We start from the raw sequence: 72,089 nt of genomic DNA, 5'->3' as shown, positions 1-72,089 counted from the left end.
CCTGTGTGACAGCTCCCCAGCCTTTCAAGCTGGAATCCGTGGTCACCAGGACCCAGTCCTGAATGCATAACTGTGGCCCTTTAGTAGATGAGCACTCTGCAGCCACCACAGAAGAGACACCCTTGTCCTTGGAGACAGGGTTATCCGCTGATGCATCTGAAGATGCGATCCGGACCATTTGTCCAGCAGATCCCACTGAAAAGTTCTTGCGTGAAATCTGCCGAATGGAATCGCTTCGTAAGAAGCCACCATTTTTCCCAGGACCCTTGTGCAATGATGCACTGACACTTTTCCTGGTTTTTTGGAGGTTCCTGACTAGCTCGGATAACTCCCTGGCTTTCTCCTCCGGGAGAAACACCTTTTTCTGGACTGTGTCCAGAATCATCCCTAGGGACAGCAGACGTGTCGTCGGAGACAGCTGCGATTTTGGAATATTTTGAATCCACCCGTGCTGTCGTAGAACTACTTGAGATAGTGCTACTCAGACCTCCAACTGTTCTCTGGACCTTGCCCTTATCAGGAGATCGTCCAAGTAAGGGATAATTAAGACGCCTTTTCTTTGAAGAAGAATCATCATTTCGGCCATTACCTTGGTAAAGACCCGGGGTGCCGTGGACAATCCAAACGGCAGCGTCTGAAACTGATAGTGACAGTTTTGTACCACGAACCTGAGGTACCCTTTGTGAGAAGGGCAAATTTGGACATGGAGGTAAGCATCCTTGATGTCCAGGGACACCATATAGTCCCCTTCTTCCTGGTTCGCTATCACTGCTCTGAGTGACTCCATTTAGAATAGGTCTCACCTAGCCGTCTGGCTTCAGTACCACAATATAGTGTGGAATAATACCCCTTTACTTGTTGTAGGAGGGGTACTTTGATTATCACCTGCTGGGAATACAGCTTGTGAATTGTTTCCAATACTGCCTCCCTGTCGGAGGTAGACGTTGGTAAAGCAAACTTCAGGAACCTGCGAGGGGGAGACGTCTCGAATTTCCAATCTGTACCCCTGGGATACTACTTGTAGGATCCAGGGGTCCACTTGCGAGTGAGCCCACTGCGTGCTGAAACTCTTGAGACGACCCCCCACCGCACCTGTTTGTACGGCCCCAGCGTCATGCTGAGGACTTGGCAGAAGCGGTGGAAGGCTTCTGTTCCTGGGAATGGGCTGCCTGCTGCAGTCTTCTTCCCTTACCTCTATCCCTGGGCAGATATTATGGGGACGAAAGGACTGAGGCTGAAAAGACTATGTCTTTTTCTGCTGAGATGTGACTTGGGGTAAAAAAGGTGGATTTTCTAGCTGTTGCCGTGGCCACCAGGTCCGATGGACCGACCCCAAATAACTCTTCCCCTTTATACGGCAATACTTCCATGTGCCGTTTGGAATCTGCATCACCTGACCACTGTCGTGTCCATAAACATCGTCTGGCAGATATGGACATCGCACTTACTCTTGATGCCAGAGTTTCACATATATAGAAATGCATCTTTTAAATGCTCTATAGTCAATAAAATACTGTCCCTGTCAAGGGTATCAATATTTCCAGTCAGGGAATCCGACCAAGCCACCCCAGCGCTGCCCATCCAGGCTGAGGCGATCGCTGGTCGCAGTATAACACCAGTATGTGTGTATATACTTTTTAGGATATTTTCCAACCTCCTATCAGTTGGCTCCTTGAGGGCGTCCGTATCTGGAGACGGTAACGCCACTTGTTTTTATAAGCGTGTGAGCGCCTTATCCACCCTAAGGTGTGTTTCCCAACGCGCCATAACTTCTGGCGGGAAAGGGTATACCGCCAATAATTTTCTATCGGGGGAAACCCACGCATCATCACACACTTCATTTAATTTATCTGATTCAGGAAAAACCACATGTAGTTTTTTCACACTCCACATAATACCCTTTTTTTTTTTGTGTTACTTGTAGTATCAGAAATATGTAACATCTCCTTCATTGCCCTTAACAAGTAACGTGTGGCTCTAAAGGAAAATACGTTTGTTTCTTCACCGTCGACACTGGAGTCAGTGTCCGTGTCTGTGTCGACCGACTGAGGTAAAAGGACGTTTTAACGCCCCTGACGGTGTTTTAGACGCCTGGACAGGTACTAATTGGTTTGCCGGCCGTCTCATGTCGTCAACCGACCTTGCAGCGTGTTGACATTATCACGTAATTCCTTAAATAAGCCATCCATTCCGGTGTCGACTCCCTAGAGAGTGACATCACCATTACCGGCAATTGCTCCGCCTCCTCACCAACATCGTCCTCATACATGTCGACACACAAGTACCGACACACAGCACACACACAGGGAATGCTCTGATAGAGGACAGGACCCCACTAGCCCTTTGGGGAGACAGAGGGAGAGTTTGCCAGCACACACCAAAAACGCTATATTATACAGGGACAACCTTTATATAAGTGTTTTTCCCTTATAGCATTTTAATATATATATACATATCGCCAAATCAGTGCCCCCCCTCTCTGTTTTAACCCTGTTTCTGTAGTGCAGTGCAGGGGAGAGCCTGGGAGCCTTCCCACCAGCATTTCTGTGAGGGAAAATGGCGCTGTGTGCTGAGGAGAATAGGCCCCGCCCCCTTTTCGGCGGGCTTCTTCTCCCGTTTTTCTGAGACCTGGCAGGGGTTAAATACATCCATATAGCCTCCAGGGGCTATATGTGATGTATTTTTAGCCAGAATAAGGTATTATACATTGCTGCCCAGGGCGCCCCCAGCAACGCCCTGCACCCTCCGTGACCGTTGGTGTGAAGTGTGTGACAACAATGGCGCACAGCTGCAGTGCTGTGCGCTACCTTCATGAAGACTGAAAAGCCTTCTGCCGCCGGTTTCTGGACCTTCAATCTTCAGCATCTGCAAGGGGGGTCGGCGGCGCGGCTCCGGGACGAACCCCAGGGTGAGACCTGTGTTCCGACTCCCTCTGGAGCTAATGGTGTCCAGTAGCCTAAGAAGCCAATCCATCCTGCACGCAGGTGAGTTGAACTTCTCTCCCCTAAGTCCCTCGATGCAGTGAGCCTGTTGCCAGCAGGACTCACTGAAAATAAGAAACCTAAAAACTTTTTCTAAGCAGCTCCTTAAGAGAGCCACCTAGATTGCACCCTTCTCGGACGGGCACAAAAACCTAACTGAGGCTTGGAGGAGGGTCATAGGGGGAGGAGCCAGTACACACCACCTGATCCTAAAGCTTTAGTTTTGTGCCCTGTCTCCTGCGGAGCCGCTAATCCCCATGGCCCTGACGGAGTCCCCAGCATCCACTTAGGACGTCAGAGAAATATATATGCCTGCCGCAATGTGTAAAAATGGGGAATCTGCCTGCCGCAATGTGTAACAAGGGCACGCTGTCTGCCGTAATGTGTAACAAGGGCACGCTGTCTGCCGTAATGTGTAACAAGGGCACGCTGTCTGCCGTAATGTGTAACAAGGGCACGCTGTCTGCCGTAATGTGTAAAAAGGGTACGCTGTCTGCCGCTATGTTTAACAAGGGCACGCTGTCTGCCGTAATGTGTAAAAAGGGTACGCTGTCTGCCGCTATGTTTAACAAGGGCACGCTGTCTGCCGTTATGTGTAAAAAGTGTACGCTGTCTGCCGTTATGTGTAAAATGTGTAAAAAGAGGAATCTGTCCGCCGTAAGGTGTAAAAGGGTCTCTACCTGGTGTAGTGGTGCTACTGTGCGGCGTAATTTGAAGAATGGAGACTACTGTGCACCGTTTTATGAATTGGTATTTTGTGGCCACACCCCTTCCCCACGAAGCCACGCCACTATGTATTTTTGCACGCGCCTACGGCGCGCACTGCCCCTGTTTTGCATGCAGGGGTGGGGCTCCGATGCCGTTTCTTGCACACAGTGATAAAATGTCTAGTTACGGCACTGTTGCTGGGTATCCATTTCTCTGGCTCTGAGCAGGTCCCCCTCACCAGATCCTCTCCAGGGGTGAGGGGGTGGACTTGGATGGGATGGGTGGGGGGGCCCAAAGCATTTTGTCGCACCTGGGCCCACCGCTTGCTAGTTCCGCCACTGACACCACACCACACACAGGCTTCGGTACATACAAACAATATACATGCATTACACATTACATGTAGGCTGCTGTACATACAAACAATACATGCATTACACACACACACACACACACACACACACACACACACACACACACACACCCACACACACTGACTGCTGTGCATACAAACAATACATGCATTACACAACACACCACACACACAGGCTGCTGGACATACATACAAACATACATACACACACACACACACATACACGGTACCAGGTGTGGCAATAAGGAGGCTGGCGGCGGCCCCGCAACACTGTAGAATGGACGTAGAGGGAGCATGCGCAGAAGATCCCTACGCCTCCGTATGCAGCTTGCAGAAACTGAGCTCTGTAGATCAGAGTTCACTGCTGCAGCAGATGCGATCGCGAATGCAGTTTATGTTGAGACAGAGCTGTCTTCATCCCTGATAAAAGAATTGTGATGATCGGGGGGGGGGGGGAGGGTTCTGGGTACTCAGAAACCTCCCCTGCGTGCGCTAATGGGGGTGCCAGCACGGTAGCGTCTATGTTCCCTTTGTGATCAGGACCAGGAAGTGACAGCACGAAAGGGCAGGAGAGAACTTCCACCCTTACGGCACCTAAATGTTTTTTCCATTCCCTGTTCATTTGAGGTTATTTTGTTTTATTTATGCACCAATGGACGCTCGCTTCACTCGCCATGATTCGGGCTCGGTGTCTCGCTTCACTCGCCACAGGTTACTATTCCAATTAGTTTGTAACATGGACCCAAAGGCTTAAATGAAAGGTCATCTCCACGAAGGGTAACTAGACGCTACCTTGCCAGCACTGGATTTCCAAATTATTCTGGAGGCCAACTGAACTCCTGGGTACAGATTTAACAGATAAGTCCCCAAGGGGCAGCAATGCTAGCTGTGAGTGAAAGGGTAGTCTCTGGGGGCCCTAGCTACTGTAGCAGAACTTAGCCCAGTAGTTTGAATTGGGAAAATGTATGGTAGCCTCCCATAATGATTTCTTTCGTACAGTACCTGTCAATTAATTGTGCAAAAATAACAGTGACTACTTTTGCCAAAAATACACCTCGGAGGGCTCTATTTAAGAACAAAACATAACCCCTTTAGCGATTAAGAAATAGGCTATTAGCTTCATTCAGCTTTTAACAAACAGGAGGAAGTTCATACCCCTTTCACATCGCACAAATAACCCGGTATCGACACGGCATATTGCCGTGTCGACACGGGTCAGTGTGCGATGTGAAAGCACTTTGCCGGAATTAGCGGGTCGCCTGACCCGGTAATTCAACCCGGTATAAAAGGATTATACCCGGGTTGAATACCGGGTCAGGTGCAGTGTGAATGGGAGCCGTGTCGATGCGACACGGCTCCCATTCACAGCATAGGGATAGGCGGCGCAGGAGATGAGCTCATCTCCCAGCGCCGCCTCCACCCCCGCCCCTGCTGCGCCCCCCCGCTGCTATGGCAACCGACCCGGTATATTGCCGGGTCGGAAAGCCAGCAGAGGGGAGCAAATGCGGGTTCCTCCATCCCAGCATCCACAGCAGCGCCGGGCAGGCAATACGGAAGGAGAGGGGGATGCTGCAGCGGCGCTTACTACCAATGACATAGCGCTGCTGCGGCTCCCTGCTCCCCCTCCCTCCTCCTCCTTCTCGCCTCACTGCCTGCACCGAGGGAGCTGCACGAGGAGCCTGACTGCCAGCAGGGAGATGGTAAGTATATCTCTCTTTCTCTCTCTCTCTCTTTCTCTCTCAGGGGGTCACCGTCTGCCGCAATGTGTAAAAAGGGGGATGGCTGCCGCAATGTGTAAAAAGGGGGATGGCTGCCGCAATGTGTAAAAAGGTTGGACTGGCTGTAAAAAGGGGGACTGGCTGCCGCAATGTGTAAAAAGGGGGCCTGGCTGCCGCAATGTGTAAAAAGGGGGCCTGGCTGCCGCAATGTGTAAAAAGGGGGATGGCTGCCGCAATGTGTAAAAAGGGGGACTGGCTGTAAAAATAAGAATTTACTTACCGATAATTCTATTTCTCATAGTCCGTAGTGGATGTTGGGGACTCCGTAAGGACCATGGGGAATAGCGGCTCCGCAGGAGACTGGGCACATCTAAAGAAAGCTTTAGGACTATCTGGTGTGCACTGGCTCCTCCCCCTATGACCCTCCTCCAAGCCTCAGTTAGGATACTGTGCCCGGACGAGCGTACACAATAAGGAAGGATTTTGAATCCCGGGTAAGACTCATACCAGCCACACCAATCACACCGTATAACCTGTGATCTGAACCCAGTTAACAGCATGATAACAGAGGAGCCTCTGAAAGATGGCTCACAACAATAATAACCCGATTTTTGTAACAATAACTATGTACAAGTATTGCAGACAATCCGCACTTGGGATGGGCGCCCAGCATCCACTACGGACTATGAGAAATAGAATTATCGGTAAGTAAATTCTTATTTTCTCTAACGTCCTAAGTGGATGCTGGGGACTCCGTAAGGACCATGGGGATTATACCAAAGCTCCCAAACGGGCGGGAGAGTGCGGATGACTCTGCAGCACCAAATGAGAGAACTCCAGGTCCTCCTCAGCCAGGATATCAATTTTGTAGAATTTTACAAACGTATTTGCTCCTGACCAAGTAGCTGCTCGGCAAAGTTGTAAAGCCGAGACCCCTCGGGCAGCCGCCCAAGATGAGCCCACCTTCCTTGTGGAGTGGGCATTTACAGATTTTTGGCTGTGGCAGGCCTGCCACAGAATGTGCAAGCTGAATTGTACTACAAATCCAACGAGCAATAGTCTGCTTAGAAGCAGGAGCACCCAGCTTGTTGGGTGCACACAGGATAAACAGCGAGTCAGATTTCCTGACTCCAGCCGTCCTGGAAACATATATTTTCAGGGCACTGACAACGTCTAGCAACTTGGAGGCCTCCAAGTCCCTAGTAGCCGCAGGCACCACCAATAGGTCGGTTCAGGTGAGACGCTGAAACCACCTTGGGGAGAAACTGAGGACGAGTCCTCAATTCCGCCCTGTCCGAATGGAAAATCAGATAAGGGCTTTTTCAGGATAAAGCCGCCAATTCTGACACGCGCCTGGCCCAGGCCAGGGCCAACAGCATGACCACTTTCCATGTGAGATATTTTAACTCCACAGATTTAAGTGGTTCAAACCAATGTGACTTTTGGAACCCAAAACTACATTGAGATCCCAAAGTGCCACTGGAGGCACAAAAGGAGGCTGTATATGCAGTACCCCTTTCTGAACTTCAGGGACTGAAGCTAGTTCTTTTTGGAAGAAAATTGACAGGGCCGAAATTTGAACCTTAATGGACCCCAATTTCAGGCCCATAGACACTCCTGTTTGCAGGAAATGTAGGAATCGACCCAGTTGAATTTCCTCCGTCGGGCCTTACTGGCCTCGCACCACGCAACATATTTTCGCCAATTGCGGTGATAATGTTTTTGCGGTTACATCCTTCCTGGCTTTGATCAGGATAGGGATGACTTCATCCGGAATGCCTTTTTTCCTTCAGGATCCGGCGTTCAACCGCCATGCCATCAAACGCAGCCGCGATAAGTCTTGGAACAGACAGGGTCCTTGCTGGAGCAGGTCCCTTCTTAGAGGTAGAGGCCACGGATCCTCCGTGAGCATCTCTTGAAGTTCCGGTTACCAAGTCCTTCTTGGCCAATCCGGAACCACGAATATAGTGCTTACTCCTCTCCATCTTATCAATCTCAGTACCTTGGGTATGAGAGGCAGAGGAGGGAACACATACCCTGACTGGTACACCCACGGTGTTACCAGAGCGTCTACAGCTTATTGCCTGAAGGTCCCTGGACCTGGCGCAATACCTGTCGAGTTTTTAATCATGTGGAAGACTTCTGGGTGAAGTCCCCACTCTCCCGGGTGGAGGTCGTGCTGAGGAAGTCTGCTTCCTAGTTGTCCACTCCCGGAATGAATACTGCTGACAGTGCTATCACATGATTTTCCGCCCAGCGAAGAATCCTTGCAGCTTCTGCCATTGCCCTCCTGCTTCTTGTGCCACCCTGTCTGTTTACGTGGGTGACTGCCGTGATGTTGTCCGACTGGATCAACACCGGCTGACCTTGAAGCAGAGGTCTTGCTAAGCTTAGAGCATTGTAAATGTCCCTTAGCTTCAGGATACTTATGTGAAGTGATGTCTCCAGGCTTGACCATAAGCCCTGGATATTTCTTCCCTGTGTGACTGCTCCCCAGCCTCGCAGGCTGGCATCAGTGGTCACCAGGACCCAGTCCTGAATGCCTAATCTGCGGCCCTCTAGAAGATGAGCACTCTGCAACCACCACAGGAGGGACACCCTTGTCCTTGGTGACAGGGTTATCCGCTGATGCATCTGAAGATGCGATCCGGACCATTTGTCCCGCAGGTCCCACTGGAAAGTTCTTGCGTGGAATCTGCCGAATGGGATTGCTTCGTAGGAAGCCACCATTTTACCCAGAACCCTTGTGCATTGATGCACTGAGACTTGGCTCGGTTTTAGGAGGTTCCTGACTAGCTCGGATAACTCCCTGGATTTCTCCTCCGGGAGAAACACCTTTTTCTGGACTGTGTCCAGGATCATCCCTAGGAACAGAAGACACGTCGTCGGAACCAGGTGCGATTTTGGAATATTGAGAATCCAATCGTGCTGCCGCAACACTACCTGAGATAGTGCTACACCGACCTCCAACTGTTCCCTGGATCTTACCCTCATCAGGGAATTGTCCAAGGAAGGGATAACTAAAATTCACTTCCTTCGAAGGAATATCATCATTTCGGCCATTACCTTGGTAAAGACCCGGGGTGCCGTGTACCATCCATACGGCAGCGTCTGAACTGATAGTGACAGTTCTGTACCATAAACCTGAGGTACCCTTGGTGAGAAGGGTAAATTTTGACATGAAGGTAAGCATCCTTGATGTCCCGAGACATCATGTAGTCCCCTTCTTCCAGGTTCGCAATCACTGCTCTGAGTGACTCAATCTTGAATTTGAACCTCTGTACGTAAGTGTTCAAAGATTTTAGATTTAGAATCGGTCTCACCGAGCCGTCCGGCTTCGGTACCACAACAGTGTGGAATAATACCCCGTTCCCTGTTGCAGGAGGGGTATCTTGATTATCACCTGCTGGGAATACAGCTTGTGAATGGCTTCCAAAACTGTCTCCCTGTCAGAAGGAGACATCGGTAAAGCCGACTTTAGGAAACGGCGAGGGGGGAGACGTCTCGAATTCTAATTTGTACCCCTGAGATATCACCTGAAGGATCCAGGGGTCTACTTGCGAGTGAGCCCACTGCGCGCTGAAATTCATTGAGACGGGCCCCCCACCGTTCCTGATTCTGCTTGTAAAGCCCCAGCGTATACTGAGGGCTTGGCAGAGGCGGGAGAGGGTTTCTGTTCCTGGGAACTGGCTGATTTCTGCAGCCTTTTTCCTCTCCCTCTGTCACGGGGCAGAAATGAGGAACCTTTTGCCCGCTTGTCCACGAAAAGACTGCGCCTGATAATACGGCGTCTTCTCATGTTGAGAGGCGACCTGGGGTACAAACGTGGAATTCCCAGCTGTTGCCGTGGCCACCAGGTCTGAAAGACCGACCCCAAATAACTCCTCCCTTAATAAAGCAATACTTCCAAATGCCGTTTGGAATACGCATCACCTGACCACTGACGTGTCCATAACCCTCTACTGGTAGAAATGGACAACGCGCTTAGACTTGATGCCAGTCGGCAAATATTCCGCTGTGCATCACACATATATAAAAATGCATCTTTTAAATGCTCTATAGGCAAAAATATACTGTCCCTATCTAGGGTATCAATATTTTCAGTCAGGGAATCCGACCACGCCAACCCAGCACTGCACATCCAGGCTGAGGCGATTGCTGGTCGCAGTATAACACCAGTATGTGTGTAAATACCTTTTAGGATACCCTCCTGCTTTCTATCAGCAGGATCCTTAAGGGCGGCCATCTCAGGCGAAGGTAGAGCCCTTACAAGCGTGTGAGCGCTTTATCCCCCCCTAGGGGGTGTTTCCCAACGCACCCTAACCTCTGGCGGGAAAGGATATAATGTCAATAACATTTTAGAAATTATCCGTTGTTATCGGGGGAAACCCACGCATCATCACACACCTCATTTAATTTCTCAGATTCAGGAAAACTACAGGTAGTTTTTCCTCACCGAACATAATACCCCTTTTTTGGTGGTACTCGTATTATCAGAAATGTGTAAAACATTTTTCATTGCCTCAATCATGTAACGTGTGGCCCTACTGGAAGTCACATTCGTCTCTTCACCGTCGACACTGGAGTCAGTATCCATGTCGGCGTCTATATCTGCCATCTGAGGTAACGGGCGCTTTAGAGCCCCTGACGGCCTATGAGACGTCTGGACAGGCACAAGCTGAGTAGCCGGCTGTCTCATGTCAACCACTGTCTTTTATACAGACCTGACACTGTCACGTAATTCCTTCCAACAGTTCATCCACTCAGGTGTCGACCCCCTAGGGGGTGACATCACTATTACAGGCAATCTGCTCCGTCTCCACATCATTTTTCTCCTCATACATGTCGACACAAAAGTACCGACATACAGCACACACACAGGGAATGCTCTGATAGAGGACAGGACCCCACTAGCCCTTTGGGGAGACAGAGGGAGAGTTTGCCAGCACACACCAGAGCGCTATATATATACAGGGATAACCTTATATAAGTGTTTTTCCCCTTATAGCTGCTGTATAGTTAATACTGCGCCTAATTAGTGCCCCCCTCTCTTTTTTTTAACCCTTTCTGTAGTGTAGTGACTGCAGGGGAGAGACAGGAAGCTTCCCTCCAACGGAGCTGTGAGGCAAAATGGCGCCAGTGTGCTGAGGAGATAGGCTCCGCCCCTTTTTCACTGACTTTTCTCCTGCTTTTTTATGGATTCTGGCAGGGGTTAAATGCATCCATATAGCCCAGGAGCTATATGTGATGCATTTTTTTTGCCATCCAAGGTGTTTTTATTGCGTCTCAGGGCGCCCCCCCCCCAGCGCCCTGCACCCTCAGTGACCGAAGTGTGAAGTGTGCTGAGAGCAATGGCGCACAGCTGCAGTGCTGTGCGCTACCTTGTTGAAGACAGGACGTCTTCTGCCGCCGATTTTCCGGACCTCTTCTGCCTTCTGGCTCTGTAAGGGGGCCGGCGGCGCGGCTCTGGGACCCATCCAAGCTGGGCCTGTGATCGTCCCTCTGGAGCTAATGTCCAGTAGCCTAAGAAGCCCAATCCACTCTGCACGCAGGTGAGTTCGCTTCTTCTCCCCTTAGTCCCTCGATGCAGTGAGCCTGTTGCCAGCAGGTCTCACTGAAAATAAAAAACCTAATCTAAAACTTTCACTAAGAAGCTCAGGAGAGCCCCTAGTGTGCACCCCTCTCGTTCGGGCACAGAGATCTAACTGAGGCTTGGAGGAGGGTCATAGGGGGAGGAGCCAGTGCACACCAGATAGTCCTAAAGCTTTCTTTAGATGTGCCCAGTCTCCTGCGGAGCCGCTATTCCCCATGGTCCTTACAGAGTCCCCAGCATCCACTTAGGACGTTAGAGAAAAGGGGGACTGGCTGCCGCAATGTGTAAAAAGGGGGCCTGGCTGCCGCAATGTGTAAAAAGGGGTCCTGGCTGCCGCAATGTGTAAAAAGGGGGACTGGCTGCCGCAATGTGTAAAAAGGGGGCCTGGCTGCCGCAATGTGTAAAAAGGGGGCCTGGCTGCCGCAATGTGTAAAAAGGGGTCCTGGCTGCCGCAATGTGTAAAAAGGGGGCCTGGCTGCCGCAATGTGTAAAAAGGGGGACTGGCTGCCGCAATGTGTAAAAAGGGGGCCTGGCTGCCGCAATGTGTAAAAAGGGGGCCTGGCTGCCGCAATGTGTAAAAAGGGGGACTGGCTGCCGCAATGTGTAAAAAGGGGGCCTGGCTGCCGCAATGTGTAAAAAGGGGGACTGGCTGCCGCAATGTGTAAAAAGGGGGACTGTCTGCTGTAATGTGTAAAAAGGGGGACGCTGTAATGTATAAAAGGGGCTCTACCTGGTGTAGTGGCGCTACTGTGCAGCGTAATTTGAATAATGTAGACTACTGTGCACCGTAGTATGAATTGCTATTATTTTGTGACCACGCCCCTTCCCCGTGAAGCCACGCCCCTATAAATTTGCTCCTATCTTAAATGGGAGGGGGTGGGGTGCCACTGTCGTTTTTTGCACACAGCGCTAAAATGCCTAGTTACGGCACTGCCGGTAAGTACACGTTTCTTTTACCGGGTGGGATCCGGCATTTGCGATCTGAATGCGGTATTAGTTTACCGCTGTTTGTCACTGTGGGGCAGATGTATTAACCTGGAGAAGGCATAAGAAAGTGATAAACCAGTGATATGTGCAAGGTGATAAAGGCACCAGCCAATCAGCTCCAATATGTAAATGAACCGTTAGGATCTGATTGGCTGGTGCCTTTATCACCTTGCACATATCACTGGCTTTTCACTTCCTTATGCCTTCTCCAGGTTAATACATCTGCCCATGTATCGCTAACGCCATCTATAGATGTGGTTGGCAGTGTGGTCCCTATAGCCCGTCCAATTCCAGAGTACCATTGTGAAAGCAATACAGGAGACACCGCTGAGGAGGATGACCTTGCTTTACCACCATGCAAGTTATGTCAAACATTAGAAACTCGTTAGCATACCTCCCAACATGACCCTCTCCGGGAGGGACACAATGCTCTGCTTCTGGACTTTTCTCCTAATTTATGATTGCTGGCACCTGTATTGAACAGGTGAATGGATAAGAAAGGTGTTTCTGCACAGGTGATGGCAATCAGAAATTAAGAGGGAAGACCAGGAGCAGAGCATTGTGTCCCTCCTGGAGAGGGTCATGTTGGGAGGTATGCGTTAGTCCCCCTGCAATACTAAACAAAACATGCCACCAGCAAAGAATGGCCATTAAATGAATCCTCGAGTAATTATGGTTACAGCATGTTGGCTGGCGGACGCCATTTACAATTTAGCCATAATTCAAGATTACAATACTGCAGCAACCAGACTACAAGGGGCTGGTGCGGGTGCGTGTGGCCGGACCGCACTGGACACATGACCCGACAGTAACGAGTTAAGGAGCTTGTGTGTTACTGCAGCGACCCATGCACATTAGTCACGCGCCTGTTGTTTATCTGCCTTCGCGCGTCCCCGTAGCTCCTCCCCACTGTCGCGTTGCCATCCGGGCTCGCGTCTGTTATTAGAAACCCAAACAACAGCACTAAGACTCCTGCCCTCCACATCTGATTGGTTAAAAATCACAACTGTCATCATTCGCAACCAATCGGTGAGCACGGCTCTACAGAACGTCTGTTATCATTCTAAACCACGCCTTCTATTCCAGTCTCCTCCCCAACCGCAACCAAAACATCCTTTGTCTCGAGGAAAGCTAAGGTCGCCATTGGTCGGTGCTCACGAAAGCCGACGACCCATTGGTTATGACGCACAAGTATTCGGGCAGCCATTGGCTAGTCCTGCTCCAGTGTTCTGGGCCACTGGGCTGTTGGTTCCCGACATTGTGACGGTGTAAGGTAGCTGCGATGTGATTCGTTGTCGCGGACAGTGTTGTTAGGTTGGCTCCCCCCTTCGCTCTAAACCGCCGTTGATCGGTTTTCAGTCAGAAACAAAACAAAGCGGCGGGAGGAGGCGGAGGTGGTGGCGGCGGGGAGCAGAGCCGCCCGGAGAATGAGCCACGTACATGTTGACGAGGATTTAAGAGAAGAGGGAACAAGAGGCAACGAGTAAGGAGGGGGGAGACACAGGGCGCAATGTGGCTGCAGGAAGAGGGGAGACTGCTGTGTCTGAGGAGAGTTGGGGGTCTCACCTCAGAGTGAGGGAGGTGGAGGCCGCTCAGTAGGTTGGTGATGGGCACAGTGACAGTGGGTTTGAGGCAAAAGCTGTTGGAGGAGCATGGAGGGGGGTAGGTGGCCATGTACAAGTCCTATAGGTCATACTCGGGTTGGTATATACAGGGCACGGGGCCCTCTCACTGGTGTGTGCCGCAGAGTGTGTGAGGAGCCCTGTGCAGAGCAGTGGCGGGACGTGGATGGGCCGAGGCTGCTGTGATCATCCGGGTGATAGAGACTAGGAGCACTGACACACTTGTTGATCATCTGTAGGGCATGTGCTTATCTTTAGTGACCACACACACGAGATGCAGTGTTAGTCTAGTCCCACAACAATGTATTGTTCCTGCTGGGATAGACACCATGTTGTTCATGCATTGGATACGTAAACAAAGCCAGCACAGTCTCTTGTTAAAGTGAGACTATTGTTCATCTGGACCCACCAGCAATACTACTCACATACCTAGCTATACATGGAATGTGTTACATCACTTTACATTACCTTTCACATGGTAGATACAAATTCTCTGTCAGAGTACAAATAATCTATATTATTGGGCTGTCTATACAAAGTGACTTGTGTTTGTTATACCAGAATATAAAAATATTGTTTTTTGTAAGTCAAGTACAAATGCCCGCCTTGGTACATGCATACCCCGTATGACCTAATTTAGACAGTAAGTGGGGGATTTTAACAAAGTTGTGAGAGATCAAGTACCTACCAGTATGCTTCTCACTGCCATTTTTCAGACACAGCCTGTTAGGAGGAAGCTGATTAGCTAGTACTTTATCTCTCACAAATATATCTCCTATAAGCTTTAATAAATACCCCCCTTAGTGTGTGGTGTTTTTTGTTTGTTTTTTTAATAAATATTTGTTGCGTCATTGTGCTCCTTTCTAGTTTAATAAGTCATGCACATACCATCCAGGTAATAACACAGCTGAACTGCCAGGTTGTTTGTTACAAAAAGCAAGGGATAATTATCACTCCTAGTGATGTAGATAATAACATGTCATTGTTAAACATGTTAACAAAGTGACTAACCGCTATAACTCATCACCTTGCCTTGGATAGTCTGTGAAGAGGTTAAGTACATGTAATAATTGCAGTATTATATTGTGTATGGCACATTCTCATTGCATGAGATGTCTGATATTTTTCTGGGATTGAGAGTGCTTGGTTTTCACTTGAGTGCATCACCTTCCCTAAAATACTTCTGTCATGTTTAAAAGGAATTCATGTATTATTTATTTTACATGTTAACCACGTATATAGTACATTTCTGTTGACTATGGAGAAGGAATTGTCTACCTACTGTAGTTCACTTGTCTTAGAAAGGATTAAAGCTGTATGCTTAACCCACAAGCAGTGCGTAATAGCATTAAGATAGTTTTTTTCCAATAAAGGGTTTACTGTAGTCGACTTAAATATTTTCTGTCTGCTTCCTCTTCCTGCCATCAGCTATATCCATACAGAGATTTGTTCAAACCTTCCCCCTCCACGTTTCTCTCTTTATTCTTGCCATTTTGGGCAGACAATGCAGGCACACTTCTTTTTAGGGTTGTATGAATGTTGACCGTCCATGTATTACAGTGTAATTACCCCCAAGCTGTCACTGAGACTTGTCTCACTGGCTGAAACCATTTCTATTTATAGAAGCCAACTGAGAGTTTCTGAATCCAGTCGCTCTTGTAGACAGCATGCCTTGATTACTGTGCTCATTCTTTGGCATAGGAAACAACGATCTCAGTGGATTTTGTTCCAGAAATCCCTTCAAATTGTTTTCTTGCACGTCTGTAACAAGGAAACCTCTTTTGTGTTCAGCGCCTTGTGTTTGGTCTGTTCTAATCTTTATATTAGTGCAGTGTTTATGGTTGTCTGAACAAAGATACATTGATGAGATCATCAGTGTGTTTGTTTGCTTTTTTTTTTTTTTTTTTAGAACCTATTACAACCTGTCTGTATTAAAATGTAAGCACTTGTACTTTTCTTTAAGCTACTATAATAATGATTATTTATTGTTTTTATTCCTGTACATTTTGATTTTTGTCAATCATTTTATTCTCTCCAGTTTTCAATTCTTTGCCGTAAACCTCTCAAACCACACTACAGATTATCTGGGGATGTGGCTTGGTGCTCGTGAGAATAATAACAAAAGATATGTCTGCCATGTGCTTTTCTCCTTTGTTTGAAAGGGAGGCTGGAGCCAAATTCTATTTATATCATCATCGTCCAGTTGTTTGTGCCACAAAACAGGTCTTAATGTTTTTGGTACAAACAAGCAGTTGATGTTCTATATACAAATTTTATGAATATATTATACATACTGGAGACAGCCTCCCTGCTTGGTGTCTGCTGCATGTTTATAGTCCCCAAGACAGTCTCCAAAAAACAACAACGCAGAGTCTACATATAGTCCATAGTTTCTTGTGTTGTGGCAACATTAGAGTGTATGTAACCTGCCTAACACCCCCTTGGCTTCATAGTATTGCATTGCTTTATTTTCTGTAGGCACATTTGGGGGGGGGGGGGGGGGGACCCATCTGTGTTGTGGTTTGGATTACTTGTATTCTATTGTTTAACATAGTATTTGGTTTAAGCAGTAGTATTCTACAGTACATACAATGACTGCACTTCTGAAAAAGCTGCCTGGAGTGTCAGTGATAACTCCTGAGCACCTACTTCAGGCATGTCCAAACTGTGGCCCTCCAGCTGTTGAGAAACTACACATCCCAGCATGCCCTGACACAGTTTTAATGTCAGAGAATGCTGGGATGTGTAGTTTCTCAACAGCTGGAGGGCCGCAGTTTGGACATGCCTGACCTACTTAGTACCTTGTGTTTAGGCGGAGCCTTTGGAGTGTACATGTCACATTGAGGGGTGGAGCCTTGGTTTCTGGCTCCAGCCTGCACATGCTCATAGTCTTCTGTCTTTGTCTATATATCCTGGTGTTTTGGTTTAATCACCCTGTGCTTACTTCCCTTGGCTTTTTCCTGTAAATACTCCATAGATGTTCTATTGAAAGTTGTGCTGTTTGCTTAGTATATTGATAGAGAATTTAAGGGATTGTAAATTGTTTTATTCACGGTTATAGTTTAGTATTATTTCTATCCAATAAATGATGTACTGTACATGTAAACAAAATACCATATCTGTAGCAGTAATCATTTATTATTGTGACAGTTGTCTTTTTGGGGAAGATTAAATATATGCCGTTTTGGGATATTTGTTTGCTGATTCCCCATACATTGTCTAATAATGTTATGACAGGTTCATTACCAGTAATGGGTGCAATTAGATGGTAACTGTTTCCAATTGCAGCAGAAAGATTGCGTGCTACTCATTTTAAACTCTGTCAAGAGCGTTTGCTAAAACGTTAAAAAGAAAACCTATTTCCAGCAGAAAGTTCATGCCAGTGATAAATGTATACGTTATCAGTATAACAATTGAGCTTTTATCAACATTTCACATGTCTGAAGTATTCTTGAGAATGTTGTTGTGCATTCATCCTGATGATTAAGCCTGGGGGTGCTGCTGCTGCTGCACATTTCAGGTCCATGTATTTCTCTCCAGTTCCACTTTTAATGCGATTACAACATGACTTACAGAATTACTCACAGACTGTTCCTATAAGAAGATATATATTAATCACTCTATTGGGGTGGGAATAAAATAAATGCAATTAAAGCAGTACTACTTTATTGATACCCATTACCATTTCTACTGATTCGTATCCATCCCACTTGCATAGTACACAATATACTCTTCTAGTTATCTATTAATGGCTGTGCTGCTAAGGTTGCAGTTGCAGTATGCTGTGTTTATTTCCCTATTCTTATCTTCCAGACTCAGATTTCATTTGCTTAGCTTGTAAAATGTTGTTTGTTTAGTGTTCACTGTATTTACAGCTATGGAGGAAGCAGATCCAGTGCATTGTTCTATTGACACTTCTACTAGGAAATACTACAGTCTTCACACTGGGACATTTTGTGTTTGTGGGTATTATGTATATAATAATACATACATTTAGATCAGCAGTATACACCGAATATTAAGTCATTCACATCAGTCCCTGACCCAGCAGAGCTTACAGTCTATGTCTTGGTGGCAACCGAACCCAAGACTTCAAAGATGAGAACAGTAATACTAACTACTACAACAACACATTATATTTGTATGTGAAAAGTCAGTAGTACTCTGCCCAGTGTTCCCCCATACATCTTTGGTTGCAGGAACTGGAATAAATACAATCAAAAAATGTAGTACATGTTGAGTATCCCATATCCAAATATTCCGAAATACGGAATTTTTTGAGTGAGACTTGGATAGTAAAACCTTTGTTTTCTGATGGCTCAATGTACACAAACTTTGTTTAATACACATGTATTAAAAATATTGTATTAAATGACCTTCAGGCTATGGGTATAAGGTATATATGAAACATAAATGAATTGTGTTAATGTACACACACTTTGTTTAATGCACAAAGTTATTAAAAATATTGGCTAAAATTACCTTCAGGCTGTGTGTATAATAAGGTGTATATGAAACATAAATGCATTCTGTGCTTAGACTTAGGTCCCATTGTCATGATATCTCATTATGGTATGCAATTATTCCAAAATACGGAAAAATCCCATATCCAAAATACTTTTGGTCCCAAGACTTTTGGATAAGGGATACTCAACCTGTTAAAAACAAAAACAAAAACAAACCTTTATGTAGGAAAATAATAACTATAAACGGTCAGGCTGTTTGCAGATGTGTGCAGGACTGTCTGGGGCATTTTGTGGTGGATAATTCTATAAACATAGTCTGTATTGTTTAGAAGATGGTCAGGAGAACTGTCACAAATTGCTAAAGGTCTTATACTCACTAGAGTTTTACTGTTAGTAAAAATGTGGATCTGGTAATTCTATTATGTATTTTATTAATAAATTATGTGTAGGCTTTCCGAAACATTTGCTGGAATGCAAAAAAAGGTAGACAAAATGTATATACAGCATACAGTAAAGTAAGTAAAACACTACTGTGTATGGTAACCTTAAAAACAATTGTTTCTAGTATCAGACTGGGTTTCATGTGTTCTATATAAAAACAGACCTACATTTAACACACAGCTTGTTCATGTGAACAGGCTTCCATTAACCGTGTCCAAATCTTAATTAGACATTGGCAGGATAGTAAAAATGATTTAATATTTCCATTGATGTTGCCATATTGGGAGGACACATACAAGGTTTTCAAACTGTACACATGTTTTATAGAGGTATGGCCATTGAGTGTTCATACTAGTAGTAGAAATTAGTGGAAGTTATTGTAAATCTTTTCATTTTTATTTCTGTTCTTTCCTCACAGGTTGACTTTCTCTCCTGGCATCTGTGTGGGAAGTGCCACACACTCCCCAAACCAACAACGGCTTTTGCTTGCATATTCCAGTGTTTCTTTTGTCAGCGACTACAGCAAAGTTGTAATTCTTCCAGTGCCAGCCCCGAGCTGAGTGAGGAGCCACCAGCAGACATGGTGAAAATGACAAAATCCAAAACTTTCCAGGCTTATTTGCCAAACTGTCACAGGACGTACAGCTGTATCCACTGTAGAGCTCACTTAGCCAATCATGATGAGTTGATATCCAAGGTAAATATCACTCCAGGAATGTCATCTTACTTGTCCATGTTATGAAAATAGCATAGCCTTGCCAGCTAGCCACAGTTGATTTGTGCTTTGCTGAAAAAATGCTGCTACAGTCTAGAAACCCGTTATCGTCCCAGTGCTGCAGAGAGACCTAGAGGTCTATGCGGGTCATTCCGACCTGATCGTAGCTGTGCTAACTTTTGCACAGCTATGATCACTTACACTGACATGCGGGGGGGACGCCCAGCACAGGGCTAGTGCGCTCCCCCGCAGAAGTACAGAAGCATCACACAGCGGCGATGCTTTTGTACTTGAAGAGTAACTCCCAGCCAGCAGAGCTCCTGCGGCAGGCCGGGAGTTACTCGTCGCTGCCCGTCTCGCAGCGGTTGCGTGTGACGCCACGCGGCCACTGCCGCCCCCCCCCCCCGCACGGTACGGCCACTCCTGCGTTGGCTGGACCGCGCCCACAAAACGGCGGCCAAATGCCGCCGTGCCGCCCCCTCCTGCCCAGCGACCGCCTCTGCCTGTCAATCAGGCAGAGGCGATCGCTAGGCAACGACAGCTGTCGGCTGTCAGCCATGCGCCGGCGCAGTTCTGACCTGATCTCTGCGCTGCGAAGAACTGTAGCAAGTGATCAGGTCAGAATGACCCCCTATGTACTAAGCCTTGAAGAGCAATAGTCATACAGAGATAAAGTACCAGCCAACTGCCATGCTACAGGCTGGGTTTGAAAAATGACAGGAATTGGCTGGTTGGTACTCTTTATCTCTCTTTCTGTAGATATATTGAATATTTGTAAGCACTTAACCCGGAGCTAAATGTCTTCAGTAAATCCCACGGCTAATTAAATTTCCCCCTAAAGATAATATAACTTTCATACCCTGTGCACACAAATGGAATGTATTTCTGTTCTGTGAGGCCCCATTTGTTAGCTACAGATGTGTCCTCCTACATCTAGCCTCAATACACCTTGCACCGCGAGATGCCTAGCGTGATTGTGCCGGCAGCCCAGCTAACTTCGGGCATCTCCCCCTTTTTTTTTTTTCCTCCCAGAAATGCCTCTTATTCACATTGCTGTAACCTAGCATTTTGTCTGCAGATACAACCGCAGTTGAACACAGAATAAAGGCATGCCACATATAGTTTTAATCAACATAGTCTATTTTTTAAGGAAAAATGCACAAAAAGATGCCCAGTGTTAGTAAAAGAGCTCCCGATTAGGCACGACTGGAAGGGTTGTTTAATGTGACTGCAGCAAGGATGTAGGAGGACACCTCTGTATGTGAAGCAATCTATGTGAGGAATTGGTTTCTATACGGCCAGCATTGGCAAACTAAGGATATCTTCTGATTGGTTAAATACATTACATTTTAGGAATCGACTGCATTTGTGGCTATCATGTGTTTTTTTTTACTGCCACTTTCAGAGTTAAAATAAGAAAGCTTTAACAACAAATAAGAAAGGAGTATATAGCACACCCAGGTGTCCTGTCTCTTCAGCTGTTGTTAAACGCAGACAAGTATGATAGGATGCCTGAGAGAACATATTAACCTTTTAGATGTCGTTATTATAGATTTTAGTGACCTGCCTGTCTCACTCCCAAGAGTCCAAATGAGGTTGTATATTTACCTGTGTGGATATATAGCTAAGATGTGTATATATGTGTGTGTATGTAATATATACAACTTTGTGTTTGAACTTCTGGTTTTCCAATACCAGTTGGCAAGTTAGTGGATTTTAACTTTTGGATTCTCTAGGTTGTGTAGTTAATAAATAAATAAAATCCAAGAGATTTGAGAACTTTTATTTGTGCCACATACTGAACACATAATTCAAAGAATGAAAAAAAAAATTTTTTTTTTTTTTTTTTTTTGCTTTGCTATTATGTGTCTGTAAACTGTCTGAATAATTTGGTTCAAGCAATGAGTGGCCAGTCTCCTCCTCTGAACTCCTTGGTGGCAACAGACACAAATTTCAGTTCTACATTTCCATTACACCCATACCACTACAGGGATCTGCGGGTCTGGGACTCCAGGTCGACAACAAAAAGGTTGACACACCTTAGGTCGACGCCAGTTGGTCGACACACCTTAGGTCGACATGGACACAAGGTCGACATGGAAAAAGGTCGACATGAGTTTTTTTTTAATGTTTTTTTTTTTGGTGTCGTTTTCTTCGTAGAGTGACCGGGAACCCCAATTAGTGCACCGCGTCCCCTCGCATGGTGCCTTCACTCGGCTCCGCTTCGCTCGGCACAGATTACCGTTCCAATCGTAGTCCACGTGGATCGTTAAGTATGAAAAAAGTTCCAAAAAAGAAAAAAATTGTGAAAAACTCATGTCGACCTTTTTCCATGTCGACCTTGTTCCTGCCGACCTTTTGTCCATGTCGACCTAAGGTGTGTTGACCAATTGGCGTCGACCTTTTTGTTGTCGACCTGGAGTCCGGATACCGTGATCTGCATCTATAACCACATTATGAAAGGATATGCACACTCTTGAAACCGTGGAGCCTTTCTCCTAAAATGGTTTATTTATTTGTTTTTCTCTTGCATGTTGTAGGCTGTGAGTCACTGTAAAGGTGAAAAAGGTCTGAAATGATTTACCCTCTCTCAACCCTGAATCTCTCTCAAACTATCGTCTTCTCACCTTCCCTTGTGCGTATTGTCTACCTCTGCATTTTCCCATTTCTAAATGCTCACTCCCTTCTAGATTCGCTATAATCTACTTTTTGCCTCTTCGACTCCACTGAAACTGCCCTCCCAACAGACAAATCCAGGGTCACTTCTCTCTTCCCATCTTCCTTGAACTGTCTGCGTCCTTCAATGTTGCCCACCCTCTCCTTCTTCACACCCTCTACTGCAGATGTGACTCTGTCCTCTCCTGGTTCTCCTCCTACCTCTTTAACCAGTCCTCAGTTTTTCTCTAACTCCACCTCCTCTGTATTTCCTCTTCCAGTGGGTGTAACCCAAGGATCCATTCTTCGCCCCTTCTCTCGTCTTTCTGCACATTCGTCCTTGGAAATAACATTATTCCCTTCAGCTCCCTCTACCATATTTACGCTGATGACACTCAAATTTTCACTGTGACCTCATTACTCAGTCACCTTTCTAACTGCCTTTCTGCCATTTTATCCTTGATGTCTAAGTGCTTTGTGAAACTTTACACCGCTAAGACTGTACCTCCAGGAATTCTATAACCGATTTCTCCCCACTCTCTTCTGCCTGCTGTGTCTGTGCCATCCATAATTCTGCCCTCTCCTCACCCCACATAAAGGATTTGTCCTTTCCTCACCCCAGATGCCACTAAAATCTTTTCCAATGCACTTGGGATTCCTGCCTGGACTACTTTTGGAATGATACCGTTTCCCAAATCTAACTTTTTCACTCAAGACATACCTTTTCAGTGTAGTCTAGCATCCCACCTCTTAACTACTCTCTTTCACTTCCTCCTCTTACGCTGTGTACACAGTAGACGATATATCGCTTGCGGATCGACAGGTGTGTACACCTGATATGTCTATGAACGACATCGTTCACAGACGTATGTTGGCCTTGCAGCACAGTCGATGCCTGATATATCTGCAGGTACTAAAGTCACAGCTGGGCATTCAAATGCCTGCCCAGCTGTGATGTGAGGTCCGACCTATTAAGCAGCCGATTGGTAAATGTGTATAACTTACCTAATCGGGTGCTCAGTATGCGTGATGGCGGGTCAGTGGTCAAGTCGCTCTAGTATGTACCCAACTTTACTCGCCGTATCTCCTTCCTAGGTCATCTTCCAACTGTGTACCTAATACCTGTAGAAGATAAACTTTTGGTCAGAGCCCTCTTCGCTCTTGTTTCCTTACACTATCGCTCTTTCCTTACACTATCACTAGCTTTCACTTCTCCTCCCCTTCAGTGACACATCTGTCATTCCTTTTCTGTAGTTTTATTATATGGTTTGTATTTATCTTTTATATTCCTGTGAGAAAGACAAACACATTGGAGGGAAAGAAATGCAGGACACTAGCTCGATGAAGGAAAACAGAAGAGAGAGAGACCGATGGGGGGTGTAATGGGGACAAAGATTAGGAGGAAGACATGAAAAAAAAAACCTGACAAATAGCGGCTAGGTGAATTACTGGTACAAACTACTAGTTGTATTTATACAATTCACTGCACTTGTTTTTGTTACCTTTTATACGGTTCTATGTGCACCTTGTGGCGAATAACAAATAAAAGATAGTATCTGATTTCAGGCCTTACTCAGCAAAAACCCGAAATCACAATAAGGGTGTGTAGAATTTTTATATCGAGTTGGAGCCCAGTTTTTCCTCTGTAATAAAATCTGTTTAGGTGCCTTGTAGGGGTGTGGATCATTGGGTCGACCTGAAAAAGGTCAACAGTGTCTAGGCTACCATGGGAAAAGGGTCGTCACTGAAAAGGTCGACATGACTGTGTTTAAAAAATACATATATTTACTGTGTAAAATGACCGGGAACCCCAATTAGAGCACCACGTCCCCTCGCTCTGCTACCGATGCGCTCAACACAGGTTACTATTCCCAGTCGTAGTCCACGTAGATTGTAAAGTATGAAAAAGTTAAAAATAAATTTTTGTTTAAAAAAAAAACCTCATGTCGACCTATTAACTGTTGACCTATCATCCAGATACCCCTTGGAGTAGGTTGTTTTACTTTGAATCTTTAGTTGATTGAGAGTTGTGTGTTTTGGTATTTTTTTTTTTTTTTTAACAAAACTTTAATAGTTTGATCACTGAACTTGCCAAACAAACATTACTATTAAGACACCTATCAATATTGTTATGTAGCGCACTCTTGTCACAAAGTATGTTTATGCTCTAGTAGTACATTTTGCTTAAATAAATGTATGATTATCAAACTAAAAGAATGTTTAATAGACCTTAAGAACACAAGTCAAATTACAATTGGTACCCTTGTGCACAATGACTAACATCATATAGATCATGTCAAACTATACACTCTGTAGTTTAAGCATAGTATAGTAGTATCCTGTTATACTTGTGAATCATTCTTGCAGGAATGAGGTTAGTAAGCCTTTCTTGTCATTGTAAAGTGCTCTTAAGCGGTAGAGTAATGAAGAAGTCGTCATGATTATCTTTGTCATTACTTTTCCTTTCATCTAGGAGCTTTGGGTGATTGAGAGCTTTGTAATATATATCTGAGGTTTGGTTGTGGTATTATGAATTTTGGGTGGCTAAAGCCTTGTCTATGTGTTAGCGGTCTTGGTTTCAGTAGGGTGTTGTGTTCTATCTACTTACTGTCCCACTAGCAGAATGTTTTATATGTGCTCTAATTTATGGCTTCATCCTTTTTATCATATATAATTATTATTATTTTTTCTTCTTTTCTTTTTTAGATATCCTCATTTTAGGGTCAGAAAAAAGTAGCTGTGTAAAACCAAAGCTTTTCTGTTTGTTTGTTTGTTTGTTTGTTTGTTTTTTGTTTTTTAACAATTACTTATGTGGTGGCAGCATACGTTGTTGACCTTTTACAGTTCTGAACAAAATAGTAATAAAACAAAACTGGGTAATAACAGACAAAGAAGTAAGAGGGTCTTGCTTACAACCTACAGGGAAATAGGCATTGATAAACAGGAATAAGTGTAATTTTATAGCATAATGGTCCAGCCAGGTTGCAGAGGTTCTTAGTGGGCTGTAGAATACAGTCACACAGGAATGTTTGCTTGCAGACATCATGATGTGAAAGCGAAGAAAGAGATAAAATATCTAAAATTATGAGTCGACTGTATAGAGGGGATGTAATTGTATAGGATAGCTTATGGAGGTTAGGTGGATGGTTCTGAAGTTTGATAAACTTGCCTGAAGAGGTGTTTTTTTTTTTTCTGGGAACACTTAAAACTTTGGAGACTAGGGAAAAGTCTTATTATGCGTTGGAGGGCATTCCACAGAGTGAGTGCAGCCGGAAATAATTTCTGTAACCATGAGTGGGAGCAAGTTATGAGTGTCGATGAAAAATGCAGGTCTTGTTCTGATCAGAGAGGTTGAGTGGGGAGATATTTTGAGATAAGCTAAAAGATTATTATATGTAGATGTGTAGCAAGTAAAGTATTTTGTATTGACTATGGTAGAATACAGGTAATCAATGAAGGAACTGACAGAGCAGAGCAGCAGACCATGGGGTAAATTTACTAAGATGGGAGATCTATTTAAGATGAGATGTTGCCCATAGCAACCAATCAGATCGTACTTCTCATTTATCTACCACCTTCTAGAAAATAATACCTGGAATCTGATTGGTTGCTATGGGCAACATCCCATCTAAAATAGAACTCCCATCTTAGTAAATTTACCCCCATGAATGTTTAGCAAGGAAAATTAGCCTCACAGCTGCAAAATGCGTCAGAACATGACCACTATTTCTCTGTGTGCCATCTATAAACCAGTGACGTGCGGTGAGACAGAGCCTTTCCTATCATACTAACATACATACCAGACTTTTGACTATATAAAGTATATGAAAAATACAAAGAATATATTAGAAATATCTTCTTTGTATTATTCTAATCATTTTTATAGTCAAAACTCTGGAGTAAAAAGTCTATGAAAGGTGAGGCACTGTCTTTTCTGCACATCTCCGATTAAGACTCCCCATATTTCGATCAGTGTATACTGCTGCACCTGTGTATGATGCCCACGTGTACCCTTGGGCTCATATATTGTGTGTAAATCTGGCTCTGGTACTAGCTAGTGCCCCCTCAGCCATTTACCTCCCCACACGTCCCTGCTGTAAACCACAGGGACAGGCTTCAGTGATCCAGTTACTCTGCCAAAAGGTTTGAATGGGTAGATCTCATCCTATTTGGACACAGGCCAATGGTCTGTCACTGCAGGTTCTGTGAGTGTGACCGGTCTCTTATCCTTGTATTTGTCTTGTGTACTTTTTTTAAAAAGTTTTAGTCTGATCTTTTGTCTTTCTTTTTGCAGTCATTTCAGGGAAGTCAAGGGAGAGCCTACCTCTTTAATTCTGTGTAAGTATTTTCTAATCTAATTATTTATAGAGATGAATACTCTACTAATTTCTGGTCTCTTTAGGCTTTTAAGTCAGTGCATTATTTAACAGAGTACCTTTTAACCTGATAGTCATGTGGTGTTTAAACATCTGTGTTTGTCAAGGAGCAGAGTGCTCATCTATTTTATATACCTAGAACATGTGAGCAATATGCAAGCATGTTGGTTATGTTGATACAGACTACAGTTAGTCTAGTCTAATGCATTAGCCATTTCTTAATGACGATTTTTATGTACAGTGTAGGAGGCATGTATGTCACAACAGTCCATATAACTGTGCAGAACCTGGTATTTAACGGTCAGCAAGTCATTATGTGGTCAGTACTTCCTGTTCTGAAAACTAGAAAGCCACTACACAGATACATATCTGCAGTATAATTTCTGTCGCAAACCATTCATAATCTATAATCTGATTTATTTTGTGATCATCTACAAACCTTTTTCCATTCTTTTAAATGTGTTCCAACACCCAACCTGTCCATTTGATACTAAACCCCAGCCTTACATTTGATAACAGGGTATACAGATATACAGTGTTCAGCAAGACTTCCTTCAGGTTCCTAACTGGATGTGCATGCTTGTATGCTGAGAGAGATGAGCAGGTTTAAGATCAAGCCTGAGAAAAACAACAATCACTGCATTCTGAATGTAGTAGGTAACAGCAAGAGACTTAATAGACACCACAGAGTCTGGGGACAGTGTTGGTAAGGGGTTTTGCCATATAATGTGTTGAGTGCCCATATTCAGGCGCACCTGTAAAATAAACTGTCCACAGTAATTCACAAATAGGAAATTGTTACGGCACTGGACACACTGTAGGACCTTTATCATAACTGTAGCAGTGTCCTCTCCATAAATAGACCCTGGCTGACCTCCGTTTCACATGGCTTCAACTACACTATGACAGTGCATATGTGAGCAACTCTTTATTTGTCTTAAAACGGTACTTAAAAAACTGAGACCTTAACCTTGTGGTGGGAACAAGGAAAGACCAGCCAGCTCACAACTGCAATGTTATGGCAACTGACACCTACTGAGTGTAATGCTACTTCCAGATGGTGTCCTTTACTGGCATTATGGGATATCAGTATAGAATATAATAAACATCGATTTATGAAAATACATCCAAAATCGCACCTTTCATCAGCAGTACAACGATAGGGATAAAAATTAATATTTTAATGTTGTATGTATACTTTTTTGGGGTCTTTCTGATAGGCCAACTGAATTATTAACCTCTAATGTCTCTAGTGCATGCAGTAGGTTACTTTTTAATCTCCAATATACTTTAAATTAAAAGTCATCTATTTCCTGATGAATGACCAATACCTGCTTATACATAGCTTTATGTATTTCAAAGTCTTTGTGGGTGATTCCCGCAATATGCCATTGGAACGCCTGCAGTTGCTCACTAAATCCACCCCACCTTCCCTCTGATCTCTCCGATTTCTCACTGGAATTGTTTATTTTTGTTTGCAGTCTCAAGAGAGTGCATATTAAAATCTACCATCTCGGAGCTACAAGGAGTGTGGCTTATGCGCGTACTAGATTGTGGTCATAATCAATCCACTCCTTAGATATTGAAAAACTCTTAAACCTTTTGTTGTTAGCATGACTTTTTGTGTCACATGGTCATACAGCTCCTACAACCACAATGTATAAAATGGTTATAAGGGATTGTGCACATTTCTTTGTTGGATATGGAAATGTATAACCTATAAACAAGTTATCTTCCTCAGTTATTTAAAGATGCCCCCAAACCACTGTCCTCAGACTTAGCCAATGCTATTTTGGTCCTGCGTACAAAGCTCTCCTCAGTCGGGATACTTCCTTTTTTCTTTTTTACGATCTTGTGAGAAGCTCTCCAAATACTGAGCTATAAATAGACACACTTGGAATAAAATCCCTACTGCAGTCGTGGCATGCTCACCCCAGAGCACCTGGTGTAGATCACATTTGGTGTGAAAGTATGTTTCCAGACTCTACAAGCAGGAAATTCTAGAGGCCAATACCCAGTTAAACAGCCAGATTAACAAAGTATCTGAAACACTTGTAGTATTCGTTCATGCTTGCCAAGATTTTGTGATTTAGGATCAGGCTAAGCTTGAACCCTTATGCCCTCATTTAATGAGAAGTACATTGTATGTGTTAACTCACTTTATGTCCGCAGTAAAGAACCAGCCTTCCGCTGTTGTAAAGTTGCAGTAATGCATGAGACTTACAAAGAAGCAAAAACCACTCGCATGAACGTTCCACATTACAGGATTCTGTGTTTAGTGAAACTTAAATTGTTCACATCACATATAACCGTAATTAGCATTTAATAAACTTTTGTCCTGTAGGGTAAACGTCGGCTGTGGACCAGCAGAAGAGAGGGTCCTTTTAACCGGGTTGCATGCAGTGGCTGATATATACTGTGAGAACTGTAAAACCACACTTGGCTGGAAATATGTGAGTTTTATTATTAAACAAGAGTTTTCATCTTTTCACCACTTCAGAATCAGAAAACCAGTTAACGTACTCGTGATTCATACATATCGTACCCAGGGTTTGGTCTTGCTAACTATACAGCAGTAAATAAAACCAGCTAAGCTTTCATGAATACTGTGAACTTTTCTTTTCACTCTACTATTTGGGACTCTTATGTAGGAGTTAGGTCTCATTTAGTAACTGGGAGTTTTATATATTCCATGTTTCATCTGACATCCCTTTTTTTTTTTTTTTCTAAGAAAGTGTGAGGTGCATACTTAGAAGGGCATGCAGTATGAATTGCTCTCAAAGTGATAGAACATTAAGGACTGTACTCATTGCACCAAAAAGTCATTGTGTTGTGTCCATGGTCTATGTGTGGTCTGACGTTGGGCCAGTATCTGCAGGCTGTCTATGCTGGTGAACACTGTACAGGGCACTGCAAAAGCCCTTATACATGCCGAGAAACTGGGATTTGTAAAATTGTATTCACAGAAAACTGATAAAATCACACATTTCATGTTAGAAGATTTTTCATTTTAAATCCTAATTTAATACACATTTTAAATTGTATTTAAGTTAAGAGAGGAGACCAATGCTATGCTGCAAAGTTTTTATTTTTTAAGTATAAACCCTTAAGTTGTTTCAGATACTGTAATACACAGTCAACCTAGGTGGCTTATAGCACGCAGGATAAAAAAGCACAAAATATAAAATAAGATTTCTCTGACGTCCTAGTGGATGCTGGGGACTCCGTAAGGACCATGGGGAATAGCGGCTCCGCAGGAGACTGGGCACAAAAGTAAAAGCTTTAGGACTACCTGGTGTGCACTGGCTCCTCCCCCTATGACCCTCCTCCAAGCCTCAGTTAGATTTTTGTGCCCGAACGAGAGAAATCGGCGGCAGAAGACGTCCTGTCTTCAATAAGGTAGCGCACAGCACCGCAGCTGTGCGCCATTGCTCTCAGCACACTTCACACTCCGGTCACTGAGGGTGCAGGGCGCTGGGGGGTGGCGCCCTGAGACGCAATAAAAACACCTTAGATGGCTAAAAATACATCACATATAGCTCCTGGGCTATATGGATGCATTTAACCCCTGCCAGTTTTTCCTGAGAAAGGCCGCCGAGAAGGGGGCGGAGCCTATCTCCTCAGCACACAAGCGCCATTTTCCCTCACAGCTCCGTTGGAGGGAAGCTCCCTGACTCTCCCCTGCAGTCCTGCACTACAGAAACAGGGTAAAACAAGAGAGGGGGGGCACTAAATTTGGCAGATTAATAATACAGCAGCTATATAAGGGAAAAACACTTATATAAGGTTATCCCTGTATATATATATATATAGCGCTCTGGTGTGTGCTGGCAAACTCTCCCTCTGTCTCCCCAAAGGGCTAGTGAAGACACGGACACTGACTCCAGTGTCGACGGTGAGGAAACAAACGTATTTTCCAGTAGGGCCACACGTTACATGATCACGGCAATGAAGGAGGTTTTGAACATTTCTGATACTACAAGTACCACAAAAAAGGGTATTATGTGGGGTGTGAAAAAACTACCCGTAGTTTTTCCTGAATCAGATGAATTAAATGAGGTGTGTGATGAAGCGTGGGTTTCCCCCGATAAAAAACTGCTAATTTCTAAAAAATTATTGGCATTATACCCTTTCCCGCCAGAGGTTAGGGCGCGTTGGGAAACACCCCCTAGGGTAGATAAGGCGCTCACACGCTTATCAAAACAAGTGGCGTTACCGTCTCCGGATACGGCCGCCCTCAAGGAGCCAGCTGATAGAAAGCTGGAAAATATCCTAAAAAGTATATACACACATACTGGTGTTATACTGAGACCAGCAATCGCCTCAGCCTGGATGTGCAGTGCTGGGGTGGCTTGGTCGGATTCCCTGACTGAAAATATTGATACCCTGGACAGGGACAGTATATTATTGACTATAGAGCATTTAAAGGATGCATTTCTATATATGCGAGATGCACAGAGGGATATTTGCACTCTGGCATCAAGAGTAAGTGCGCTGTCCATTTCTGCCAGAAGAGGGTTATGGACGCGACAGTGGTCAGGTGATGCGGATTCCAAACGGCATATGGAAGTATTGCCGTATAAAGGGGAGGAGTTATTTGGGGTCGGTCTATCGGACCTGGTGGCCACGGCAACGGCTGGGAAATCCACCTTTTTACCCCAGGTCACCTCTCAGCAGAAAAAGACACCGTCTTTTCAGGCTCAATCCTTTCGTCCCCATAAGGGCAAGCGGGCAAAAGGCCACTCATATCTGCCCCGGGGCAGAGGAAGGGGAAAACGACTGCAGCAGGCAGCCTCTTCCCAGGAACAGAAGCCCTCCCCCGCTTCTGCCAAGTCCTCAGCATGACGCTGGGGCCTTACAAGCGGACTCGGGTACGGTGGGGGGTCGTCTCAAGAATTTCAGCGCGCAGTGGGCTCACTCGCAAGTGGACCCCTGGATCCTGCAGGTGATATCTCAGGGGTACAAATTGGAATTCGAGACGTCTCCCCCTCGCCGTTTTCCTAAAGTCGGCTTTACCGACGTCTCCCTCTGACAGGGAGGCAGTTTTGGAAGCCATTCACAAGCTGTATTCCCAGCAGGTGATAATCAAGGTACCCCTCCTGCAACAGGGAACGGGGTATTATTCCACACTGTTGTGGTACCGAAGCCGGACGGCTCGGTGAGACCGATTCTAAATCAAAAATCTTTGAACACTTACATACGGAGGTTCAAATTCAAGTTGGAGTCACTCAGAGCAGTGATTGCGAACCTGGAAGAAGGGGACTACATGATGTCTCCGGACATCAAGGATGCTTACCTTCATGTCCCAATTTACCCTTCTCACCAAGGGTACCTCAGGTTTGTGGTACAGAACTGTCACTATCAGTTCAGACGCTGCCGTTTGGATGGTCCACGGCACCCCGGGTCTTTACCAAGGTAACGGCCGAAATGATGATACTCCTTCGAAGGAAGGGAGTTTTAGTTATCCCTTACTTGGACGATCTCCTGATAAGGGTAAGATCCAGAGAACAGTTGGAGGTCGGTGTAGCACTATCTCAGGTAGTGTTGCGGCAGCACGGTTGGATTCTCAATATTCCAAAATCGCAGCTGGTTCCGACGACTCGTCTTCTGTTCCTAGGGATGATCCTGGACACAGTCCAGAAAAAGGTGTTTCTCCCGGAGGAGAAAGCCAGGGAGTTATCCGAGCTAGTCAGGAACCTCCTAAAACCGAGCCAAGTCTCAGTGCATCAATGCACAAGGGTTCTGGGAAAAATGGTGGCTTCCTACGAAGCAATCCCATTCGGCAGATTCCACGCAAGAACTTTCCAGTGGGACCTGCTGGACAAATGGTCCGGGTCGCATCTTCAGATGCATCAGCGGATAACCCTGTCACCAAGGACAAGGGTGTCCCTCCTGTGGTGGTTGCAGAGTGCTCATCTTCTAGGGGGCCGCAGATTCGGCATTCAGGACTGGGTCCTGGTGACCACGGATGCCAGCCTGCGAGGCTGGGGAGCAGTCACACAGGGAAGGAATTTCCAGGGCTTATGGTTAAGCCTGGAGACATCACTTCACATAAATATCCTGAAGCTAAGGGCCATTTACAATCCTCTAAGCTTAGCAAGACCTCTGCTTCAAGGTCAGCCGGTGTTGATCCAGTCGGACAACATCACGGCAGTCACCCACGTAAACAGACAGGGTGGCACAAGAAGCAGGAGGGCAATGGCAGAAGCTGCAAGGATTCTTCGCTGGGCGGAAAATCATGTGATAGCACTGTCAGCAGTGTTCATTCCGGGAATGGACAACTGGGAAGCAGACTTCCTCAGCAGATCAGGCAATAGCTGTAGACGCTCTGGTAACACAGTGGGTGTACCGGTCAGTGTATGTGTTCCATCCTCTGCCTCTCATACACAAGGTACTGAGAATTATAAGATGGAGAGGAGTAAGCACTATATTTGTGACTCCGGATTGGCCAAGAAGGACTTGGTAACCGGAACTTCAAGAGATGCTCACGGAGGATCCGTGGCCTCTACCTCTAAGAAGGGACCTGCTCCAGCAAGGACCCTGTCTGTTCCAAGACTTACCGCGGCTGCGTTTGACGGCATGGCGGTTGAACGCCGGATCCTGAAGGAAAAAGGCATTCCGGATGAAGTCATCCCTATCCTGATCAAAGCCAGGAAGGATGTAACCGCAAAACATTATCACCGCATTTGGCGAAAATATGTTGCGTGGTGCGAGGCCAGTAAGGCCGACGGAGGAATTTCAACTGGGTCGATTCCTACATTTCCTGCAAACAGGAGTGTCTATGGGCCTGAAATTGGGGTCCATTAAGGTTCAAATTTCGGCCCTGTCAATTTTCTTCCAAAAAGAACTAGCTTCAGTCCCTGAAGTTCAGACGTTTGTAAAAGGGGTACTGTATATACAGCCTCCTTTTGTGCCTCCAGTGGCACCTTGGGATCTCAATGTAGTTTTTGGGTTCCAAAAGTCACATTGGTTTGAACCACTTAAATCTGTGGAGTTAAAATATCTCACATGGAAGGTGGTCATACTGTTGGCCCTGGCCTGGGCCAGGCGCGTGTCAGAATTGGCGGCTTTATCCTGTAAAAGCCCTTATCTGATTTTCCATTCGGACAGGGCGGAATTGAGGACTCGTCCTCAGTTTCTCCCTAAGGTGGTTTCAGCGTTTCACCTGAACCAACCTATGGTGGTGCCTGCGGCTACTAGGGACTTGGAGGACTCCAAGTTGCTAGACGTTGTCAGGGCCCTGAAAATATATGTTTCCAGGACGGCTGGAGTCAGAAAATCTGACTCGCTGTTTATCCTGTATGCACCCAACAAGCTGGGTGCTCCTGCTTCTAAGCAGACTATTGCTCGTTGGATTTGTAGTACAATTCAGCTTGCACATTCTGTGGCAGGCCTGCCACAGCCAAAAATCTGTAAATGCCCACTCCACAAGGGAGGTGGGCTCATCTTGGGCGGCTGCCCGAGGGGTCTCGGCTTTACAACTTTGCCGAGCAGCTACTTGGTCAGGAGCAAATACGTTTGTAAAATTCTACAAATTTGATACCCTGGCTGAGGAGGACCTGGAGTTCTCTCATTTGGTGCTGCAGAGTCATCCGCACTCTCCCGCCCGTTTGGGAGCTTTGGTATAATCCCCATGGTCCTTACGGAGTCCCCAGCATCCACTAGGACGTCAGAGAAAATAAGAATTTACTTACCGATAATTCTATTTCTCGTAGTCCGTAGTGGATGCTGGGCGCCCATCCCAAGTGCGGATTGTCTGCAATACTGGTACATAGTTATTGTTACCAAAAAATCGGGTTATTGCTGTAGTGAGCCATCTTTTCTAGAGGCTCCTCTGTTATCATGCTGTTAACTGGGTTTAGATCACAAGTTATATGGTGTGATTGGTGTGGCTGGTATGAGTCTTACCCGGGATTCAAAATCCTTCCTTATTGTGTACGCTCGTCCGGGCACAGTATCCTAACTGAGGCTTGGCGGAGGGTCATAGGGGGAGGAGCCAGTGCACACCAGGTAGTCCTAAAGCTTTTACTTTTGTGCCCAGTCTCCTGCGGAGCCGCTATTCCCCATGGTCCTTACGGAGTCCCCAGCATCCACTACGGACTACGAGAAATAGAATTATCGGTAAGTAAATTCTTATTTTTACTTACCGGTAAATCTATTTCTCGTAGTCCGCAGAGGATGCTGGGGACTCTGTAAGGACCTTTGGGGGGGGGGGATAGATGGGCTTCGCAGGAGACATGGGCACTTTAAGAAAGAACTGAACTTTGGGTGTGTACTGGCTCCTCCCTCTATGCCTCTATGCCCCTCCTCCAGACCTCAGTTAGAGAAACTGTGCCCAGAGGAGATGGACACTACGAGGAAAGGATTTTGATAATCTAAGGGCAAGATTCATACCAGCCACACCAATCACACCGTATAACTTGTGATAAACTACCCAGTTAACAGTATGAACAAACAATATAGTCTCGGCCAAACCGATGAAACTACAGCATAACCCTTATGTAAGCAATAACTATATACAAGTCTTGCAGAAGAAGTCCGCACTTGGGACGGGCGCCCAGCATCCTCTACGGACTACGAGAAATAGATTTACCGGTAAGTAAAATCTTATTTTCTCTAACATCCTAGAGGATGCTGGGGACTCCGTAAGGACCATGGGGATTATACCAAAGCTCACAAACGGGCGGGAGAGTGCGGATGACTCTGCAGCACCGAATTGAGCAAACAGGAGGTCCTCCTCAGCCAGGGTATCAAACTTATAGAACTTTGCAAAGTCCTGCCGTAGAATGCGCTTGCTGAATCGTGTTACAGATCCAGCGAGCAATAGCCTGCTTTGAAGCAGGGCCGCCAACCTTGTTGGCTGCATACAGGACAAACAGAGCTTCTGTTTTTCAGATCCTAGCCATTCTGGCCACGTAAATTTTCAAAGCCCTGACCACATCAAGGGACTCGGAGTCCTCCAAGTCACGCGTAGCCACAGGCACGACAATAGGTTAGTTCATATGAAAGCATGAGACCACCTTAGGCAGGAATTGAGGACGGGTCCGCAATTTCGCTCTATCCACATGGAAAATCAGATAGGGGCTTTTAAGTGATAAAGCCGCCAATTCCGCAACTCGCGTAGCCGAAGCCAAGGCTAACAACATGACCACCTTCCAGGTGGGATATTTCAACTCCACTGTCTTAAGTGGTTCAAACCAATGTGACTTAAGGAACCGTAACACCACGTTAAGGTCCCAAGGCGCCACCGGCGGTACAAAAGGAGGCTGAATATGCAGTACTCCCTTCACAAACGTTTGTACTTCAGGAAGAGAAGCCAATTCTTTTTGGAAGAAAATGGATAAGGCCGAAATTTGAACCTTTTATCGATCCTAATTTCAGACCCAAGTTCACTCCAGTTTGAAGGAAGTGAAGCAGACGGCCCAAAAGGAATTCCTCCGTAGGAGCATTCCTGGCCTCACACCAGGAAACATATTTTCGCCATATTCGGTGATGTTTCGATGTCACTTCCTTCCTAGCCTTAATTAGGGTAGGAATGACCCCCTCCGGAATACCCTTTTCCACTAGGATCCTGCGTTCAACCGCCATGCTGTTAAACGCAGCCGCGGTAAGTCTTGGAACAGACAGGGCCCCTGCTGCAGTAGGTCCTGTCTTAGAGGAAGAGGCCACGGATTCTCTGTGAGCATTTCCTGCAGATCTGGATACCAGGTCCTCCGTGGCCAATCTGGAACAATGAGAATTGTTCTCACTCCTCTTTTTCTTATTATCCTCAACACCTTGGGTATGAGAGGAAGAGGAGTAAACACATAGCCCGACTGGAACACCCACGGTGTCACTAGGGCATCCACAGCTACTGCCTGAGGGTCTCTTGACCTGGTGCAATTACTCTGCGGCTTTGTGTTGAGGCGGGACGCCATCATGTCTATCAGTGGCAGTCTTCACCGAATTGCAATCTGTGCTAAGACTTCCTGATGAAGTCCCCACTCTCCAGGACGTAGGTCGTGTCCGCTGAGGAAGTCTGCTTCCCAGTCGTCCACTCCCGGAATGAACACTGCTGACAGTGCGCTTACATGATTCTCCGCCCAGCGAAGAATTCTGGTGGCTTCCGCCATCGCCACTCTGCTCCTTGTGCCGCCTTGGCGGTTTACATGAGCTACTGCTGTGATGTTGTCTGACTGGATCAGAACCGGTTGGTCGCGAAGTAGGGTCTCCGCCTGACGTAGGGCGTTGTATATGGCCCTTAGTTCCAAGTTGTGAAGACAAGTCTCTTGACTTGACCAAAGACCTTGGAAATTTTATTTTTCCCTGTGTGACTGCTCCCCAACCTCGGAGGCTCGCGTCCGTGGTCACCAGGATCCAGTCCTGAATGCCGAACCTGCGGCCCTATAGAAGGTGAGCACCCTGCAGCCACCACAGGAGAGATACCTTGGCCCTGGGGGAGAGGGTGATCCACTGATGAATCTGTAGATGTGACCCGTACCACTTGTCCAGTAGGTCCCATTTGAAAGTCCTCGCATGGAACCTGCCGAAGGGAATGATTTTCCCCGGACTCTGGTGCAGTGATGCCCTGACACCTGTTTTGGTTTCAACAAGTTCCTGACCAGAGTCATGAGTTCCTGGGCCTTCTCTATCTGAAGGTAAACCCCTTTCTGGTCCGTATCCAGAATCATACCCAAGAAGGGCAGACTAGTCATAGGAACCAACTGTGACTTCGGGATATTGAGAATCCAGCCGTGTTGCTGTGACACCTTCAGCGAAAGTGACACGCTGTTCAACAACTGCTCTTTTGATCTCGCCCTTATAGGAGATCGTCCAGGTATGGGATAACTGTGACTCCTTGCTTGCGTAGGAGCACCATTATTTCCGCCAATTACCCTGAAATTGGTAATGACCATACTGTACCGCAATTCTCAGGTACGCCTGATGGGGTGGATAAATGGGAACATGAAGGTATGCAGCCTTTATGTCTAGATACACCGTCAAATCCCCCCTTTCAGGCTGGCCATGATCGCTCTGAGCGATTCCACTTTAAATTTGAACCATTTCCAGTATAGGTTCCGAGATTTTAATTTTAAATAGGTCTGACCGAACCGTACAGATTCGGGACTACAGCCAAGGTTGAGTAATATCCCCTTCCTTGTTGCAGGAGGGGAACCTTGAGCACCACCTGTTGGAGATACAATGTGTGAATTGTATTCAATATAATCTCCCCTTCTGGGGGAGAAGCCGGTAGGTCCGATAAGGAAAACCGGCGAGGAGGCACCTATCGAATTCCTTTGTAACCCTGAGAACAATTTTTATTGCCCCGGGATCGACCTGTGAGTGAACTCAGATGTGGCTGAAGAGTCGAAGACGTGCTTCCCCTGGGACGGACTCCCTTAGCGGAGATCCCGCATCATGCGGTGGATGTAGTAGAGGCCGGGGAGGACTTCTGTTCCTGGGAACTAGCTGTGCCCCGTGTCCTTACCTCTGGTAAGAGAGGACGCTCCTCATACTTTCTTGTTATTCTGCGACCGAAAAGACTGCATTTGATAATGTCGTGCTTTCTTAGTCTGTGAGGGAATATAAGGCAAAAGATCAGAATTACCAGCTATAGCTGTGGAGACCAGGTCTGAGAGCCCTTCTCCACACAATTCCTCAGCCTTGTAAGGTAAACCCTCCATATGCCTCTTTTAGTCGGCATCACCTGTCCATTGCATGTTCCACAGGACACGTCTAGCAGAAATCTACATAGCGTTGACTCTAGAACCCAGTAGACTAACGTCTCTTTGGGCATGTCTTATATATATAATATTTATTTATATGTAAAAGATGATGTCTTTTATATTTATTTATTTATTTTTATATATATATATATATATATATATATGTATATATATATATATATATATATATATATATATATATATATATATATATATATATATATATATATATATATCTCTCTCTAACGTCCTAGTGGATGCTGGGGACTCCGTAAGGACCATGGGGAATAGACGGGCTCCGCAGGAGACAGGGCACTTTTAAGAAAGAATTAGGATACTGGTGTGCACTGGCTCCTACCTCTATGTCCCTCCTCCAGACCTCAGTTTGAATCTGTGCCCGGACGAGCTGGGTGCACCTTAGTGAGCTCTCCTGAGCTTACTAAAAAAGAAAGTATTTTGTTAGGATTTTTTATTTTCAGAGAGATCTGCTGGCAACAGACTCTCTGCTACGTGGGACTGAGGGGAGAGAAGCAGCCCTACTCACTAGAAGATAGGTCCTGCTTCTTAGGCTACTGGACACCATTAGCTCCAGAGGGATCGTACACAGGAACGCACCCTTGGTCGTCCGATCCCGGAGCCGTGCCGCCGTCCCCCTCGCAGAGCCAGAAGACAGAAGCCGGCGTGAGAAGCAAGAAGACTTCGAAATCGGCGGCAGAAGACTCTAGTCTTCATATGAGGTAGCGCACAGCACTGCAGCTGTGCTCCATTGCTCCCACACTAAACCCACACACTCCGGTCACTGTAGGGTGCAGGGCGCAGGGGGGGGCGCCCTGTGCAGCAATTGGGTACCTCTTGGCAAAAGCAGCATATATACAGTTGGGCACTGTATATATGCATGAGCCCCCGCCATTATTTTTACACAAAACGCGGGACAGAAGCCCACCGCTGAGGGGGCGAAGCTTCTTCCTCAGCACTCACCAGCGCCATTTTCTCTCCACAGCTCCGCTGAGAGGAAGCTCCCCAGGCTCTCCCCTGCAGAATCACGGTAGAAAGAGGGTAAAAAGAGAGGGGGGGGCACATAAATTTGGCGCAAAAACAGTATATACAGCAGCTACTGGGTTAACACTAAGTTACTGTGTGACTCCTGGGTAATATAGCGCTGGGGTGTGTGCTGGCATACTCTGTCTCTGTCTTTACAAAAGGCCTTGTGGGGGAACGGTCTTCAAATAGAGCATCCCCTGTGTGTGTGGTGTGTCGATACGCTTGTGTCGGCATGTTTGACGAGGAAGGCTATGTGGAAACAGAGCGGGTACAAATGAATATGGGGTCGGCGCCGACACCCGATTGGATGGATATGTGGAAGGTTTTAAATGATAATGTTAATTCCTTGCATAAAAGGTTGGATAAAGCTGAAGCCTTGGGACAGTCAGGGTCTCAACCCATGCCTGATCCTACAGCGCAGAGGCCGTCGGGGTCTCAGAAGCGCCCACTATCCCAAGTTGTTGACACAGACATCGACACGGATTCCGACTCCAGTGTCGATGGCGATGATGCAAAGTTGCAGCCTAAAATGGCTAAAGCCATCCGCTACATGATTATAGCAATGAAAGATGTGTTACACATCACAGAGGAAACCCCAGTCCCTGACAAGAGGGTTTATATGTATGGGGAAAAAAGGCAAGAGGTGACCTTTCCCCCTTCACATGAGTTAAATGAGTTATGTGAAAAGGCTTGGGAATCTCCAGATAGAAAACTGCAGATTTCCAAACGGATGCTTATGGCGTATCCTTTCCCGCCAACGGACAGGTTACGCTGGGAATCCTCCCCTAGGATAGACAAAGCTTTAACACGCTTATCCAAGAGGGTAGCCCTGCCGTCACAGGATACGGCCACCCTAAAAGATGCTGCGGATAGAAAGCAGGAGGGTATCCTGAAGTCCATTTATACACATTCAGGTACCCTACTAAGGCCGGCGATTGCGTCGGTCTGGATGTGTAGTGCTGTAGCAGCATGGACAGATACCTTATCTGAGGAACTTGATACCTTGGACAAGGATACTATAGTACTGACCCTGGGGCATATAAAAGACGCTGTCCTATATATGAGAGATGCCCAAAGAGACATAAGCCTACTGGGCTCTAGAATAAATGCAATGTCGATTTCCGCCAGAAGGGTCCTGTGGACTCTGCAATGGACAGGCGATGCCGACTCAAAAAGGCACATGGAGGTTTTACCTTACAGGGGTGAGGAGTTGTTTGGGGACGGTCTCTCGGACCTGGTCTCCACAGCTACGGCTGGAAAGTCAAATGTTTTGCCATATATTCCCTCACAACCTAAGAAAGCACCGTATTACCAAATGCAGTCCTTTCGATCACATAGAGGCAAGAAAGTCCGAGGTGCGTCCTTTCTTGCCAGAGGCAGGGGTAGAGGAAAGAAGCTGCACAATACAGCTAGTTCCCAGGAACAGAAGTCCTCCCCGGCTTCCTCTAAATCCGCCGCATGACGTGGGGGCGCGTCTCCGAAATTTCAGCCACAAGTGGGTTCACTCACAGGTGGATCCCTGGGCTATAGAGATTGTGTCTCAGGGATACAAGCTGGAATTCGAAGTGATGCCCCCTCACCGTTACCTCAAATCGGCCCTGCCAGCTTCCCCCATAGAGAGGGAAATAGTGTTAGCAGCAATTCACAAATTGTATCTCCAGCAGGTGGTGGTAAAGGTTCCCCTCCTTCAACAGGGAAGGGGTTACTATTCGACAATGTTTGTGGTACCGAAACCGGACGGTTCGGTCAGACCCATATTGAATTTAAAATCCCTGAACATATACCTGAAAAGGTTCAAGTTCAAGATGGAATTGCTCAGAGCGGTCATCGCAAGTCTGGAGGAAGGGGATTTTATGGTGTCTCTGGACATAAAGGATGCTTACCTTCATGTCCCCATTTATCCACCTCATCAGGAGTACCTCAGATTTGTGGTACAGGATTGTCATTACCAATTCCAGACGTTGCCGTTTGGTCTGTCCACGGCACCGAGAATATTTACCAAGGTAATGGCGGAAATGATGGTGCTCCTGCGAAAGCAGGGAGTCACAATTATCCCATACTTGGACGATCTCCTCATAAAGGCGAGGTCCAGAGAGCAGTTGTTGATCAGCGTAGCACGCTCTCGGGAAGTGTTACAACAGCACGGCTGGATTCTGAATATTCCAAAGTCGCAGCTGATTCCTACGACGCGTCTGCCCTTCCTGGGCATGATTCTGGACACAGACCAGAAGAAGGTTTTTCTCCCGACGGAGAAGGCTCAGGAACTCATGACACTGGTCAGAGACCTCTTAAAACCAAAACAGGTGTCGGTGCATCACTGCACGCGAGTCCTGGGAAAGATGGTGGCGTCATACGAGGCCATTCCCTTCGGCAGGTTCCATGCGAGGACCTTTCAATGGGATCTGTTGGACAAGTGGTCCGGATCGCATCTTCAGATGCATCGGCTGATCACCCTATCCCCCAGGGCCAGGGTGTCTCTCCTGTGGTGGCTGCAGAGTGCACACCTTCTCGAGGGCCGCAGATTCGGCATTCAGGACTGGGTCCTGGTGACCACGGATGCAAGCCTCCGAGGGTGGGGGGCAGTCACACAGTGAAGAAATTTCCAGGGTCTGTGGTCAAGTCAGGAGACTTGCCTTCACATCAATATCCTGGAACTAAGGGCCATATACAACGCCCTAAGTCAAGCGGAGACCCTGCTTCGCAACCAATCTGTGCTGATTCAATCAGACAACATCACCGCAGTGGCTCATGTAAACCGCCAAGGCGGCACAAGGAGCAGGGTGGCGATGGCGGAAGCCACCAGAATTCTTAGATGGGTGGAGAATCACGTACGAGCACTGTCTGCAGTGTTCATTCCGGGAGTGGACAACTGGGAAGCAGACTTCCTCAGCAGACACAACCTCCACCCGGGAGAGTGGGGACTTCATCAAGAAGTCTTCACGCAGATTGCAAGGCGATGGGAACTGCCACAGGTGGACATGATGGCATCCCGCCTCAACAAAAAGCTACAGAGGTATTGCGCCAGGTCAAGAGACCCTCAGGCGATAGCTGTAGACGCACTAGTGACACCGTGGGTGTTCCAGTCGGTTTATGTGTTTCCTCCTCTTCCTCTCATACCCAAGGTGCTGAGAATCATAAGAAAAAGAGGAGTGAGAACAATACTCATTGTTCAAGATTGGCCAAGAAGGACTTGGTATCCAGAGCTACAAGAAATGCTCACAGAGGACCCATGGCCTCTACCTGTAAGACAGGATCTGTTACAACAGGGGCCCTGTCTGTTCCCAGACTTACCGCGGCTGCGTTTGACGGCATGGCGGTTGAACGCCGGATCCTAGCAGAAAAAGGCATTCCGGATGAGGTTATTCCTACGCTGATAAAGGCTAGGAAGGACGTGACGGCTAAACATTATCACCGTATATGGCGAAAATATGTTGCTTGGTGTGAGGCCAGGAATGCCCCTACAGAGGAATTCCAGCTGAGCCGTTTCCTTCACTTCCTACAGTCGGGAGTGACTTTGGGCCTAAAATTGGGGTCCATTAAGGTCCAGATTTCGGCCCTATCCATTTTCTTTCAAAAAGAACTGACTTCTCTTCCTGAAGTTCAGACGTTTGTAAAGGGAGTGCTGCATATTCAGCCCCCGTTTGTGCCTCCAGTGGCACCTTGGGATCTTAACGTAGTGTTGAGTTTCTTGAAATCACACTGGTTTGAGCCACTTAAAACCGTGGAGTTAAAATATCTCACGTGGAAGGTGGTCATGCTATTAGCCTTGGCTTCAGCTAGGCGTGTGTCAGAATTGGCGGCTTTGTCACATAAAAGCCCCTATCTGGTTTTCCATATGGACAGGGCAGAATTGCGGACTCGTCCGCAATTTCTGCCAAAAGTGGTGTCATCTTTTCATATGAACCAACCTATTGTGGTGCCTGTGGCTACTCGTGACTTGGAGGATTCCGAGTTACTGGATGTAGTCAGGACTTTGAAGATTTATGTGGCCAGAACGGCTAGAGTCAGGAAAACTGAGTCGCTGTTTATCCTGTATGCATCCAACAAGCTGGGTGCTCCTGCTTCAAAGCAAACTATTGCTCGCTGGATCTGTAACACGATTCAGCAGGCTCATTCTGCGGCTGGATTGCCGCTTCCAAAATCAGTAAAAGCTCACTCCACAAGGAAGGTGGGCTCTTCTTGGGCGGCTGCCCGAGGGGTCTCGGCATTACAGCTTTGCCGAGCGGCTACTTGGTCGGGTTCAAACACCTTTGCAAAGTTCTACAAGTTTGATACCCTGGCTGAGGAGGACCTTGTGTTTGCTCATTCGGTGCTGCAGAGTCATCCGCACTCTCCCGCCCGTTTGAGAGCTTTGGTATAATCCCCATGGTCCTTACGGAGTCCCCAGCATCCACTAGGACTTTAGAGAAAATAAGATTTTACTTACCGGTAAATCTATTTCTCGTAGTCCGTAGTGGATGCTGGGCGCCCGTCCCAAGTGTGGACTTCTTCTTCTGCAATACTTGTATATAGTTATTGCTTAAATGAGGGTTATGTTATGGTTGCATCAGGGTTATCTGATGCTCTGTTGTTGTTCATACTGTTAACTGGGTAAGTTTATCACGAGTTATACGGTGTGATTGGTGTGGCTGGTATGAGTCTTACCCTGGATTCCAAAATCCTTTCCTTGTACTGTCAGCTCTTCCGGGCACAGTTTCCTTAACTGAGGTCTGGAGGAGGGACATAGAGGGAGGAACCAGTGCACACCAGTATCCGAATTCTTTCTTAAAAGTGCCCTGTCTCCTGCGGAGCCCGTCTATTCCCCATGGTCCTTACGGAGTCCCCAGCATCCACTACGGACTACGAGAAATAGATTTACCGGTAAGTAAAATCATATATATATATATATATATATATATATATATATATATATATATATATATATATATATATATATATATATATATAAATATGTATGTATACACACACACTAGGGACAATAACATGGCATCCTTATCTAGGGTTTCAATCTCCGCTGATAAGGTATCTGTCCACGCTGCTACAGCGCTATAAACCCATGCCGACACAGTCGCCGGTCTGAGTAGTGTACCAGAATGTGTGTAAATGGACTTCAAAGTACTTTTACTGCATGCTATCTGCAGGATCCCTGAGGATAGCTGTTAGGTTAGCGCTACCTTTTTGGGTAAACGTGTCAATGCCTTGTACACCCTGGGGGAAGATTCCCATCGTATCCTGGCCCCATTAGGAAAAGGATACTCCCTGAGAATTATTTTTGGGAAGCTGCAGCTTCTTGTCTGGAGATTCCCGCTCTTTTTCTTCATGAGAGGAGAGAAATTTACCTCAGCTTTCTTCCCCTTAAACCTGTGTACCCCTGTGTCAGGGACAGATGAGTCATCCGTGATATGCAAAACATCTTTTATTACAATAATCCTACATTGAATACTTTTCTGCCAGTCTTGGCTGTACTTTGCATTATCGTAGTCGACACTGGAGTCAGACTCCGTGTCGATATCAGTGTCTATTATTTTGGATAGTGAGACTCTGAAGGTCTCTGTGACATAGGGACAGACATGGGTAGATTCCCTGTCTGTTCTCTAATCTTTTGTAATACATTCATCTTGGCACTTAATTTCACATATCCAATCAGGTGTCGGCGTTGTCGACGGAGACACCACACACACACACATTTGCTCCATCTCTTCCTTAGGAGAGCCTTTTACCGCAGACATGTCGACACACGTACCGACACACTCCACACACACAGGGAATCTCTTATCTGCATACAGGTTCCCCCTTAGGCCCTTTGGAGAGACAGAGAGAGAGTATGCCAGCACACACCCCAGTGCTATATGACCCAGGAAAAAACACAGAATGTTTACCCAGTAGCGCTGCTGTAATGTATAATCGCCAAATATGTGCCCCCCCCCCTCTACTTTAAAACCCTCTTTCACCGTGTGTCAAGCAGGGGAGAGTCCGGGGAGCTTCCTCTCAGCGGTGCTGTGGAGAGAAAATGGCGCTGGTGAGTGCTGAGGGAGAAGCCCCGCCCCTCGGCGGCGGGCTTCTGTCCCGCTCAAACTTACTAAAATATGGCGGGGGCTCTTTTATATACATGTACAGTGCCTACCTGTACATGTATATAGTCTTTTGCCATAAGAGATGTGTTTATATTGCTGCCCAGGATGCCCCCCCTGCACCCTTACAGTGACCGGAGTGTGTGAGGTGTGTGGAGCAATGACGCACAGCTGCAGAGTGAAGCTCTGAAAACTTCTGCCGCCTGAGACGTCTTCTGACTTCGTTTCTTCTGGCTCTGTGAGGAGAACGGCGGCACGGCTCTGGGAGTGAACGCCCAGGACGAACCTGTGTTCACCCCCTCTGGAGCTAATGGTGTCCATTAGCCGAGGAAGCAGAGCCTATCATTTAAGTAGGTCTGCTCCTCTCTCCTCAGTCCCTCGATGCAGGGAGCCTGTTGCCAGCAGTGCTCCCTGTAAAAAGAGAAAAAATCCTAACAAAAATGCTTTCTAAGCCAGTGCACACCCAGAGTTCAGTTCTTTCTTAAAGTGCCCATGTCTCCTGCGGAGCCCGTCAATCCCCCCCCCCAAGGTCCTTACGGAGTCCCCAGCATCCTCTAGGACGTTAGAGTAAAATATCGCTCCCGGAGTGGGATAAGAAGTATTCTAAGACAAGAACATGTGTCAGTAGCCAGAGAAAACATTCCTAATTGCATATAATCATCCTCTTGATATGCATAAATATTAGGAAACAATCACTATTCTCCACCTTAAGTACTGTAGCAAGTAACTCCACCAACATTGTAATTGATGTGATCAGTATCAAATGTCTTTGATCATAGCAGGATACTGTATATATACTGCAAGCTATACTGGCATAATCTGCACCAGCAGATCCAATATCTTCCAGTAGTATGTAATAGTAGAGAAATTAGTAGAATAAGTTATATTAACTCTCACCTCAGACTGCAGAGTCTCTCAGGGAAATCCAGCCTGGCTTCACACAATCATAATTAGAATGGTAAATTCAATATAAAAATATGGATAATGCACCAATGAGAGAGCACGCTTATTGCTACCGGATAATAAATTCCTTCTCATAACCAAAGCTCTGTGCAATGTGGTCCAGCTATACAGTAATTGGCCCTAGTGGGCACAGTAATGTATCAAGAATGTGATTGCGATGGGGGAGGGAGGTGTGAGGAGAATAAATCAACTTTCACCAGAGTGGCATATGCAGAAGTGGACTCCATATAGCGTGGCTCAGTCAGCCCATAATCAGCTCGGCATAACTGGCAGACATCTGGGGGTATAAGGCGCAACGGGCAGGCAAGCACTAGGTACTGCTGATGGGGTTCTCTATAATTAGGCTTACCAAACTATCCCTTTAAACTAGGACACTCGTAAATAACACAGATTCTGTGGCTGGCTGACTTCATGCCTGCAGGAGTCTTTCGGTTTAAAGGGATAGTATGGTAAGCCTATCTATAGGAAGCACCAGCTGACTCCATGGAACACAACTGCGTACCATCAACGCATTTCATCGCACACAGGGCGGATTTGTCAAGAAGCGAAAGTCGTGCTGTAATATACAGCCCACTATACTGTGGTCATAGAGCTGCTGTCTGGTTTCAGAGCTTCACCTTGTGTGTATACTCTTGTAACATTACTTTCTCTGACGTCCTAGTGGATGCTGGGAACTCCGAAAGGACCATGGGGAATAGCGGCTCCGCAGGAGACTGGGCACAACTAAAGAAAGCTTTTAGGTCACCTGGTGTGCACTGGCTCCTCCCACTATGACCCTCCTCCAAGCCTCAGTTAGATTTTGTGCCCGGCCGAGGTTGGATGCACACTAGGGGCTCTCCTGAGCTTCTAAAAAGAAAGTATATAATTAGGTTTTTTATTTTACAGTGAGACCTGCTGGCAACAGGCTCACTGCAGCGAGGGACTAAGGGGAGAAGAAGCGGACCTACCTGCTTGCAGCTAGCTTGGGCTTCTTAGGCTACTGGACACCATTAGCTCCAGAGGGATCGACCGCATGGAACTGGCCTTGGTGTTTGGTCCCGGAGCCGCGCCGCCGTCCCCCTTACAGAGCCAGAAGCAAGAAGAGGTCCGGAAAATCGGCGGCAGAAGACATCAGTCTTCACCAAGGTAGCGCACAGCACTGCAGCTGTGCGCCATTGCTCCTCATACACACTTCACACTCCGGTCACTGAGGGTGCAGGGCGCTAGGGGGGGGCGCCCTGAGCAGCAATAAAAACACCTTGGCTGGCAAAAATACCACAATATATAGCCCCAGAGGCTATATATGTGATAATTACCCCTGCCAGAATCCATAAAAATGCGGGAGAATAGTCAGCGAAAAAGGGGCAGAGCTATCTCCTTCAGCACACTGGCGCCATTTCTCCCTCACAGCTCCGCTGGAAGGAAGCTCCCTGGCTCTCCCCTGCAGTCTACACTACAGAAAAGGGTAAAAAAGAGAGGGGGGGGGGCACTAAATTTAGGCGCAGTATATATATATATATAACAGCAGCTATAGGGGACATAATTCAGTTAGTCCCTGCATTATATAGCGCTCTGGTGTGTGCTGGCATACTCTCACTCTGTCTCCCCAAAGGGCTTTTGTGGGTCCTGTCCTCTGTTAGAGCATTCCCTGTGTGTGTGCGGTGTGTCGGTACGGCTGTGTCGACATGTTTGATGAGGATAATGATGTGGAGGCGGAGCAGATGCCTATAGAAGGGATGTCACCTCCTGCGGGGCAGACACCTGAGTGGATCAACTTTTGGAAGGAATTGCGTGCACGTGTCGACTCCTTACACACAAAATTTGACGACATGCCAAATGCGGGACAGCCGGCTTCTCCGCTCGTGCCTGTCCAGGCGTCTCAAAGGCCATCGGGGGCTCTAAAACGCCCGCTACCTCAGATGGCAGACGCGGATGTCGACACGGATACTGACACCAGTGTCGACGACGATGAGTCTAGTCTAATGTCCACTAAGGCCATTCGTTGCATGATTGAAGCAATGAAAGAGGTGTTACAAATTTCTGATATAAACCCAGGTACCACTAAAAAGGGTATTATGTTTGGGGAGAAAAAACTACCCGTAGTTTTTCCCCCATCAGAAGAATTAAATGAAGTGTGTGAAGAAGCGTGGGCTTTCCCTGATAAAAGATTGGTAATCTCTAAGAAGTTACTAATGGCGTTCCCTTTCCCGCCAGAGGATAGGTCACGTTGGGAGACACCCCCTAGGGTGGATAAAGCGCTCACACGTTTGTCTAAAAAGGTGGCACTACCGTCTCCGGATACGGCCGCCCTCAAGGAACCTGCTGATAGAAAGCAGGAGGCGATCCTGAAGTCTGTATATACACACTCAGGCATTATACTTAGACCAGCTATTGCGTCAGCATGGATGTGCAGTGCTGCCGCTGCGTGGTCAGATTCCCTGTCAGAAAATATTGACACCCTAGACAGGGACACTATTCTGCTAACCATAGAGCATATAAAAGACTCAGTCTTATACATGAGAGATGCACAGAGGGAGATCTGCCGGCTGGCATCTAAAATAAGTGCATTGTCCATTTCTGCTAGGAGAGGCTTATGGACTCGCCAGTGGACAGGGGATGCAGATTCAAAAAGGCACATGGAAGTTTTGCCTTATAAGGGTGAGGAGTTATTTGGGGATGGTCTCTCGGACCTAGTCTGGGAAGTCAGCATTTTTACCCCATGTTCCCTCACAGCCTAAAAAGGCGCCGTTTTATCAGGTACAGTCCTTTCGGACTCAGAAAAACAGGCGTGGAAAAGGTGGGTCCTTTCTGTCCAGAGGCAGAGGTAGAGGAAAAAGGCTGCAACAAACAGCAGGTTCCCAGGAGCAAAAGTCCTCCCCCGCTTCTTCCAAGTCCGCCGCATGACGGTGGGGCTCCACAGGCGGAGCCAGGTACGGTGGGGGGCCACCTCAAAAATTTCAGCGATCACTGGGCTCGCTCACAGGTGGATCCCTGGATCCTGCAAATAGTATCTCAAGGGTACAAACTGGAATTCGAGGCGTCTCCACCCCACCGGTTCCTAAAATCTGCCTTGCCGATTACTCCTTCAGACAGGGAGGCTGTGCTAGCGGCAATTCACAAGCTGTATTCCCAGCAGGTGATAATCAAGGTGCCCCTACTTCAACAAGGACGGGGTTACTATTCCACACTGTTTGTGGTACCGAAACCGGACGGTTCGGTGAGACCCATTTTAAATTTGAAATCCTTGAACACATATATAAAGAAATTCAAGTTCAAGATGGAATCGCTCAGGGCGGTTATTGCAAGCCTGGACGAGGGGGATTACATGGTATCCCTGGACATCAAGGATGCTTACCTGCATGTCCCCATTTACTATCCTCACCAGGAGTACCTCAGATTTGTGGTACAGGATTGCCATTACCAATTCCAGACGCTGCCGTTTGGACTCTCCACGGCACCGAGGGTGTTTACCAAGGTAATGGCGGAAATGATGATACTCCTTCGAAGAAAGGGAGTTTTAATTATCCCGTACTTGGACGATCTCCTAATAAAGGCGAGGTCCAAGGAGCAGTTATTGGTGGGAGTAGCACTATCTCAGGAGGTGCTACACCAGCACGGTTGGATTCTGAATATTCCAATATCACAGCTGGTTCCGACGACACGTCTACTGTTCCTGGGTATGATTCTGGATACAGTCCAGAAAAAAGTGTTTCTCCCGGAGGAGAAAGCCAAGGAGCTGTCATCTCTAGTCAGAGACCTCCTGAAACCAAAACAGGTATCGGTGCATCACTGCACGCGGGTCCTGGGAAAGATGGTGGCTTCGAAAGGAAGCAATTCCTTTCGGCAGGTTCCATGCCAGAATCTTTCAGTGGCACCTGTTGGACCAATGGTCCGGATCGCATCTTCAGATGCATCGCCTAATAACCCTGTCTCCAAGAACCAGGGTGTTTCTGCTGTGGTGGCTGCAGAGTGCTCATCTTCTAGAGGGCCGCAGATTCGGCATACAGGACTGGGTCCTGGTGACCACGGATGCCAGCCTTCGAGGCTGGGGGGCAGTCACACAGGGAAGAAACTTCCAAGGACTATGGTCGAGTCAGGAGACTTCCCTACACATAAATATTCTGGAACTAAGGGCCATTTACAATGCCCTAAGTCAGGCAAAATCCCTGCTTCTACACCAGCCGGTACTGATCCAGTCAGACAACATCACGGCAGTCGCCCATGTAAATCGACAGGGCGGCACATGAAGCAGGATGGCAATGGCAGAAGCCACAAGGATTCTCCGATGGGCGGAAAATCACGTACTAGCACTGTCAGCAGTGTTCATTCCGGGAGTGGACAACTGGGAAGCAGACTTTCTCAGCAGGCACGACCTCCACCCGGGAGAGTGGGGACTTCATCCAGAAGTCTTCACGCTGATTGTAAATCGATGGGAACGGCCACAGGTGGACATGATGGCGTCCCGCCTAAACAAAAAACTAGAGAGATATTGCGCCAGGTCAAGGGACCCTCAGGCGATAGCTGTGGACGCTCTAGTGACACCGTGGGTGTACCAGTCAGTTTGTGTTCCCTCCTCTGCCTCTCATACCAAGGGTACTGAGAATAATAAGAAAACGAGGAGTAAGAACAATACTCGTGGTTCCGGATTGGCCAAGACGAGCGTGGTACCCGGAACTTCAAGAGATGATCTCAGAGGACCCATGGCCTCTGCCGCTCAGACAGGACCTGCTGCAGCAGGGGCCCTGTCTGTTCCAAGACTTACCGCGGCTGCGTTTGACGGCATGGCGGTTGAACGCCGGATCCTGAAGGAAAAGGGCATTCCGGAGGAAGTCATTCCTACGCTGATTAAAGCCAGGAAAGATGTAACTGCAAAGCATTCTCACCGCATATGGCGGAAATATGTTGCTTGGTGTGAGGCCAAAAAGGCCCCAACAGAGGAATTTCAACTAGGTCGATTTCTGCATTTCCTACAAGCAGGAGTGACTATGGGCCTGAAATTAGGCTCCATTAAGGTACAGATCTCGGCTCTGTCGATTTTCTTCCAGAAAGAACTAGCTTCACTACCTGAAGTTCAGACGTTTGTGAAAGGAGTGCTACATATTCAGCCCCCGTTTGTGCCTCCAGTGGCACCTTGGGATCTCAACGTGGTGTTGAGTTTCTTAAAATCACATTGGTTTGAGCCACTTAAAACCGTGGATCTAAAATATCTCACGTGGAAAGTGGTCATGTTATTGGCCTTGGCTTCAGCCAGGCGTGTGTCAGAATTGGCAGCTTTGTCATGTAAAAGCCCTTATCTGATTTTCCATATGGATAGGGCGGAATTGAGGACTCGTCCTCAGTTTCTCCCTAAGGTGGTATCAGCTTTTCACTTGAACCAACCTATTGTGGTGCCTGCGGCTACTAGGGACTTGGAGGATTCCAAGTTACTGGACGTAGTCAGGGCCTTGAAAATTTATGTTTCCAGGACGGCTAGAGTCAGGAAAACTGACTCGCTATTTATCCTGTATGCACCCAACAAACTGGGTGCTCCTGCTTCTAAGCAGACTATTGCTCGCTGGATTTGTAGCACAATTCAGCTGGCGCATTCTGCGGCTGGACTGCCGCATCCTAAATCAGTAAAAGCCCATTCCACAAGGAAGGTGGGCTCATCTTGGGCGGCTGCCCGAGGGGTCTCGGCTTTACAACTTTGCCGAGCTGCTACTTGGTCAGGGGCAAACACGTTTGCAAAATTCTACAAATTTGATACCCTGGCTGAGGAGGACCTTGAGTTCTCTCATTCGGTGCTGCAGAGTCATCCGCACTCTCCCGCCTGTTTGGGAGCTTTGGTATAATCCCCATGGTCCTTTCGGAGTTCCCAGCATCCACTAGGACGTCAGAGAAAATAAGATTGTACTCACCGGTAAATCTATTTCTCGTAGTCCGTAGTGGATGCTGGGCGCCCATCCCAAGTGCGGATTGTCTGCAATACTTGTATATAGTTATTGTTAACTAAAGGGTTATTGTTGAGCCATCTGTTGAGAGGCTCAGTTGTTTTCATATTGTTAAACTGGGTATAGTATCACGAGTTATACGGTGTGATTGGTGTGGCTGGTAGGAGTCTTACCCGGGATTCAAAATCCTTCCTTATTATGTCAGCTCGTCCGGGCACAGTGTCCTAACTGAGGCTTGGAGGAGGGTCATAGTGGGAGGAGCCAGTGCACACCAGGTGACCTAAAAGCTTTCTTTAGTTGTGCCCAGTCTCCTGCGGAGCCGCTATTCCCCATGGTCCTTTCGGAGTTCCCAGCATCCACTACGGACTACGAGAAATAGATTTACCGGTGAGTAAAATCTTATTTTAAAGATCTTTACTCTATTCTCTCTCTCTTACGTCCTAGAGGATGCTGGGGACTCCGTAGGGACCATGGGGTATAGACGGGCTCCGCAGGAGACATGGGCACTATAAAGAACTTTAGATGGGTGTGCACTGGCTCCTCCCTCTATGCCTCTCCTCCAGACCTCAGTTAGATCCTGTGCCCAGAGGAGACTGGGTGCATTGCTGGGGAGCTCTCCTGAGTTTTTCTGTAAAAGAATTTTGTTAGGTTTTTTATTTTCAGGGAGCACTGCTGGCAACAGGCTCCCTGCATCCTGGGACTGAGGAGAGAGAAGCAGACCTACTTAAATGCTAGGCTCTGCTTCTTAGGCTACTGGACACCATTAGCTCCAGAGGGTCGGAACGCAGGTCTCACCCTCGCCGTTCATCCCGGAACCGCGCCGCCGTCCTCCTCACAGAGCCGGAAGATAGAAGCCGGGTGAGTTTTCAGAAGAAAGAAGACTTCAAAGGCGGCAGAAGACTTCAGATCTTCTCTGAGGTAACGCGCAGCGGTAACGCTGCGCGCCATTGCTCCCACACGCACACACACACACACAGCGGGCACTGAAGGGCGCAGGGGGGGCGCCCTGGGCAGCAATAAACCTCTAGGACTGGCTATTAGAGTTATATAGGCTGCAGAGGCAGTAGATTATACAATCCCCCGCCAGTGTTAAGAAAATTGAGCGGGACCGAAGCTTGCCGCTGAGGGGGTGGAGCTTGATCCCACAGCACTAACCAGCGCCATTTTCTCCACAGCACATGCAGAGAAGCTGGCTCCCCGGACTCTCCCCTGCTGAACACGGTGACAGAGGGCAAGAAAGAGGGGGGGGGGGGCACTTATAATTGGCGCAGTGAATGTATATTGATATATAAAAGCGCTGTTTATCTGGGAATTGATTTCCAGTGTCAGTTGGCGCGGGGTGTGTGCTGGCATACTCTCTCTCTGTCTCTCCAAAGGGCCTTATTGGGGAACTGTCTCCATATAAACATATCCCTGTGGGGGTGTCGGTACGCGTGTGTCGGCATGTCTGAAGCGGAAGGCTCATCTAAGGAGGAGGTGGAGCAGATGATTGTGGTGTCTCCGTCGGCAACGCAGACACCTGATTGGATGGACATGTGGAATGTGTTAAATGCAAATGTGACTTTGTTACATAAGAGATTAGACAAAGCAGAGTCCAGGGATACTTCAGGGAGTCAATCAATGGCTTTGACGGTGTCACAGGGCCCTTCAAGGTCTCAAAAACGTCCCCTATCCCAAATAGCAGACACTGATACCGACACGGATTCTGACTCCAGTGTCGACTACGATGAAGCAAGGTTACACCCAAGGGTGGCCAAAAGTATTCATTATATGATTATTGCAATAAAAGAGGTTTTGCATATCACAGATGACCCCTCTGTCCCTGACACGAGGGTACACATGTTTAAGGAAAAGAAACCTGAGGTAACGTTTCCCCCATCTCATGAGTTTAACGCGTTATGTGAAAAGGCTTGGGAAACCCCAGACAAAAAACTACAGATTCCCAAAAGAATTCTTATGGCGTATCCTTTCTCTGCACAGGACAGGGTACGGTGGGAATCCTCGCCCAGGGTGGACAAGGCTTTAACACGCTTATCCAAGAAGGTGGCGCTACCGTCTCCAGACACGGCAGCCCTCAAGGATCCTGCTGATCGCAGACAGGAAACGACTCTAAAATCAATTTATACACATACAGGCGCTTTGCTCAGACCGGCAATAGCATCGGCTTGGGTTTGCAGCGCAGTAGCAGCTTGGACAGATACCTTGTCAGCTGACATTGATTCCCTAGATAGGGATACCATTTTATTGACCCTAGGTCACATTAAGGACTCCGTATTATATATGAGAGACGCTCAGAGAGACGTTGGGCTACTAGGTTCGAGGGCCAACGCCATGGCGATTTCTGCTAGGCGAGCACTGTGGACCCGCCAATGGACGGGTGATGCCGACTCAAAGAGGCATATGGAAGTTTTGCCTTACAAGGGTGAGGTTTTATTTGGGGAAGGTCTCGCGGACCTGGTTTCCACAGCTACCGCGGGTAAATCTACCTTTTTGCCTTATGTTCCCCCCACAGCAAAAGAAAACACCACAGTATCAGATGCAGTCCTTTCGGTCGCATAAGTCCAGAAGAGGTCGGGGCTCTTCATTCCTCGCCAGAGGTAAGGGTAGAGGGAAAAAAATGCCGGCTACGGCCAGTTCCCAGGAGCAGAAGTCCTCCCCGGCTTCTACTAAATCCACCGCATGACGCTGGGGCTCCACTAAGGGAGTCAGCACCGGTGGGGGCACGTCTTCGACTCTTCAGCCACGTCTGGGTTCAGTCGGACGTGGATCCTTGGGCGATGGAAATTGTATCCCAAGGCTGCAAGCTAGAATTCGAAGACGTGCCTCCTCGCCGATTCTTCAAATCGGCTTTACCAGCTTCAACCCCAGAGAGGGAAATAGTTTTAGCTGCAATTCAAAAGCTGTGTCTACAGCAAGTGATTATCAAGGTTCCCCTAATACAACAGGGAAAAGGGTACTATTCAACCCTGTTTGTGGTCCCGAAACCGGATGGCTCGGTCAGACCCATTCTAAATCTTAAATCCCTGAACTGGTACTTAAAAAGGTTCAAGTTCAAGATGGAATCGCTCAGGGCAGTAATCTCCAGCCTGGAAGGGGGGGATTTTATGGTGTCACTAGACATAAAGGATGCATACCTTCACGTCCCCATATATCCTCCTCATCAGGCATACCTGAGATTCGCTGTACAGGACTGTCATTACCAGTTTCAGACGTTGCCGTTTGGGCTTTCCACGGCCCCGAGGGTTTTTACCAAGGTAATGGCGGAAATGATGGTGCTCCTGCGCAGGCAAGGAGTCACAATTATCCCGTACTTGGACGATCTCCTGATAAAAGCGAGATCAAAGGAACCGTTGCAGAAAAGCGTGTCGCTCTCTCTGAGAGTGCTGCAGCAGAATGGCTGGATTCTAAATCTTCCAAAGTCACAGTTGGTTCCAACGACTCGGCTATCTTTCTTAGGCATGATTCTGGACACAGAACAAAGGAGGGTTTTTCTCCCGATGGAAAAAGCCCAGGAACTCCAGAACATGGTCAGAGACCTGTTAAAACTGAAAAGAGTGTCAGTCCATCAATGCACTCGTGTACTGGGGAAAATGGTGGCGACCTACGAGGCCATCCCCTTTGGCAGGTTTCATGCGAGGACTTTTCAGTGGGACCTTCTGGGCAAGTGGTCCGGGTCCCATCTTCAAATACATCTGAAAATAACCCTGTCCCCCAGGGTGTCTCTCCTGTGGTGGCTGCAGAGTGCTCACCTTCTAGAGGGTCGCAGGTTCGGCATTCAAGACTGGGTTCTGGTGACCACGGACACGAGCCTCCGAGGATGGGGAGCAGTCACACAAGGAAGGAATTTTCAGGGACTGTGGTCAAGCCAAGAGGCTTGCCTACACATCAACATACTGGAATTAAGGGCCATATACAACGGCCTACGACAAGCGGAGAATCTTCTTCGCGATCTACCGATTCTGATTCAATCAGACAACGTCACAGCCGTGTCTCATGTAAACCGCCAAGGCGGGACAAGGAGCAGAGTGGCAATGGCGGAAGCCACCAGGATTCTGCGCTTGGCGGAAAATCACGTAAGCGCTCTGTCAGCGGTATTCATTCCGGGAGTGGACAACTGGGAAGCAGACTTCCTCAGCAGACACAATCTCCATCCAGGAGAGTGGGGACTTTATCAAGAAGTTTTTGCAGAAATAACAAGTCTTTGGGGACTTCCTCAAAAAGACATGATGGCGTCACGCCTCAACAAGAAACTTCGGAGGTATTGTGCCAGGTCAAGGGACCCTCAGGCAGTAGCGGTGGACGCCCTGGTGACACCATGGGTGTTTCAGTCGGTCTATGTGTTCCCTCCTCTTCCTCTCATCTCAAAAATATTGAGAATCATAAGACGAAAAAGAGTGCAGACAATACTCATTGTTCCAGATTGGTCTCGAAGGGCCTGGTATTCAAATCTTCAGGAGATGCTCACAGAAGATCCATGGCCTCTTCACCTCAGGGAGGACCTGTTGCAGCAGGGGCCCTGCGTGTTCCAAGACTTACCGCGGTTACGTTTGACGGCATGGCGGTTGAACACCGAATCCTAGCTGGGAAAGGTATTCTGGAGGAAGTCATCCCTACTCTGATAAAGGCTAGGAAGGAGGTGACGGCGAAACATTATCACCGTAGCTGGAGGAAGTATGTATCTTGTTGTGAAGCCAAGAATGCTCCTACGGAATATTTCCACTTGGGCCATTTTGTCCACTTTCTACAGACAGGAGTGGATATGGGCCTAAAGTTAGGCTCCATTACGGTACAGATTTCAGCCCTATCTATATTCTTCCAGAAGGAATTGGCTTCTCTTCCAGAAGTCCAGACGTTTGTAAAGGGAGTGCTGCACATCCAGCCTCCTTTTGTGCCCCCAGTGGCACCTTGGGACCTTGGCGTGGTGTTACAGTTCCTAAGATCTCACTGGTTTGAGCCTTTTTGAAACAGTTGAATTAAAATTTCTCACTTGGAAGGTGGTCATGTTGTTGGCCTTGGCATCTGCAAGGCGGGTGTCTGAATTAGCGGCCTTGTCTCATAAGAGCCCCTATCTCATCTTCCATGTGGATAGAGCTGAGTTGAGGACTCGTCCTCAATTTTTGCCTAAGGTGGTGTCATCGTTTCATATGAACCAGCCTATTGTGGTGCCTCTGGCTACGGGAGACTTGGAGTATTCCAAGTCCCTTGATGTAGTCAGGGCCTTAAAAATTTACGTAGCCAGGACGGCTCGGATTAGGAAAACAGAGACACTGTTTGTCCTGTATGCAGCCAACAAGGTTGGTGCTCCTGCTTCCAAGATCTGTAACACGATTCAGCAGGCTCATTCTACGGCTGGATTGCCGTTAATAAATTCGGTAAAGGCCCATTCCACTAGGAAGGTGGGCTCTTCTTGGGCGGCTGCCCGAGGCGTCTTGGCTTTACAGCTTTGCCGAGTAGCTACTTGGTCGGGTTCAAACACCTTTGCAAAATTCTACAAGTTTGATACCCTGGCTGATGAGGACCTCATGTTTGCTCAATCGGTGCTGCAGAGTCATCCGCACTCTCCCGCCCGTTTTGGAGCTTTGGTATAATCCCCATGGTCCTTACGGAGTTCCCAGCATCCTCTAGGACGTAAGAAAATAAGATTTTAAACCTACCGGTAAATCTTTTTCTCCTAGTCCGTAGAGGATGCTGGGCGCCCGTCCCAGTGCGGACATTTTTCTGCATGACTTGTATATAGTTGTTGCTTACATAAGGGTTATGTTACAGTTAAGATCAGTAGTTGGCTGATACTGTTTTGTTTCATACTGTTAACTGGTTGCGTATATTCCAGGTTATATGGTGTGGGCTGGTATGAATCTTGCCCTTAGGTTAACAAAAATCCTTTCCTCGTACTGTCAGTCTCCTCTGGGCACAGTTTCTCTAACTGAGGTCTGAAGGAGGGGCATAGAGGGAGGAGCCAGTGCACACCCATCTAAAGTTCTTTATAGTGCCCATGTCTCCTGCGGAGCCCGTCTATACCCCATGGTCCTTACGGAGTCCACAGCATCCTCTACGGACTAGGAGAAAAAGATTTTCCGGTAGGTTTAAAATCGTATTTTATTGCAGCCTGGTGTTGTATTCCAAAGCAGCAAAAATAAATATCACTATTTAAAGACAAGCCTTAAATAGGAATTCAATTACCACATGTGGAAAAGGGTGGTAGCCTCTGGCTTTAATGCCGGGGTTAATTCAGTTGCACTCCCTAATTCACCCGACAGTCTTGTTAACACCCTTTAAATTAGCATTGCAGAATACATGAAAAATTCAGGGATTCGTGTGTTAACAGGGCCGCAACACCTGTTAACCCGCTAGTTACAAGGGATTTTTTTTTTTTTTTTCGATCTGAGGCTGGCGGGAAAAAAAATCCCAGATAACTCCTGGCTTTGGGGCTAATTGGATAGCCCTGGGGGATCAAGTAGCCCATGGTAATCTAATAAAGGTTTCATGGAATGTGAGTAGTAGGGGATGTACGGGGTTTCTTTATGAACTAAGAGCTGAGAAAGTAATTTGTGCAATCTCAGTTTTACTCTCTCCTTCTCTCTCCACAGGAACATGCCTTTGAAAGCAGTCAGAAATACAAGGAAGGAAAGTTTATCATTGAACTAGCGCACATGATAAAAGACAATGGATGGGAGTGAGTGTTGTGCACTGCTCTCTATTCAGGTTGCATCTGTGTGGAACATACATTACAGGCAAAGTAAAACAGAACTGTGAATTTTGTTGTTGAGCAACCGAAAAGATCACTGAACTTTTACAATAAAGATGTAACCTCATGGACTGGTAGAGTAGCTGATGGGCACATTGTGGCTGGACTTGAATCCTCATATGTCCTTGAAGGTTCCTGCTCCCTTTTTACTATCTCCCCTCTCCTTTTCTTTATGTAGATGTTTTCTTGTGTGTGATCAACTGTTAAATGTTGTTGCTGCTGCAACACACTGGAAGAGATTCCCTCACCCCCTGATTTGTAAACGTACAAGTCCTTGAGACGCTTATATTGGCTTGCAATTTTGTTTATACGCATGCCTATATGTTTTCTCCTCTACACATCTTGACATGTCAGTCCCTGAGCTGAAGAAACAAGTGTGCATTGGGCCCAAGAAGAAGAGAGAATCCGTACAGTGCAAGTTGTTTCACATCTGGAAAGGGGAAGAGTTTGCGGCACTGGAGACCCAATGAATCAATAGACACTCAAAGGTGGTGTTTGCAAAGCCTTTGTGGCATGTTCCTGACCTCCGCCTCTGCTGCTACTGTAAGGGGTGTTTTCCAGTGTGCAGGGAAGCAGTTGGACATACCAGATGCCAATTCTATCATTTTGGTTTACATATGATTTTTAAATCCCAAGGAGGGGAATATTCTTTCTTTAGGGTGAAAAAAATCTTACAAATATGATGATCCTTCCTGCTAAATAAGCCAAATTCTTTGCTCCTCACTAATCGGAGAATACAAAACCCTGTATACAGAAAATTGTACCTTTATCCACTTGATGGCGTGGGACGAACAACTTGGCTTTGTTGCAAACCCCATGTTGGAGCAAGGTGGTTTGCCGAAACAGTTATTGTGCAACTGGTGCCGCATACACCAAAAGTGTGTTATGGCTGGTTCCATAAACATTGTAGGTTTCATTTAATGCACTGGATATAGAGGGCATTTGAAATATTATTAGATGTGCTCCTACTTTTTGCACACTCACAATATAGGGAATCTTTCTGGGGAAAAGGCCCTTCTTGTTTGTACAGTATATATTCCCAGTTTCGTTTTGTAGGATGGTTAATTTAACTCTTGGGTGAGGGTGGTTTGCTGGTTAAATCATTTCCAAAGTTTGGTGTTTTTGTTTTGTTTTTAAGAAATAATGAACGTAAACAAACTATGAAAGTAAATGTTGCCTAAATGACTTGTTACATGTGCACATCTGCAGCTGCTGTGGAAGGGAGAAGGACGCGGAACGTACTGGGCGAGCCTGCCAGCTGTCCCTCAGTGTGGATGTGCATCATACTGGGGGTGCTTCTCTATTCAGAATCTTACCTCCCATTTCTCTCACATGCCTTAGTAGCACAAGGCATATAGGCATCCTCTCTAACATTAGTTGTTTCAGGCTTTTGTGGTTAATGTTGACTTAGAATTGTAGCCTTTTTTTATGACCATAACTGAAATGAAGTAGTCTTTCCTCCGCACATAACCTTTCTGGAAAGGTGGGATTATTAATGCAGTAATGGCCATGTAGAGGACTAGGAGATGAAGACAAGGACCATTTATTTTTCTATACAACACTACCACTACTGTGAGCACTTTGACTTCAATGATATTATGGGAATCCTTGCAATAAAAATGCCCCCCTGCCCCCTAAATATGTTTAATGTAATGCTACAGACTCTTTCAGTGTAATAACTGATGCAACGCTGCTGCTTAATGCATTCTGTAGAAGTAGGATGGACTGCACTTTATGCGTATAGTCAATTTCAGTAATTGCTTTATTATAAGACAGATCACAACTAAAGGTTATAGATAGAAAACGTTTATTCATAGAAAAGATCTACATCAATTGTATTTGTATTAATGATTATATGATTGGAGATCCACCATGTCAGTGACCTTACATAACCTTGCAATATTCTGGAGATTGTTAGATGAATCCATTCACCCTGCTTACAGCGAAGGGATTATTTTCCGTAACAGGTGCCTGCATTAAACTTAAAAATAGCATTATACTAGATATTTAGCTGTACTTACACCTCAAATCAAGGGGCTTATTATGAAATTGCATGACCTGTGTAATCTATAGTTCAGAAATTCTTTAGAACTCTGTTGGTGGGATTAGCTGGTATGTCCCTATATTTTGCTATGCACTTTGCTATGCGTCTAGTGAACTGTGCTTTACTTATTTTGGCATATGTTCAAAGTGGTTATTGGCCTCAAAATTTGTAGTAAAAACTTTAAAAAAGAAAAAAAAGTTTCTGCCACCATCAAAAGCCTGTTCTTGCCTCATGAACAAAACGCCCACTAAATATTAATGGCTCCCAGTTGTGGCTAGAGTGACCTATAGGACAGTCTGGTTACTGATCCTGATTGTGAGTGTTTGTTTTTCAGCAGTTTGCATAAAACTTGAAATAAATATATATATATAAAAAAAAAGACAAAAAAGCATTTTCCATCTAACCAATTTTTGTATATAATAATATTATGGGTAATATTTAAAGTGTTTTCTGTGTTATGGTAAGGTTGCCATTTTTTTATTATTTTTTTTTGTTATTATGATTCTTGTAGCTACTTAACAGATTTCTGTGTGTGTATTGTTTTTGTAAGCAGTTTGGAAAGCTGTTATACTCAAAATATTGAGCTTCATGTTTTCCATTGCTAAACTTGTCTCTATATACCCTGACAGATGACAGCTCTGTAACACCTGTCCCGTAGTTACAAAGCAATTCTAGGGCCTTCTTCCTTTTATAAGGTGCTGTGTTCAATATTACATGACCTTTGACAGTGAAAGAGTTACAATGTTGACTCTGCAGAATACTTGATGTGGCTTATTCCATTGTTTGCAGTTGTGCTAGGTCCTAGTTAGAGTGCTGAAAGAGACCAGATAAAATTGCTGTACAGGGCTTTAAATGTACAGCGAGAACGCTGGTCTTTTCTGTTTCCTCTCCACTACTGCTTTGATAGTGTTCACGAGAATATCTTCTTTATTAAACATCTATGGTTCTTTTCTCTTTGGTAGTAACATCTTGTCTACTATATATTTGAATTTAAGTAGACAATATCACATGGTATCTCCTGCAACACAATTTCTGGGCCATATTCATTTAGCAGCACATCATTGCAGAAGCCTGACATTGCAGACTTCCCTACACACCTCTATGTGATATTAGGAATGATCGGTGATCGCTGCTAACTGACTGCCACTCTGCCACCAGTATTTGATTACTCCCATTGCAGCTTTCTGGCCCACATGTGTAATTTAAAGGATTAAAGTGGATCTTCCCAATTCCATATTAAGATATGACTCTATCTTTGGTCTCTGTCAGACACTCCTCCAGGGAACAGCACTTCTACAGTATGTGATACGGTTATAAAAATGAATTATTTGCTGAATCCCTGACTGCATTACAGTTTATAGTTGTCCTGTAAAGGGAATTACATTACACTGCTTACATTGTCCAGGTACATAACCCATTGTAAAAAATACTTTGCTCTCTTTGTGTGGATCTTCCTCTCTGAAAGTACTTTCCAATCCCCCTTCTGGCCGTCACCCTCTCCCCCTTACTGAAATGCAAACAAGTTCTTGTTTTGTTTTAATATTTGCCTTTGAGTGGGACAGACTTGCAAATAAATTGTGTATGCTGGAGAGTAACGCCTATTCTGTGTAGAGCATTTAACCCTTTCACTGATGGGATAAGTAATGTTAATGTAAGCTGTGACTAAAGGGGATAAAAGGCTGTCTTTCTCTTAAGGGGGGTACTCACGGAGCGATATTCTAAGCAAGATTGCTTAGAATATCAGCATGATCGCTCCGTGTGTAGCCCCCTCAGCGATAGCGATGCGTGGCCCCGCTGCTGCTAGATTGGCCTGCATGCAGGCCAATCTAGCGGGTCGCTCACTTCACCCACTGGGTGAAATGAGCGGCTCCCCCCGCACGCTCAGCACAGATCGCGCTGTGCTGAGCGGCAGGAGAGATGTGTGCTGAGCGAACCGCTCAGCACACATCTCTCCTGCATCGGCCCGTGGGTACTGGGCTTAAGTCTACAAAATGATTAACATGTTTTATAACTATTTTACACTTGAGCTGTCATCATCACAAGGAATGAAAAGGAATCATAACTGTGAAATTATCTTCCCTGTAGCAGAGGTCAGACAGGCACTGGAACAATGAGTTTCTAATGGTTGAAGCAGGTCCAAGCTTTATTCACTGTTCATTTTAACCACTTCAGTGTTTGAAGTCTACTAAGCAGGACTTTTAGATCTTCATTACTGAAGAGGATCTGCAGATAGAACCACTGTTGTAAATGGGATATGCTGCCACACAATGTGATGCCTAGTGTTGACACTTTGCTTAAACTATTTTACACCATTTACACTCAAGAAAAAAATAAATATTTTCTTTTTTTTTTCTTTTTTTTATTCTTTTGAGATGTCATAGCTTTGCTGTTCTGTCTTAGCTATATTGTGCAACACTTGTGCAAATTGTTTCACGTCGTCGTATTCAATTTGAGGTATCACAATAAAAGGCTTTAATCAGCACCATAGTATCCTGTTTTCTATTTAATACTTGTCGATGGTCATATTCTTTGTACTTGTTAACTTGCCCACATATGAGTTCAGGGAGGAATCCGTTCTCTTTGTTGCTCATACCAAGTTTAAGATAACGGGATTGAAACGGTGGAGTAATAGAGGAATATTTACTGAAGTGCGGGTTTACAAAAGTGGAGTTGTTCCCCATAGCAACCAATCACATTCTAGCTATTATGTTCTAGAAGGTGCTAGATATATAAGTAGAATCTGGTTGGTTGCTATGGGCAACATCTCATATATGAAAACCCGTTCGTAAATATACGCCATAGACTACAATTAATGATAGGTCCTCCACTAATGATTCATTCCCATCCCCCTGTAAGCAGTTAAATGGCATTTAAAAAGCGGTTAAAAAGCTTAGTCCAAGCTTTTGAAGATAGTTCCTTATGCCACATGATGCGATCTTTCCCAGAAGTAGAGTGAGACCCGGACTAGCCAGAAGACCTCCGCTTGATCAAGTGGACCCACTTCTCGACAGAAATCCTGGCAACAGCAGTGCAAACTGTTTCTTCTCCCTTCTGTGTTGGAAGGGAAATTACCAGCAGTACCTGTTACATGGTGTTTTCTGAGTAACTAGCTGGGCCATGGCCTTCCAAGGGAACACAGTCATGGTGTAGACACAATCCCTGCTGCATGTAAATAGATCCAAAGCATTGTCAATGGGGTGTAGCCAGATGCCGCCAGTTCCAAGTCCCAACTTATCTCACTGAAAACTAATAGCAACATTTTGTTGCTGTGAGCACCTTATGCTAATTAATTAAATACTGTATGTGTTAATAACCTGGGGAGATAATTAGGATTGAAATAATAAATTGTCAATTTGAAAAATTCTAAGACTAAAATTACTGGTACCCCCATGCTGGGAAGAGGGGGGTGGAAAATAGATTTTTAATAACAAATGTTTATTTGCTGTGCAGCTACCAATTTGTAGCATGATTAGGTACAAAACCATGTGCACTATCATCTTTTATAAATTGGCATACATCTCCAAAACTAAAACCTATAGTTGTTGATTATTATTACTATTATCCGTTATTTAAGATGCACAAATCCCTGAAGTGACTTTGAGTGCCCATGACACTCTAGCCACAAGTGGGTTAAGCATTTGGCCTACCCACTCACTCAGAAAGTGGATAACTGATTCCTGGAATGCTAACTGACAGATTTCGTGTCAGTGCAGCGCCTTTGTTTCATGTGGTGCTCGTAATATTATCAAGTATGAATATGTCACAATTTTGATGTTGTTTGGGTGTTTACAGTTTGGACCACGGTCACCCTGGCATCCATTTCAACTGTGGCCCGCACGGCAGCAACATTGTCATTGGTGATGGCGGACACAGGTCGGCCATAGCTCTTCTTCAGAACTCAACAAACCACTAAAACACAGTGGTTTGGGATGATGCTTCCTCACCAAAAGCAGCTCGCAGTCAGTCAAAATTCTCCTGCTGTCGCAGACCAATCTTTAAACAAAAAATAAGAAATGGGTGCACTTAAACACGGCTGCTGGTATGAAAGTGTTAGTTTAAAATATTTATTATACAGTAAACATCACAAAGATTACTGTGGTGAGACCTATCATGTGAACTTGCTCAAATCCTGGCAAGAGGAAAGTCTAGACCTTGTACTCCTCACTAGACCACTCTGTTCTCACACTGTCCCTTTGAGATATATTTTCCACAGAGCAGTGGAAAAGAGTACAACCCGGTGTCCGCGGGAAACGAGGACTGCTTCCTCCTTTTTCAGAATGCACCACACTCGTGGACTATAAAGAAAATACCCATGGGAAGGTAGTCATGAAGTATCAGCTGGATAACCGACACGAAACCTACACGTCTTTTCAGAGGAAGTAGGAAGACTGAAGGGTGTCTGTTGTCCCAAAGGAAGAAATGCGCTTCACCATGCTTGGAAAAGCGAAGGGGGGGATATGTGGGGTGTGGTGTTGTCTCTCACCTGAGTTAACCACATTCTTGTGGGTTCAGCTCCCTCCGTGGGAGACTAATACCCCTTTCTCTAACGTCCTAAGTGGATGCTGGGGACTCCGTAAGGACCATGGGGAATAGCGGCTCCGCAGGAGACTGGGCACAAAAGTAAAGCTTTAGAACTACCTGGTGTGCACTGGCTCCTCCCCCTATGACCCTCCTCCAAGCCTCAGTTAAGATTTTGTGCCCGAACGAGAAGGGTGCACACTAGGTGGCTCTCCTGAGCTGCTTAGTGAAAAGTTTAGTTTTAGGTTTTTTATTTTCAGTGAGACCTGCTGGCAACAGGCTCACTGCATCGAGGGACTAAGGGGAGAAGAAGCGAACTCACCTGCGTGCAGAGTGGATTGGGCTTCTTAGGCTACTGGACATTAGCTCCAGAGGGACGATCACAGGCCCAGCCATGGATGGGTCCCAGAGCCGCGCCGCCGGCCCCCTTACAGAGCCAGAAGACAGAAGAGGTCCGGAAAATCGGCGGCAGAAGACGTCCTGTCTTCAACAAGGTAGCGCACAGCACTGCAGCTGTGCGCCATTGCTCTCAGCACACTTCACACTCCGGTCACTGAGGGTGCAGGGCGCTGGGGGGGGCGCCCTGAGACGCAATAAAAACACCTTGGATGGCAAAAAATGCATCACATATAGCTCCTGGGCTATATGGATGCATTTAACCCCTGCCAGAATACATAGAAAAACGGGAGATAGGCTCCGCCCCCTTATCGGCGGCCTTATCTCCTCAGCACACTGGCGCCATTTTCCCTCACAGCTCCGTTGGAGGGAAGCTCCCTGGCTCTCCCCTGCAGTCACTACACTACAGAAAGGGTTAAAAAAGAGAGGGGGGGCACTAATTACGCGCAGAATTAAAGATACAGCAGCTATAAGGGGAAAAACACTTATATAAGGTTATCCCTGTATATATATAGCGCTCTGGTGTGTGCTGGCAAACTCTCCCTCTGTCTCCCCAAAGGGCTAGTGGGGTCCTGTCCTCTATCAGAGCATTCCCTGTGTGTGTGCTGTATGTCGGTACGTTTGTGTCGACATGTATGAGGAGAAAAATGATGTGGAGACGGAGCAGATTGCCTGTAATAGTGATGTCACCCCCTAGGGGGTCGACACCTGAGTGGATGAACTGTTGGAAGGAATTACGTGACAGTGTCAGCTCTGTATAAAAGACAGTGGTTGACATGAGACAGCCGGCTACTCAGCTTGTGCCTGTCCAGACGTCTCATAGGCCGTCAGGGGCTCTAAAGCGCCCGTTACCTCAGATGGCAGATATAGACGCCGACACGGATACTGACTCCAGTGTCGACGGTGAAGAGACAAATGTGACTTCCAGTAGGGCCACACGTTACATGATGGAGGCAATGAAAAATGTTTTACACATTTCTGATAATACGAGTACCACCAAAAAGGGGTATTATGTTCGGTGAGGGAAAACTACCTGTAGTTTTCCTGAATCTGAGAAATTAAATGAGGTGTGTGATGATGCGTGGGTTTCCCCCGATAACAACTGATAATTTCTAAAATGTTATTGGCATTATATCCTTTCCCGCCAGAGGTTAGGGTGCGTTGGGAAACACCCCCTAGGGTGGATAAAGCGCTCACACGCTTGTAAGAACAAGGGCTCTACCCTCTCCTGAGATGGCCGCCCTTAAGGATCCTGCTGATAGAAAGCAGGAGGGTATCCTAAAATGTATTTACACACATACTGGTGTTATACTGCGACCAGCAATCGCCTCAGCCTGGATGTGCAGTGCTGGGTTGGCGTGGTCGGATTCCCTGACTGAAAATATTGATACCCTAGATAGGCACAGTATCTTTTTGCCTATAGAGCATTTAAAAGATGCATTTCTATATATGCGTGATGCACAGCGGAATATTTGCCGACTGGCATCAAGTCTAAGTGCGTTGTCCATTTCTACCAGTAGAGGTTTATGGACACGACAGTGGTCAGGTGATGCGGATTTCAAACAGCATTTGGAAGCAACATGAGAAGACGCCATATTATCAGGCGCAGTCTTTTCGTGGACAAGCGGGCAAAAGGTTCCTCATTTCTGCCCCGTGACAGAGGGAGAGGAAAAAGGCTGCAGAAATCAGCCAGTTCCCAGGAACAGAAACCCTTTCCCGCCTCTGCCAAGCCCTCAGTATGACGCTGGGGCTTTACAAGCAGAATCAGGCACGGTGGGGGGCCCGTCTCAATGAATTTCAGCGCGCAGTGGGCTCACTCGCAAGTAGACCCCTGGATCCTTCAGGTGATATCTCAGGGGTACAAATTGGAATTCGAGACGTCTCCCCCTTGCCGTTTCCTAAAGTCGGCTTTACCGATGTCTCCTTCTGACAGGGAGACAGTTTTGGAAGCCATTCACAAGCTGTATTCCCAGCAGGTGATAATCAAGATACCCCTCCTGCAACAGGGAACGGGGTATTATTCCACACTGTTGTGGTACCGAAGCCGGACGGCTCGGTGAGACCGATTCTAAATCTAAAATCTTTGAACACTTGCATACAGAGGTTCAAATTCAAGATTGAGTCACTCAGAGCAGTGATTGCGAACCTGGAAGAAGGGGACTACATGATGTCTCGGGACATCGAGGATGCTTACCTTCATGTCCAAATTTACCCTTCTCACCAAGGGTACCTCAGGTTTATGGTACAGAACTGTCACTATCAGTTCAGACGCTGCCGTATGGATGGTCCACGGCACCCCGGGTCTTTACCAAGGTAATGGCCGAAATGATGATATTCCTTCGAAGGAAGGGAATTTTAGTTATCCCTTACTTGGACGATTCCCTGATAAGGGTAAGATCCAGGGAACAGTTGGAGGTCGGTGTAGCACTATCTCAGGTAGTGTTGCGGCAGCACGATTGGATTCTCAATATTCCAAAATCGCAGCTGGTTCCGACGACTCGTCTTCTGTTCCTAGGGATGATCCTGGACACAGTCCAGAAAAAGGTGTTTCTCCCGGAGGAGAAAGCCAGGGAGTTATCCGAGCTAGTCAGGAACCTCCTAAAACCGAGCCAAGTCTCAGTGCATCAATGCACAAGGGTTCTGGGTAAAATGGTGGCTTCCTACGAAGCAATCCCATTCGGCAGATTCCACGCAAGAACTTTCCAGTGGGACCTGCTGGACAAATGGTCCGGGTCGCATCTTCAGATGCATCAGCGGATAACCCTGTCACCAAGAACAAGGGTGTCCCTCCTGTGTTGGTTGCAGAGTGCTCATCTTCTAGAGGGCCGCAGATTCGGCATTCAGGACTGGGTCCTGGTGACCACGGATGCCAGCCTGCGAGGCTGGGGAGCAGTCACACAGGGAAGGAATTTCCAGGGCTTATGGTCAAGCCTGGAGACATCACTTCACATAAATATCCTGAAGCTAAGGGCCATTTACAATGCTCTAAGCTTAGCAAGACCTCTGCTTCAAGGTCAGCCGGTGTTGATCCAGTCGGACAACATCACGGCAGTCACCCACGTAAACAGACAGGGTGGCACAAGAAGCAGGAGGGCAATGGCAGAAGCTGCAAGGATTCTTCGCTGGGCGGAAAATCATGTGATAGCACTGTCAGCAATTCCGGGAGTGGACAACTGGGAAGCAGACTTCCTCAGCAGACACGACCTCCACCCGGGAGAGTGGGGACTTCACCCAGAAGTCTTCCACATGATTATAAACCGTTGGGAAAAACTCGACAGGTATTGCGCCAGGTCAAGGGACCCTCAGGCAATAGCTGTAGACGCTCTGGTAACACCGTGGGTGTACCAGTCAGTGTATGTGTTCCCTCATCTGCCTCTCATACCCAAGGTACTGAGATTGAAAAGATGGAGAGGAGTAAGCACTATATTCGTGGCTCCGGATTGGCCAAGAAGGACTTGGTAACCGGAACTTCAAGAGATGCTCACGGAGGATCCGTGGCCTCTACCTCTAAGAAGGGACCTGCTCCAGCAAGGACCCTGTCTGTTCCAAGACTTACCGCGGCTGCGTTTGACGGCATTGCGGTTGAACGCCGGATCCTGAAGGAAAAAAGGCATTCCGGATGAAGTCATCCCTATCCTGATCAAAGCCAGGAAGGATGTAACCGCAAAACATTATCACCGCATTTGGCGAAAATATGTTGCGTGGTGCGAGGCAAGTAAGGCCCGACGGAGGAAATTCAACTGGGTCGATTCCTACATTTCCTGCAAACAGGAGTGTCTATGGGCCTGAAATTGGGGTCCATTAACGTTCAAATTTCGGCCCTGTCAATTTTCTTCCAAAAAGAACTAGCTTCAGTCCCTGAAGTTCAGACGTTGTAAAAGGGGTACTGCATATACAGCCTTCTTTTGTGCCTCCAGTGGCACCTTGAGATCTCAATGTAGTTTTTGGGTTCCAAAAGTCACATTGGTTTGAACCACTTAAATCTGTGGAGTTAAAATATCTCGCATGGAAAGTGGTCATGCTGTTGGCCCTGGCCTGGGCCAGGCGCATGTCAGAATTGGCGGCTTTATCCTGTAAAAGCCCTTATCTGATTTTCCATTCGGACAGGGCGGAATTGAGGACTCGTCCTCAGTTTCTCCCTAAGGTGGTTTCAGCGTTTCACCTGAACCAACCTATTGTGGTGCCTGCGGCTACTAGGGACTTGGAGGACTCCAAGTTGCTAGACGTTATCAGGGCCCTGAAAATATATATTTCCAGGACGGCTGGAGTCAGGAAATCTGACTCGCTGTTTATCCTGTATGCACCCAACAAGCTGGGTGCTCCTGCTTCTAAGCAGACTATTGCTCGTTGGATTTGTAGTACAATTCAGCTTGCACATTCTGTGGCAGGCCTGCCACAGCCAAAAATCTGTAAATGCCCACTCCACAAGGAAGATGGGCTCATCTTGGGCGGCTGCCCGAGGGGTCTCGGCTTTACAACTTTGCCGAGCAGCTACTTGGTCAGGAGCAAATACGTTTGTAAAATTCTACAAAATTGATACCCTGGCTGAGGAGGACCTGGAGTTCTCTCATTTGGTGCTGCAGAGTCATCCGCACTCTCCCGCCCGTTTGGGAGCTTTGGTATAATCCCCATGGTCCTTACGGAGTCCCCAGCATCCACTTAGGACGTTAGAGAAAATAAGAATTTACTTACCGATAATTCTATTTCTCGTAGTCCGTAGTGGATGCTGGGCGCCCATCCCAAGTGCGGATTGTCTGCAATACTGGTACATAGTTATTGTTACCAAAAAATCGGGTTATTGCTGTAGTGAGCCATCTTTTCTAGAGGCTCCTCTGTTATCATGCTGTTAACTGGGTTTAGATCACGAGTTGTACGGTGTGATTGGTGTGGCTGGTATGCGTCTTACCCGGGATTCAAAATCCTTCCTTATTGTGTACGCTCGTCCGGGCACAGTATCCTAACTGAGGCTTGGAGGAGGGTCATAGGGGGAGGAGCTAGTGCACACCAGGTAGTTCTAAAGCTTTACTTTTGTGCCCAGTCTCCTGCGGAGCCGCTATTCCCCATGGTCCTTACGGAGTCCCCAGCATCCACTACGGACTACGAGAAATAGAATTATCGGTAAGTAAATTCTTATTTTCTCTAACGTCCTAGTGGATGCTGGGGACTCCGTAAGGACCATGGGGAATAGACGGGCTCTGCAGGAGACTGGGCACTCTAAAGAAAGATTCAGTACTATCTGGTGTGCACTGGCTCCTCCCTCTATGCCCCTCCTCCAGACCTCAGTTAGAATCTGTGCCCAGCCAGAGCTGGGTGCTCCTAGTGGGCTCTCCTGAGCTTGCTAGAAAAGAAAGTATTTTGTCAGGTTTTTTATTTTCAGAGAGCTTCTGCTGGCAACAGACTCTCTGCTACGTGGGACTGAGGGGAGAGAAGCAAACCTACTCACTGCAGCTAAGTTGCGCTTCTTAGGCTACTGGACACCATTAGCTCCAGAGGGATCGAACACAGGTACCTAACCTTGATCGTCCGGAGCCGCGCCGCCGTCCCCCTCGCAGAGCCAGAAGTACAGAAGAAGCAAGAAGACATCGAAATCGGCGGCAGAAGACTCCTGTCTTCACTTAAGGTAGCGCACAGCACTGCAGCTGTGCGCCATTGCTCCCGCAGCACACCCACACACTCCGGTCACTGTAGGGTGCAGGGCTCAGGGGGGGGCGCCCTGGGCAGCAATTAAGATACCTGATGGCAAAAGTATACATATATACAGTCAGGCACTGTATATATGTGCGAGCCCCCGCCATTTTTACACATGAGAAGCAGGACAGAAGCCCGCCGCTGAGGGGGCGGGGCCTTCTTCCTCAGCACACCAGCGCCATTTTCTCTTCACAGCTCCGCTGGAAGGACGCTCCCCAAGCTCTCCCCTGCAGTATACAGGTGCAATAGAGGGTAAAAAAGAGAGGGGGGGCACATAAATTTAGGCGCAGATCTATATATAAAAACAGCAGCTACTAGGTAAACACTAAGGTACAGTGTAATCCCTGGGTTATATAGCGCTGGGGTGTGTGCTG

At 46.6% G+C, this 72,089-nt stretch overlaps 1 protein-coding gene across 2 annotated transcripts; it reads left to right on the top strand.

Moving 5' to 3' along the window:
• The first annotated feature begins 13,639 nt into the window (after window positions 1-13,639).
• YPEL1 (yippee like 1) lies at window positions 13,640-63,595 on the top strand. 2 transcript variants are annotated; one of them, XM_063964779.1, is made up of 4 exons: window positions 13,640-13,843; window positions 19,308-19,586; window positions 26,554-26,597; window positions 28,980-29,239. In XM_063964779.1, exons 2-4 carry the CDS (start codon window positions 19,470-19,472, stop codon window positions 29,212-29,214), a joined length of 396 nt encoding a protein of 131 aa, XP_063820849.1. In that variant the 5' UTR covers window positions 13,640-13,843; window positions 19,308-19,469; the 3' UTR covers window positions 29,215-29,239. The 2 variants fall into 2 exon arrangements, with proteins under 2 accessions (XP_063820849.1, XP_063820848.1); XM_063964778.1 differs by lacking the exon at window positions 13,640-13,843 and adding an exon at window positions 58,912-63,595 and having other exon boundaries at window positions 28,980-29,088.
• Window positions 63,596-72,089: the final 8,494 nt, after the last annotated feature.

Source organism: Pseudophryne corroboree, chromosome 1 (genome assembly GCF_028390025.1).
Source record: "Pseudophryne corroboree isolate aPseCor3 chromosome 1, aPseCor3.hap2, whole genome shotgun sequence".
Taxonomy (NCBI): Eukaryota; Metazoa; Chordata; class Amphibia; order Anura; family Myobatrachidae; genus Pseudophryne; species Pseudophryne corroboree.
Note: the sequence above shows the minus strand (reverse complement) of the source record. Positions and strands in the feature narration are given on the sequence as shown.

What these genes read in the sequence shown, in the direction of transcription:
- YPEL1 (XM_063964779.1), top strand. Translation starts at nt 19,470, where the DNA reads ATGGTGAAAATGACAAAATCCAAAACTTTCCAGGCTTATTTGCCAAAC. An exon ending in ATGATGAGTTGATATCCAAG is followed by an intron (nt 19,587 to 26,553) that starts GTAAATATCACT and finishes TTCTTTTTGCAG; the next exon opens with TCATTTCAGGGAAGTCAAGG. An exon ending in GCCTACCTCTTTAATTCTGT is followed by an intron (nt 26,598 to 28,979) that starts GTAAGTATTTTC and finishes TTTGTCCTGTAG; the next exon opens with GGTAAACGTCGGCTGTGGAC.